This window comes from Neovison vison, chromosome 3 (genome assembly GCF_020171115.1).
Source record: "Neovison vison isolate M4711 chromosome 3, ASM_NN_V1, whole genome shotgun sequence".
Taxonomy (NCBI): Eukaryota; Metazoa; Chordata; class Mammalia; order Carnivora; family Mustelidae; genus Neogale; species Neogale vison.
In genome coordinates this window covers 111,659,315-111,727,877 of record NC_058093.1, presented here as the reverse complement: position 1 = coordinate 111,727,877, position 68,563 = coordinate 111,659,315, and the positions used below count along the sequence as shown (strand labels likewise).

The following is a 68,563-nucleotide window of genomic DNA, read 5'->3' as shown; positions in this document are numbered from 1 at the left end:
CCTGGGCTGACCTTGGGTGGACCATGCCCAGAGCCAGGTGCAATGGCAACATTCTAGCAGGATTTGCTGAGTGTCTTATCCGTGCTTCACGGAGAGGGAGAGCGTTGGGAGTCAGAGCTAACCCAGTCCAGACCCAGTCCCTGCTGCCCACGAGTGTCAGCTGGGGCTGTGGTTCTCAAATGGAGCTTGGCCTCCACTCAAAGGCCACCACAATTCTGTGTAGGAGGTTGTCATTTCTCAGCTCATCGTCTGAGAAAGAAATGATTCTTCCCCATGAAGACGCATAACCTTTACTTCTGCTCTGGTCGCCACCAGGCTGGGAGGAACACATTGAGTGCATCCCTGTTCACTGTCAAAATTAAGAATTGGGTCCTAAAGTGTTTTCCCCTCACAATCACGGATTGGCTTTTGGGAGATATCAGGTATGTGAGAAAGCAGGCACAGAGAAGTGCAAAGAAGGGTCACTTAGCCCTGCCTGAGTTAGGTGGGTGGAGGAAGGCTCGCAAGAGGAGATGACGTGTAAGCTGGGTCCGAAGGGTGGGGAGGAGTTAGTGGGTAGCCAGGTGAAGACATGGGGCTGGGGGCTGGGCGTGGCAGCAGATGCATATGAGACTTTAGGAAGCGTACATTCGAAGGCCCAGCACACCTGGGGGCTGTCTGGACAAGGTGACACGCATCAGGGAGGCCTTGCTTGCAGACACAAGGGTACTCAAGAAGCAAAACACTCAGCTGGGCCACAATTATGTTTCAGGTATATATGGTGAACTTGAGTAGAATAAGTAGGAGAAAAAGATGAGAAGAGAAAAATTCATCATAAAGAAGGAAGGAGGAATCTGGTATAAGGGGAGAAGAATTTTCCTAAAAACAAATGAAATTTACTGTCTTCTCATGTGCATTTTGCAATCTTTGATGAAGGGTCTCTTAAGATCATTTGCTTGCCTTTTTGTTGTTGTCTCTTAAAACAGGTTGTTTACCTTCTTGTAACTGAGCTATAACAGTTGTTCATATGTTTTCATTGCAAGTCCTTTCTCCGTATGCATGATGAGTGGATTTTATGTGACTGAATGACCTCATAATGGTCTCTTTGAAAGAACAGATTTTTAAATGCTGAGGAAGTCCCAATGATCACTTTTTAGTGGGAGCTTAATATTCAAAATTCAGATGTGCCAAAACTTAGAAATTTACTCATTTAACCAGCCCATGCTTGGATATTGAGGCTGCTTCCCACTTTTTACTTTTTCACTTGTGAGGAGTGTCACACTTAAACCTGTATTCTGTTCTTAGGACGCCAATGCTTGCAAGTCTTTTGTTACATGCTCTGAAATGTCTTTCCTGGGGGCTCCTGGTCACTTGTATATGAAGCTCAGTTTCAAGGGACCATCCAGTCTTCCCTCTTAAGAGTCCAGTAGCTTGTTAGTTTGTTTATAAATAAATGAAACCCTAGAAATGTCTGAAAATGTGCATGTGGCATTTTGTCCCTGCTCTCTGTTTGGGAAACCATTTTTTTCATAGATAATACAAAGGCAATGCTAGTAAATTTCCAGTGAGCCTTTCCAAAGTCTGGAATCTTATTTCCAAAGGAAGTCAGCAGTGATTTATTGAAGGAGCACCGGGCAAAGTGTTGTTTGCTTTTCTGCATCTCTATTTGTCCGTCAGTAAAGCTGGCAAAGGTCATCCTGCTATGTCTCACCACAAAGACGGCCACAGTCCAGGTTAACTGAGAGACACAGTTGTTGGCCTTTAAGACAATGTGTCATGATAGTAACTACCATTCATTGAGGCCACTAAGCCCTATGTTACCTCTAATTCTCAGTCTTGCCCTGTGTGTATTATTGCTTCACTTAGAAGCTACAGGGAGTGACTGGCCCAAGGTCACATGACTAACAGTGACAGAGCCTCGGCCTTCTGGCTCTGAAGACTATGATGTTGTCATTTTCTTGCTGTGCTACATTTTAGCTGCACTGCAAACCACACACATGACAGCAAAAGTTTAAAATATGGAGGGGAAGCACAAGTAAGTTGATTATCTTAAAAATTTTGCTTTGCTCTTGGAGACTTCATTTGTTGGTGGCGAAAGGGAGTAACTGGTTCTTACTGGAAATCTTGTTTCCCAGAAGCCTTGGAAATATCTTAGAGGCATTTGGTAGCCCAGCGATGGCCCTACTCCCCAGACTCTTCCTGCAGCACCTGGTTAAATCCGATCAAGGCTGGAGCTAAACATCTGGGGTGGTAGGTTTGAAAACCAGGTGGCAAATCCTGGGAGAAGTCTCCTGTCAGAAGTTCCTCTGGAAGGTTGCCCTGCCATTTCTGCAAGGATCTCCTAAATTATGGCTGCACAGGCTGGGGAAAGTGGACAGAAGTCCACTCAGCACCAGCTTGAGCAGAAATTGTGAACTGCATGTCTTCAGCTTCCTTTTCCGCCTTTAGCCTTGCCTCCTATCCCTTCACTAGGTACTCATACATCCTGGTTTGCCCAGAACACTCCTGGTTTATGTCTACTCTCAGTTGTAATCCACCCCCCATCCCCTTTCAGTTTATATTAATAAAGATGGACCAGGGAGAGGCACTTCAGAGAAACTCCCACTTGATACATCAGGGAGTCAATAGGGTTGTCTCTCAGAAGGGCATTATTATGAGAACACACATTAGCCATGACTCTTTTGATTGTAAGTGACTTCCAATTGGCCTCGGCAAGAAAAAGATGTATTGGTTCATGTAGCTAGACTGTTGGAGCTGAGGGGCGTGCAGGACCCAAGCCTGATTGGAACCAAGTTCTCAAACAATGTTGTTACATCTGTCTCTCTGTCTCTATTTCTCTCACTGTCCCCAACTCTCCAACTCTTTGTCAGTTTCATCTTCTAGGCAGGATTGTCCACACGGTGGGCAAAGTGGCCCCTGAGGACTCTAGACTCACATCCTCTCATCTTACAAGTTTTCTGAAAAGAGGAACTTTCCTTTCCTATAGGCGTATATCCCTTCATGCCCAGGGAAGACTCTGATTGGCTCTGCTTGGGTCATGTGCTCATCCTGAGCCAGCTGTTACTGCTTGGGTGAGTGGTTTGCCTGGGGTACCTACACATAATGGCAAAAGGACACGGCTGCGCCAAACCACACCAAATGAGGAAAAAGTCCCTAAAGAAAGTAGGTCAATCAGCTGAGCTGACCAAATTGCATCCACTATCCACTATATACAGCCATCATTTACAGGGTCACCTCTTGATCCTTAGGGGCTTTACGTATAAAGTTCATCGTTTCACAGTTACGTAAAGAGATTCACCCTCACATTATAGATGAGGCTTGAACTGTTTAAATAATATAGCCACAGATACATTGTCAACAGAGGACCTGACTTCTGACTCCAGATCTGTTGGCTACTTCTATGATATCCTGGTGGCCTTTTACGTTGGGAGGGAGTGAGGATAATCTGTCAGGAGGGGCTTCTTGGACACAGATCACACATAGGCTGCCCTGAAATAATGCTTTTGGAAAGACAAATCCCCTTCTGGTTCTGCCTGTAGATTCTCCTGGATGCTGCATCTCTGTAGGCGGCAAAGGCTGCTGTGCCAGGAGGCAGGTAGGAAGCTGGCCCATTCCAGTCACTGGAGATGGCCAGGTGCTGACTGATCTCAGCCTTGGACCTACACTGTACCCTGTGCCTTTGGGTAAACCCACCCTATCTTCTCTGAGTTGCCATCATTAGACAATGTTGGCAAAAATCTTACTGCTATTGCACACAGGGTTCTTCTGACAGTCACAAGCATACAAATAAAAAATCTTGTTTTGTAAGATAAAACAATGATGATGATGACCATCATGAGAGCTTCTTACTCAATGCTTGAAGAACAGAGGGAAAACATGGGGGCAGTCTCCTTTCAAGGGAAAGGAGACTGCCGCTTGTGTGAGTTTTTGGCGATTTGGAAAGTCATTTTCCCAGACCTCACAGTTCAGCCATGCTGGTCGGCAGGCACAGCACACGTAGTTTGTCTTTATGGTTACTCTTTCTGCGCTGCCATATTGTGGTTTCCCAACCAGCACTCCAGGGGACAGCTTCACCATTTCAATTCGTATTTTTAATAACATTTCTTTCTGATCACAAAAATAGTATTTGTGCAAAATTTGGAAAACAAAAAAGTGAGGAAAAAAAAACCTCACCTGAATTGCTCCATCCAGAGATACAAAGCACATTTGGATAGCAACTGACACTAGAATCATATACAACTTAATATCCTGCATTATTCTGCTATCAACACATTAGTGGCATTTCCCCATCACAAAAAACTTCATAAACATTGTTTCGGCAGACATTTCTTGCATTGCTGTACTATAGTTAATTGCGCAGGTTAATAGGATTTTGCGCAGAGGTCTGGGAGTGGGCTGGACAGCTGGGCCCTCGGGGTCTTCTGGGCAGAGCTGGAGGGATGCAGAGACGGGAGACCTGGCCCCTGAAGGGGCAGAAGGAAGGGCAGGCCCAGAACATATTGTATATTTACTTGTCTGTTCATTTATTCTTGCCTTAATATTTGAGGCTCCATTAGGCACCAGTTTCCCTTCCTGTTCTCCTATCAATGCCCATTTCAGGTCTTCAATATCCTTCCCTTAAAGAGCCCCCCTGCCCCTTCCCAGATCCCATCCTGTCCCAGATGTGGTGCACTCCTGGGAAAGGAGCCCTGTGGAACCCACCACCGTTTCTGCCAAGCCCAGCTCAGGACCGGTACCTAGGAGGTGCTCAGAATTGTTTGGAGACTGAGGGACAGAGCAAACATGAATAATAACAGCAAACAATGGCAATAAATAGGGGAATAAATAGCTAACACTCATGTTTTCAGTTTTGCATGATCATAAATTAAGGTGACAGAAGTCTGTGTGATCAAACTTTACTGAATTTTTATTTATTTCCTAGACTTGAAATTCTAGGATTGAAGAATGAAAGCATTTGATGACTCTTAATACATACTGCAAGATCACTTTCCAGAAATTCCATTTTCTGTTATACTCTCAGAAGAGTGCATGTGAGTGTCTGTGTTTCTGGTTTTAAGTAATGTAATTTAAAAAACTGTTCACTGATTTGATGAAAGTGGAGGAAGGAATGATATTTTCATTGATTTAATGAATGCGTTTTAAATTTCCTGGTAAGACTGGACATCTAAAGTTTTGCTTTTTTTTTTTTTTTTTTTAAAGTAATCTCTATACCCAATGTGGGGCTTGAACTCATGACCCTGAGATCAAGAGTCACATGCTCCTCTCACTGAGCCAGGCAGGTGCCCCAAGACTGAACTTTTATTTTAATTTTTTTTTAAGATTTATTTATTTATGAGAGAGAGAGAGAGCGAGCGAGTGGGAGAGCCGGCACAAGCAGGGGGAGTGACAGAGGGAGAGGGAGAAGCAGGGAAGCGGATGCAGTCTCCATCTCATCCCAGGACCCCAGTATCATGACCTGAGCCACCCGGGCGACCCAAGACTGAACATTTAAAACCTGTTTATTGATCATTTGACTCTCCAATTTTGTGACTTGTCCATTTGTGCTATTTGCCCAGTTATATTGGGATCTTAGTGTTTTTCTTGCGTATTGTGAGAGTTCTATTTTATTTTCAAAAGTATTTCCTTAGGAGCCTGGGTGGCTCAGTGGGTTAAAGCCTTTGCTTTTGGCTCAGGTCATGATCTCAGGGTCCTGGGATCGAGTCCCGCATCAGGCTCTCTGCTCAGCAGGGAGCCTGCTTCCTCCTCTCTCTCTCTCTGCCTGCCTCTCTGCCTACTTGTGATCTCTCTGTCAAATAAATAAATTAAAAAAAAATCTTTAAAAAAAAAGAATTACCATGTTTAAATGATTTTTTAAAATGGATTATTTATTTATTTGACAGAGAGAGAGATCACAAGTAGGCAGAAAGGCAGGCAGAGAGAGAGGGAGAAGCAGGCTCCCTGCTGAGCAGAGAGCCCGACGTGGGGCTCGATCCAAGGACCCTGAGATCATGACCTGAGCTGAAGGCAGAGGCTTAAACCACTGAGCCACCCAGGTGCCCCTACCATGTTTAAAGATAGAGCTGTGCGTGTGTTTAGTTATTAAGGCCAAATAGCATATTATGGAATATTTAGGGAATTAAGAGGAAAGAATCAGCCATAATGCTTTAACCTTAAACACATCTATTTCTTTTGTGCATGGTCCTTTTGAGTCTTGGATCATGAGCACTTGTATTTATTTTTAGTGGTTGCAAGGATAGTGCTCGCAGTTTTTGGTCTTCTCCTTTTCACTCACAATTATACTGTAAGCATTATTTTCATGTTGCTATAGCCCTGTAATAGTTGTTTAGAATGATCCCTCAACAGCCCCTTCAGTTGCTGTGCAAGCTAACTGATTCTATTCTGCTGATAACTGTTGCTTCTAATTTTTTTTTTTTTGTCAAGTGATATTTTGAAACACCAAAGTCCAGAAAAGCAGAATCTCCCACTGTTCCCTGGGAGCCAGCTGTAATACAGTTTGATTTCTGCTCCTTTCCTCAGAGGAGTGTTGGGAGAAATCACTCTTAGGGAATGGTTAGAAAAATGGCAATCATAAAATTAGGAAAAGAGACCATGAGGTGAAAGCATGTTGAGATTTTAGAAGAAAGTTGCTTTAGCAACTCAGGCCGGCTCATTTAGGTTTTGTTTTTGTAACTTGTGAATCGATAATGAGTTTATAATAATAATTTTGACAAAATGCTTTCCATTCGTGCAGTGCTTGGTGTTTTTTCTGGGAAGCAGTTCAGTGTTTCAGCTGAGGGCTTTAGTGCCAGAAGACCTGGGTTTGGATATCTGCTTATCTCTTGTGACCTTCAGCAAGCCTCAGTCTATCTTTCTGCAAAATAGGAGTAATAATAGGCCAGGAGGGAGGTTATGATCATCCTCTGTGGGTGCTGAGCAGTAATGGGAAGAACCAGGAGGAGCAGCCAGAGTTCGGGGGGACTTCCAGGCAGAGGGAAGCCAGAACCTTTTATCTCCTGGGCCTCAGTTTCTCCACTTGTATGGGGAAGGGTCTTGGTGTATGATCTGCAAAGTCTTTCCTGCTCCTCCCAGGAGCCTCGCAGGGGTCCCTTCCCTGGCTTCTGTCCATTGTCCTCAGCAGGGCCTCCAGGACTCCTTTCTCCACTTAGCTCCATTAAGTCTCTGAGAAATCCTCCAGGGCTGTCCTTGGCCTCCAGGACAGCAAAGGGCTGTGGCATCCTTCAAAGTCTCTGACGTGATTTGGGAAAGGGATGTGAGAGGAATCAATAGATTGAATATATACTTATAAATTTCGAATGAGTGTCATTGATTTGTTGGCAAAGCTGGTTAGCAATAACTTTATCCTCTCTTTGAATAATGATCATCAATCATTTTTTTCTTTTTTCTTTTTTTCTTTTTTTTTTTTTTTTAGCATAGAAGAGAAGACAGCCCACAATGTAGTGTTTGAGACCCTGGAGTGCAGAATCAAGAGATTTGGTTTCAGGCCAGTCTGTGCTTCATTTTTTTTTTTTTTAAAGATTTTATTTATTTATTTGACAGACAGAGATTACAAGTAGGCAAGAGAGGCAGGGGCTTGATCCCAGGACGCAGGGCTTTAACCCACTGAACCACCCAGGCGACCCTTTTTTCCCTTTTTTTTTTTTTTTTTGAAGATTTTATTTATCCATTTGACAGAGAGAGAGAGATCACAAGTAGGCAGAGAGGCAGGTAGAGAGAGAGGAGGAAGCAGGCTCCCCGCTGAGCAGAGAACCCGACGAGGCAGGGCTTGATTCCAGGAGAGAGAGGCTTAACCCACTGAGCCACCCAGGTGCCCCATATGCCTCATTTGTAAGAGGGGAATGATAATAGCACCCACCTCTTAGGGCTGTCCTGGAGGCACTTAGCTGAGTGTCAGGCACACAGTAAGCGTTTAGTAATGTTAAATAGTAGTAGTAGTAATAGTAGTAGTAGTAATAATAACTATCAGCAAATGGTAAGATGGAGATCCTGGTTGGCATGGAACTAGGTGCCAGGGACAGAGATGTGAAGTTGTCCCAGAGGCCCCCAGAGAACCCAGGTGGAAACCGGTGAGTCTATAGGCCAGGAGGAGGCGGAACGTCCAGCGTGAGGCCAGAGCCGAGCCCCAGGCAGGGGAGCGGCTTTCTGCCCGGCGCTCGCAGCCGGCGTTTCTCTGATTCCAGGGCCACGCACCAATCGTAGCTCTTAAACCCTGGTCTTTGAACGCACGGGTCTCAAAGTGGCCTCCTCTCCGGGGAGGACCGGCATCTTAGTCTCCGCCCCGGGGCGGTGTCATAGGAGTGTCCCAGGAGTCCCACTCGCCGCAGCTCCCGGCATCCGCGCGCACCGCTCCCTCCTTCTTAGCCAAGCGTTCCTGGGCCCGCAATGGCCCTTTAAAAGGCAGAGTCTAGTCCAGAGGGGGCGGGCGGGGGGCGCTGACCGCCGTCCGAGGCCCGGCCCCTCCTCCCTGCCCCTCCCTCGGTCCGTCCCTCCCTGGGTCCGTCCCTCCCTGGGTCCCCGCGTCGCTCGCCCCCTCGCTCGCTCGCCGGGCGCACGCTCCGCCTCCGTCAGTCGGCTCGGCTGTCTAGCGCGCAGCGTGGAGCCGGAGCCGGGGCCGGACGCGCGGCTAGGGGCTGGGGGCTGGGAGATTGGCGCCCGCCACCGGGCCAGGCCTGAGCCGCGATGGCTGAGATGGGCAGCAAGGGGGTGACGGCAGGGAAGATCGCCAGCAACGTGCAGAAGAAGCTCACGCGCGCGCAGGAGAAGGTGAGAGAGCCCGATCCCCGGCCTCCGCGCGGTCCAAGCCACCTGTCCCCCCCCTTCCCGTCCCTCCCCCCGCAGGGGCTGGTCCTCACCCGGGATCGGGCGCTGTCACCTCCGGACGACCGCTGCCGAGGGCCTTCGGGGCTTCATAGGCTGCGGCCCCCGACGTTCTGGGCGCCTCTCCGGTCCGCGTCTTCTGTCTCCCCACCCCCAGCGGGGGCAGAAGAGGGCGCAGCTGTCCTCTCACCCCCTCCTTCGCCCCCCCACCCCGCTCTCCCCACCCCCAGCTTTGTATATTCTTCTTCTGTCCACGGAGAAGAGGCGGCCCACGCTCTTCTCCGGGCGCGAGGTCCAGTAAATCCTGCCCTGGAGGCCGAGGGCCGGGGGACTGGGAGGCGAGGTGGCGCCCCTAGTCCCCCAGCCCTGCGCGGGCCACGCGGGCTGGGCCCTTGCTAGGGGGAGGGAGCCTACCCCTTGTGTCCCAGGGCCGCTCTGCTCCGGGAATCCCGAGGCTGTCCCTCAGCCCTCGGGTGCCAGCGGTCTAGCTCCAGGCCTCTGGGCGCTTCCTACGCCCGCCGTTCCCTCCTCCCCACCCGCCTCTCCACCTTCTGTCCCCGCGGGCTGAAGGAGGGATCGGGTTTCCTTTCCTGAGAGGTGCCGGAGGCCCGGACGCTCTCGCCCGGTCCCCGGGGAGCACAGCACCGCGCGCCCCTCCCGGAGGTGCCCTCCTCCGAGCCCCGGCTTTGCGTTTCCCGCGGCTGGGAAGGGGGTGGTGGCTTCGCCTCCGGGAGCCCACCACCTGGGTGGGGAGTTGGCCCGAAGGAGCTGGGGCCACACCGGGGGCGTGGGGGGCGCCGCAGGAAACCCGACCCCTCAGTGTCCACAGCAACTGGCAGCAAGCAAAGGGGATGGAGCCTGGGCTTCCCGTGGCACCCTGACAGTGCAGGAAATGCAGTATTGGGGGGCGGGGGTCCGCGCCTGTTCAGCTTTCTATCCCAAGCCACCTCTGGTTCATTGAATTGGATCACGCCAGCTGCTGACGCCACTTCCCCTGCCGACTGGGACTCTGAAATCTAGGATTGCAGATTCTGTGCTCCAGCCAGGGTGGTCCCTCAGTGCCCCCCAGCGGAGTCTCTCCCACCCGACACTCAGGCAGCAGTGGGAACCCGAGGACAGGCCGGCCTCCTTCAACCAGTCTTTGGCTGTTTATAAACAATGACTTTTGCAGCTGAGACCTTCGGGCTCCCTAAGGATGCAGTCACGTGATGGTTGGGGGGGCGGTTAGAGCTTCCTCAGCGCCTCCCTGCGAGTCCCGATGCTCATCCTTGTAGTCCAGGCTAAGGAGATGCGTGGTGTGCATGGAGGTTAGGGCCATCAGCCAAGCTCGGGATCTGGCCTGCCCCAGCAGCTGTATAGCCTTCCAACCGACCCCCCTCCCCCACCTCCTGCCCCTGGCGGGAGGAGGGATTAGAGCACCATAGATACTGGCTGGGGACTGGGTGGACTTCAATAAGCTCTGGTTGTGGTGGAGGGGGGCAGATGCTGCTGCCCTTGCTTCCTCCCCCCATCCTCCTCCTGCCCAGGACAGGGTGATCCATCTAGGTGCCTGGAGCTGACAGCTATGGGCTAAGCGGCTTCCTGCTCCTCAGGGGCTAAGGAAGATGAATGGGTAACAGGTTAGGTAAGACAAGTTCCCCGCCCCCACTCCATTGATGTCCTACTCTTCTCTGGCTCCCCTTTGATCTTTTGGTATCCCCTTTGCCCTGGTTGTCTTGTCTCTGCAGCAACATCTTTTGCTAATTTCAGGGGCAGTAGGCATGAGATTTGTCCCCTCCTTGTAAGTGGCAATATGTCATCACTGACCTCACTGAGCTGCCACCGCTTTCTCTTTAGCTCCTGGTCTGTGGCATGGACAGTTGGCTGACAGCTGGTCGGCCATGGATGCTGGCCTTGGCCAAAGGCTGGCCCTTTGCAAGCCTGAGCTGCAGGGGACTGGGGTTGTTTAGTGGTACTGCTGTTGTCTTCCCCTCTGGCACGGAGCACTGGTTAGGAGACCCTCCCCTACTCTCAGAAGCCAGAGAGTAGCCTTCCTTCAGGCCCCTCCTTTGTTGGCCCTGCTGCAGTACCCCCTTCTGGGGAAGCCTCAATGCACACCAGCCTCTCCCCTTTGCACTCTTGTGGTTCACAGTTTGTTGCAGCATGGGTCAACTCCCCAGCATCTTTTGATGATGTTCACGACCCCGTCTAACTCATATTGCCAGTGGTCTCACAGGCACCCCTGCCCCTGCCTCGTCTCGGGCAAACCAATGAGTAATGGGGACAGTTCTAGTTGCGTTGCCATAGGAGGGCATTTCCTGCCCAGGGACAAGTGGTAGCTTCGGTGTGGGGCCTGGATAATATCCCCTTAGGTAGGAGGGTCTCATCTCTCTTTTTCTTCTTTCCCAGTTTCCCCTCTCAGCCCAAATATCCACCAGGACTCAGAGGGTGACAATGGGTCAAGGAAAGTTTGCCCTCTGGTGCCCATGGGGCCAGCTCTCCTGTATCCCCCGCTGAGTATGTCTCTCCATGGGTCTTGGCTTGGCATTACTATCTCATCCTACCCTGACCCTGCATCACTGGTCTGGGTGCACCCCCTGAGGGGAGGGCAGATCTGTGTGTGTGTCCAGGCATTTACCTGGCCCCAGCAGGTGCAGAGTGACTGTTTATGGACAAACAAAAGAGCATTTGGGGACTTGGCTGGGGATCCCTGATGCAGGCCTGTGGGTGGGCTGATTTGTGCTGTGTGCTCTTCTGCTTTCCCTCCTTCAGCAAATCCTGCCTTGGACATGTGGTGTGTGCCTGGTCCTGGGCAGAGCCCTGGGTGCAGTGCAGAGCGGGATGTGTGGAGCTTACTGTCGAAAGGTCCCACGGCCTCTGGCCCTGAGGAGACATAAGAGTGTATTGGAAGGGTCACCAGGGTCTGAGTATGCACCGCACTTCTCGCCTGCTAGCCCCTGGCTGCCCGAAGAGTGCTGGGGTGCAGAGCGTGGGCCTGGAGCTTGGGCGTTATGAGGTCATCTTCCTATTACGTTTGGCTTGTTGGACCCTCTGTGAATGACTTTGTCCATTTTTGGGCCTCAGTAGGGTGACTGGGCAGAGCCAATGTAGGGTGGAGCCTGGGTCAGATGACAGAGGATTAGAGGTTGGCTGCCTGGGCCCCTTGGGGGAGGGGCAGATCAGGGAGAAGGGACAGCTGTGGTGGGGGTGGATTCTGGCCTGCTGGGCCCTGCCCCTGAGGCCCACTGCTTAGGAGTCCTCACAGAGGGGGGCCAGAGCTGGGCTGATGATGAGCAAAGGAAGAAGGCTCTGGCAGGGGTGGGAGTATGCACTCTTTCTGTCCCTCATGGCAGGCCCCAAGCCTGGTGGGAGTGGGGAGGCCCAGCTGGGAGGGGGCAGGGCCCAGGGCTGGCGAGTTGGAGTAGATGCTCAGCAGAGGGAAGGCGCAATGGCAGTTATTTATAGGACCCTGACACATGGCCATGATGGCACCATGCTCGTCTGCTGGTCAAGGTCTCCTAACAAAGTAGCCCCATCGGCTTCAGCTGGAGCCAGGCCTGTGTAACCAATCCGTACCCTCACGACAGCCGTAAGAGGAACCACATGGCACAGAAGAGCAGGAGCCCTGGAAGGGGGCCCATCCGGGTCTGGGGGAGGGCCTGTGCTCCCCCCATATTCTGCATTTCTCTTTCCACATCTTTCCTCTCTCTGTCCCTGGGTGTCTGAGGACTCTTCTTGCCCCTCTTTCTCTGCCCACATCCCACCCTGTGTCACCTTTTCCTCCGCCTCTCTCTACCTCCCTGCTCTGTGTCTCTTTCCTCTGACCTCTTCCCTCAGAGCAGCTTCTCCCTGAATCTGAGTTATCGGTGTAGGTCTTTCACCTTGCTCGCTGAGGGAAGGCTTCTGAGCTAGCCATCATCTCTGGTAGGGTGTCTTTGGGGACTCGGGAGACATTTGGCTGGGGAATGTGAGCATGGAGAGGGTGGAAACATGGCCTCTAGACTTTCCCGAGCTCCAGTGTGCCCTGCTGGGCTGGGGCCCAGGGGGCAGCTGAGTCCCCACCCAGGAGAGTCTGCTGGCTCATGCCTGGACTCAGAGGGAGGCCAAGGCTGTTTTGCCCAGGGGCGTGCAGAGAAGGGTGTGCTTCCTGGGCTGCATGGGACATGGAGAAGGTATTTTGGAAGGGTCCATGTGGGCCAAGGTGCAGGATGAGAGTGAACACAGGAGACCATTAGTTCCTTTGAAGAAAAGGGGCACGGTTGGGAGTGGTGAGGGGTGTCTGGGTGGTAGATTTGGGCCATATTTGATCAAGTCTTGTGGGGAAATCTTTGTATCTCTTGGATTCTCAGAGAAGCCAAGGTTTGAACTCTTCTCCTCTCTTCTTCGCAGATGACCCCATCAGGGGCCCCCTTTCCATCTCTGATTTCTGGCAGCCAACCAGGTCCCTGCCTCTGGAGTAGGCAGTCTTGATCCAACTTGTCCCTTACAAGCTGTGTGACTTGGACAATATGAAGAGAATGCTTCTTTCCCTCCCTGCTGCCTTACTTAACCCAAGGCCAGGCTTTGCCTGGGTCTGTTTCCATCAGGTTCTAGGATCCCTGGGGCCTACCCTCAGCATTGGGCCTCTTTCTCACCACAGGAGAAGAGAGTACAAGGGCACGTCGGAGAGACAAACATGCGTGGACTTGGCAGGCGGGCAGTCCTCAGTTCCCTGTCTATGGGCAAGTGGCAGGACCTTCATGTATAAACTGGGGCAGTAATGGTTCCTCTGCACGTACTGGTTTTGGAGAGTAAAGCCTTGGACAGGGCCCAGCACATGGCAAGTGCTCCCTAGATGCCTGCTCTGTGGGCCAGGGCCGTACGATGAAGCCACCCAGGAGCTTGCCATCCCTGCCTAGTCCTGCTTCCCAACCCTGCCCCTGTGAGTGTCCATTTCAGGCCTCTATAGACAGCTAATCCCTGCTGAGCCCTAGCTGATCAGGGCTTATGATGCCCCAGTGCCAGGGTCGTGGTGGTGGTGTGTGTGTGTGTATGTACGTGTGCGTGTGCATACATGTGCGCATAGAAGGGCAGCCTAGAGCAGGGGAGGGAATCAGACAGTTCTGGAGTGAATCTGAACTCATCTTACACCTAAACTCAGTGGCTCCAAGTAAGTCCTCCCCTCCCCTCACTCTGGGCTTCTTCAGTTTGGTCCTCAGTAGAGTGATGGGGGTTGCTTATTCATTCTTCTACTCATGAAATGAACATTGAGCACCCCCTCTAGGTGCTGGGCCTTCTTCTAGGCACAGAGGGTATAGGACTGAACAAAACCACACCCTACCCTCAGGCAGCGAGGGTGGGGTGGGGGGAAATGCTGGCAGCTAGTGAAGTAGGAGGTGGCCCTTCACTCTTCTCGGGGGAGTCTAATTAATGGGTGCAGCTTTTCCTGAGCATCCGTAGTGTCCCTGCTGAGGGCTCAGGTGGGGTTGTGAACGTGGGTGCTCATGCAGTACATAGGATCAGCCAGAGAGAGGCTGAGTGGAAGCTTCTGGTCTCCAGGTAAGAGGGCACCTGGGGGAGGAGGGCTTTCTGTTGGATGTCACCCTGGTATGTTGTGTTTTTCTAGAGCCTCTTTGGCAAGTCTCCTTTTGGGATTAAAGGTACAAAGGAAAGGATGCTAATGCTAAAACCACTCAGCAGGGCACTGACAGAGGACAGGCCTGGACAGTTTCAGAGGAGCCTGGGCGCGGGCTCTGGATGTGGGATGCAGGATTGGAGGATGGAGAGCAGGGGGGCCCTGAAAGAGGAAGAGGGAGGCAGTGAATATGGCCCAGACTTGGGGGCAGGCACTTGTAAGACTTTTTAGAAAACTGAGTTTGCATTGCTCCCCAGGCCTTCCTGCCTTCGGGCAAGTCTGTTTCACCTCTCTGAGCCTGCTTCTTCTCCTGCTATAGGGGACAAATGCCATGCAGCATGCTGTGCAGATTTGGTGGTCAGAAGCAAAGGGCAGGGCTCATCGTTCCCCAGAGGGCTGCTCTTGTGCCATGGAAGGAGCCCTCTCATGGGAGCTGGCTGGTACCTGGAGTATCTGGGGCCTCCCCAAAGAGGCTGCCATCTCCCAAGGAGGCCACCCATTTGTGGACTGAGCAGCAAAGCTGGCTCTGTGCTGAGGGCTGCTAGGGGTCAGGGTTGGGCAGTTGAAAAAGGAAAGGCATATTCTTCTTGCTCCAAGGGAAGCCTTTGTCAAATATTAACTTAGCAATAACAGCCATGGTTTATTCTATACCTACTGAGTGCCAGGTACTTGGTAAAAATTCTCATCCCGACTTCAACGAGGTGAGGTCATAATGATTCCCACTGAGCAGATGAAGAAACAGGCTGAGCAGTGGTGTGACTTGGCCATGGGCTCTTCTGGTCAACTATCTGGCTTACCAAGTCTCTGGTGGAACCATGCAAATGAGATGGGAATCTCTAGTGACCTTTCTTGACCCCTCCTGACCAAGAACTCCTTGCCTATGAGGGGGATCATTTGACAGATTTGGGTCCCCAAATTAAAGGAGGGGTCTTCTTCCCCCATTAATGGAGATTTGAGGGCCCTTGTCCCCCCTAGATTCTCACCTGTGTGTGACCTCTACCCTTTTGGGATGTTTGGTGGGCTCTGGGGTGAGGGGTTGGCCCGAGGTTTCCTGATGCAGTCTAATGCAAGAGTTTCTGCAAGAAAATGACGACAAAGGAGGCAATGTGGTGTGTATGTGAGTGTATGTGTTTTCCCAAATATAAAAGCTGCATCCAGTTCATTCAGTATAAACAAACCCTCTTTATTAAGAGAGTCTGTCTACTTTTGTTTATGTTGTTGCAACAGTGTCTCTTTTATGAAACAAAGTTAGTACTAGTTATTTCTTAATGTTCTTGGGGAAGAAATAGTCATACGATTGACCACACATACATAGACACCAAACACACACACATACATAGACACCAAACACACACACACACACACACACACACTATTTTTCTCTCTCTCTCTCACTCTCTCTCTCCTTCTCTCTCTCTCAAGTCTTTTCATGAAGTGGAATCTAAAAGTCTGGGACCCACTGCCCCTGGGGAGCTTGCTGCCCACCCCTGCAGACTGGCTGTGTGGAGTGGGAAGGCAGCACTCCTGGGTTCACGCTTGAGTGTGGGCCATGGTAGCCTGGGACCAGCCCCCTAGAGTATCTGCTTCCTGAGGGTGGGTCCTGCCTCCTGCAGTGGCTGTGGCCTCTCCCAGCTCAGTGCACTGGGTGTGTGCTCTCAAGGATGCAAGGACTCTTCAGGCAGGGCTGGCAGAGGCCTGGGAGATCCCCTGGGTTTTTAGGGTGTGGGGTGGGTGGGGAGGGCAGCTGGGGCTGTAGGACTTCAGGACTTTAGGGAGCAGAAGAGGCCACAGTTAGAGCTTAGGACTTGGAGTTGGATGGTTGGGGCACCTCCCCCTTGCCACAGTCACCTTCTGAAGGACTTAGGCATCACTGCAGAGTACCGTCTTCCACAGTAAAATGGCCTAGGGCTCTGGTGGAGCTTCCTGGAGACCGTGGCTGCAGCACTTGGTCCCAGAAACTGAGGTCCTCAAGAGTGGGCTGGCGCCCTGCTGAGGAACTCTGCCTGGCTCTAGGCCAGATGCCAGAGAGGGCTTGGACTAACCCCTCTCTCTGCCAGAGCCTTCTTCCAACTGGGAACAGCTTTTGGGTGACAGAAATGCCAGGGATCGCTGACCTGGGGGTCTGTGTGGTTTGCTGGACCCATGACTTCACTGTTAGGGCCAGTGAGCTGCTGCCCTCAGACCCATTTCCGCTGGACTGTCTGCCGGCCTTCTTCCCTCCGCTTTCTGGACCTCCCTTTCAGCCCTGCTGCCCAGCTGATGGGGTAGGATTGGAGCCCCAGCATGCGCCAAGACGGGGAGTTGGAGCCTGGCTGCAGACAGTGGCCTCAGGGAACACAGAGCCGGGGTGCCCTGGGGTTGGGCACTTGTGCTTCGCATGCAGTGCGCAAGCCTGGGGCCATGGGCCAGCCCCCCACTGCTGCCTCTGCAGAAGGGTGGAGAGATGCAGACGTGCCTGCCTCTGCAGTGCGGGGGCCGCAGTGGCTCTGGGCTGAGCCCCATGGGCTGGGGAGTGAGTGGGCGGTTGCCAGCATCCACCACCACATGGCTGCAGGGAGGGACTCGTACCGGCTGGTGCCAGGCCAGGGCTTCGGGGCCTTCTGGGCCCCTGCAGGCCTCCCTGTCTGGAGCTCCCAGGGCACCTTCATAGGGACATCCCTGCTGGCTCCTTGTTTTAGATGCTTCAGCTTACATTGAATTAGTTCCCTCAGGTTGTGGTGACCTTATTTATTCTGTCATTCCCCTGTTTGTGGCTGGCCCACTGTGGGCCAGGATGCTGAGGTGCTTGGGGTACCAAGGGAGAACCTGCCCCTGACCTCAAGGAGCTCCCAGGGCCCATCACAGCCGTAGGGAGAGATCAAAGCAAGGGTGCTGTTGCCTGAAGTGCTTCTCGTCCAGCCTAGGCTATCAGGAAGTCTCCCTGGAGGAGGCACTTTCAAACTCTGAGCTGGATTTGAAAGGCAGAAAAGGTGGGTTGTGGGGTAGGCAGGGATGTTTCTGGTAGCCTGTCTGGGGTGGCTGGAATGCGTGTGAGTGAGGGCCGTCTGGTGAGGCCTCAGACTTAAAGGATAGGTGGGGGGGAGAACAGGCCTTGGAGGGCCAGGAGGGACCCCAGACCCCTATGTGCCTCCGCCTGCTCACCTTCCTTCCTCACGTGCTGCCTGAGCCATTTGTCTACTGGTCTGTCTTCCAGCCTGGGCTTAGCCGAGAACCCGGTGTCTCACCATCCAGGGCCGAGGAAACCCCGGGCTTTCTGAGGAATAGGAGGAGCCCCGGGGTGAAGGGGTGAGTCCTGAGGGGATGTCCTCAGGCTTGGTTAGGTTAGGATCTGGCTGTGCCCAGGAAGGCACAAGGGGGTCTGGGGTTGGGCTGCCATCCTGGAGTCTACCCTGTCAGGGCTGGGATCACAGGTCTGGGTGATGTCTGTTTCCCAGGCTTGCTAAAAAGACATAACATCCTACACTCCCCACCCGACCTGTGCACCTGCTTCTTTGTTTTGGGGTCCCAAGGTGGCACGGTGGGGGGGGGGTGACTCTGCTAAGTTTGGAGAGCCTAACGGCTGGGAGAGGCCCTCCGTGCATCAGTTCACCCTTCTTCCAGGCACCCTGTGTGCTCTGCCCTTCGTGGCCAGGCCACTTGTGAGATGGCCCCGTGGGGGTCCCCCAGCTTCTGGTTCAGAGCAGGGGAAGGTCATCAGAAGAGGAGCGTCCTCAGGCAAGGAAGGGTCATGACAGCTGGTAGGGGGCCTCTGGCTCTAAGTGCAGACTGCTGGGAGAAGAGTGGACAACGGGAGCAGTAATATTGGTACGGAAGGAGGCTTGGGGGCAGCTCTGGCTCGTTGGGGTTTCCATTCAGGCCTGTGGCTGGAGGAGCCATCAGAGGCCGTGAGGCTGGATGAGGGTATCAGGTGACAGCAGAGCCTTTGTCAGACTGGCCCCTTTTCCAACAGCTGCTGCTACTTTCTTTGGACCCTTTGGTCAGCCCAGCATCTCCCCAGGACCGTCGCCAACATGCCTGAGGACTGGACGAGCCTGGGCCCACTACTGGGCACCAGGGACAGACCTGGCACAGGAGACCTGGACTGGGAGAGGCCCCTCAAGGGGACCCTTACTTCCCACTTCCCATCTGCCATGGTGCCCTATTTCTCTGCTCTGGGATGACATCCACTCTGTCAGGACATGTTCACTATCTTCAGGGCAGATGCAGGTGGTGGGTAGATGCAAATGCTAACCCGGGGCCCTGGAACACTGGCAGCTGGGCAGGGACAGAGGACAGATTGATCCGTGGTTAAGAGGTGTGTATGGGAGGAAGACAGACCCTAATAGAGAGGGTGGAGTGTTGTCCCAGTGACAACTTGGCTCCTCTGAGGTCCAGAGCAAGTTGCACCCCCATTTCCTCCTCTGTACCTGGAAACAAGAGGAAGTGATGTGACCAATGCCTGGTCCCTGGTGGGCACCGGCACATGTTTTTTTTTTTCCTGGGGAGCGTTTGGGGAAGCCCCTGTGAACCCACAGGTGGGGACCATTCTGGCTTTTGTGTTTTGAACTATTTGTTTTGCTTATGAGAGGATTCTTGAAGTTGAACTGTGGTGTACATTTTTCCCCTCTCTTTTCCTGTGCTGGTTGAAAAAGCTGAACTGGGAGGTCGTGGTGTCGTCTTCTCGAGGAGGGAAGTCAGAGCCCCCAAACCTCAGTGTGCCCATCTGGGATTTGAGAAGCATGAGATTCTCTTCTCAGTGAGATAAGGTGAATGCTGCTTGGGGTAGAGCTGTGTCCGTGCTGGGTCCAGCTGGCTCCAGAGGGGTGGGAGGGTGACAAAGTCTTTTTATCCACGTGGCATTGTGTAATTTATGCAGAACCATCCCACCCACCTTTTTTTTTCATTTGAGTCATTGTCTTGCTGACCTGTGAGGTAGGCAGGACTGGATTATGGTTCCATTTGGCAGATGAGAGCACTGAGGGTCAGGGAAACCCTGGAATTTCCTCCCTTCCTGCTATCAGACTTGGCTCTAGGTTGGCCTTTCCCAGGTGCTGCCACCCTCATTCCTGAATCCAGGGGTAGGGAGAGACTTTTTTTTTTAAATGATCTCCACACCTTAGGGTCTTGAACTCACGACCCCTGAAGTCAAGAGCTCTAGCTACTGAGCCAGTCAGATCAGTCAGGCTCCCCCAGGGGGAGACTACTAAAGTGCAGATAAATGCTCAGGCCTGTGCCGTGTGTGTGTGTGTGTGTGTGTGTGTGTGTGTGTGTGTGTGTGGTGGGGAAGCCGACTCTTGGTTGCCGCAGGAGGCTGGCACATCAGAGGAGAAGTTGAATCTGCAGAGCAAGCCCTTCCCTGAGTCTGGGGTTCCCTCATAGCCAGGTGTCCACCAACCCACTCCATGAGGGAGGTGGGAACCCGGCTACCCCCAGGAATCAAGGTGACCCTAGAGGGTCAGATTTGGACAGAGCTGGCCTGATAAGGGAACCCAAAGGTAGCGAAAGAGCTGAGCATAGGCCCCATAGCTCACACCTCCCATGAAGAAAGAGTTGGGGGATCCTGGGGCAGGGAACACTTAAGAATGAGCTAATGGCTAGGGTGTGAGCTGAGTCCTGATCCAAAATGAGAAACAAAATCTACAATTAGTTGGATACATTTACTGAACTTGGGACAGGACACAAATAACTGTTATTTTTCTGAAATAGAAACTAAGCTAGCGTATTATTTATTTGCATCCCCTCTGCACCTAACAGGACAGTTTAGCAGTCTGTTCGGGCAGTGGACTTGGCTCAGCTAGAATGTCACCACCTTCCCCAAGTTGACCGCTTAGCCCTCCTGGTTGAGTGGACTGTGGGTCTGGAGGAGGCCACGACCAAGGCGGGGCCCTGGGCCCTTCCTGAGGATGCTGGGGGAGACCCTGTCTGGATCTGGTGGACCGGGGGCGGTGGGTGGCAGGGGTGCATCTGATCCTGACACCTCTGGCCCAGGGCACTGCAGAAGCTACCTGGAGGGAGAGCTGAGTCAGCACTGTGGGAAACCCATGGTCAGCAGCAGGACAGAATCCAGTGCCTGCATCCCTGCTTTGTGCGGCTGCACTCACAGGTCACCCTGGACGTTGTGCACCCCAGGAGAGCTGGGGAGGCCGCCAACACATTCTGCAGCCAGTGCAGTGCTGCTCCTGAGCAATGCGGTAGAGAGAGAAGCCTCCAGGCAGTCGAGTGCTTTCAGCGCACCCTGAGTCCCGGGATTCTAGCTCCTGGTCTCCTTGTTTTATCTAGGACTTGGTCTAGCTACTTAATCCTTCCTGCTTTGGTTTGCTTTTCTGTAGAATGGGGTAACCATCCTCCCCGCTAGATCCAGAGTCTTTGAGGCTGGAGGCTGGTCCCATGCTGGGTCTGTGACCCGGGCACCTGTACATAGTAGACACCTAATGTTAAGTGTGAGGCACTGGAGTGAGAGGCTCCAGTGCAGAAGCAAAGGTGAATGTTTTGCATAGTACCTCATAGATTGTGGCAAGGTAAAAGGCTCGGGTTCATAGCTCAGCTCTGCTCCTCTCAAGCCCTTGACCTTGGGCAAGTTACTTATTCCCTCTGAGCCTCGGTTTTCCTATTTGTGAGGATTAAATGGGAGAATGGTGTCTCCATTTCACACCAAGGACACTGAAAGTTGGGATGCCAGCTCGTGGACCCAGCTCTATTCTGGGGTGGGGGTGCTGAGGTTCCTTGGGTGGGTGTGGGTGTTCGACTGTGCCTTGGCATTTTGTGTATGTCTTGTTGGGCCATCCTGGCCCATTGGTGGTGCAGAAGTCCAGCCCAGCTTGGAACGGTGGGTCTGAGGCTTCCAAGAAGGAAGGAAGGAAGGAAGGAAGGAGGCATTGCCTGGAGAGGGCCTCATGAGGACATATGTGGGACGCCGGGGGACAAGATGGACCCCCCCTTTATTTCCCACTCTTTCAGTTCTCCCACTCTGATTTCCTCTCCCTGTAGGCAACAGAACCCTTTCCAGCTTTTAGATGATCCAGAAGTGTCCAGAACTGTAGCTGAGGGAAGGCCAGGGGCTGACCTTCAGAATCTGGGATCAGGTGTCCATCCCTAGGTCTTGCTCTACTCGGATCTTTCCTGTGTGCCTCCTTGGGCACATTCCCATGATTTAAAAACTTTTTTTTTCTTTTTTTAAAAAGGATTCATAACTCTGTCTGGCTGTTCAACTTACTCTCCATGTTGAATTGTGTTTCTTCTGGTAAGGAGAGCCCCAGGGGAGGAAGGGGAAGTGGGCATGAACCCCTCTCCAACAGGCACAGAGGGTGTTCTGGTGTTGGCTGTGGTTTTGTGTGTATGGGGGTTTCTGCCATACCTCCTTGTCCTCACTGTCTCAGCCCTTCTGGAACCTTGGTGGGAGCCTAGGTGTGCTGAGTGGAGGGATGTGGGCCAGATCCTGGGAGTCCCTCCTTAGTTGGTGAGATAGGGACTCCAGGGCTGGTGGTCTGCATGAGCCCTGGGAGGCCAAGAAGGACAGGCCTTTCATGCTCACTTGGTCCTTACTTGGAAAGTGATGACGTGCCCAGGCCTCTGGTGGGCCCCACATCATCCCCCCAGCTGTCCCTAGCAACAGGGAGGCCTCCAGGGCTCTGCTCCTGTGCACTGACCTCCTGTGTCTGCTGGGGCTTGGGGGGATGGTGCCTCCCCGTTCAGCCTGCCCATTGCCCACCCTATTTTTCTAACCTCCCCCCAGAAGCACAGAAAAACAGGATGCAGGATCAGCAGAAGGAAGCCTGCAAAAGCCCCTGAATATTCATTCCATTTCCCAGGGGCAGGGGCAGCCATGTGACGTCCCCCAGTCCGTTGGTGGTCCCTCTTGCTTCCCTGACCCCAGCCTTCACTCTCGACCAGATTACCGGATTACCGGATTACCGGTTTACCAAGTGGTCAAACACCCCTTCCCCTCGGGTTCCTTCCCAAATTCCCCTCTGCCTCCTCTATTGAAATACAGTGGAACTAGTCCTCGTCTGCTGGGGAGCACTGAACCAGCCAGTCCTCACCCACTGATTCCCCATCTGTGAAGCTGGGGGTCCCTGTGGTGCTCTCACAGGTACTGGGGATTTGTGGGCAGTCCAGGGCTAAGGCAGGGAAGTCTCGAGCACAGCTTTTGGGCCGATGAAGGCCTGGGAGTGAGCACAGAGGCTGGGCTGAGTCTCCCCGTCCCCACTGACTCCTGGGCCAAGTGTGAGTTGTCTGCACTTTGGTGGGCTGGACTGGGTGCGAGTTATTTAAAAGTGATTGTGGGCATTTCTCCTTTGAATAACAAAAATAACAAGAACCAAAATAGTAGGAACAATGTATTTGGAAAAAATATCAAATATCTTATCTCCATTAAGTACTGTTTAACAGTTACAATTTCACAGATGTGGACATGGAGGATTCCAGTTGGTGAAATAAATGAATGACCTGTTTGCATATTTAGGTCGACTTTCTCTGGTAGAAACAGAAATATGCGAAGGGCTCAGGCCATCTGGAGGGGCAAGTGAGTCCCAGTGGCTGGGGTGGAGCCAGGGAAGCCTGCCTGGAAGAGGTGTTGTGAAAGGCCAACATGGACTGGCATCATGAGGAAGCAGGGTCTCCTTGTGGAGCTTGTGGGTGCCCAGGGCTGAACTTTCTTGGCTCCAGTCCATGTGGGTACTTCACCCTCTCTTCCCCTGGCTCTGGGTTTGTATTCTGCTGGGCTGTGGGCTGGGCCCATGCTTGGTTGCTCTTGCACGCAGGCTGTTCCCCCACTGAGCTAAGGCAGCAGCTGATGAGGGATCTGTGGGAGGCGGTGCACTAGAGGGCCAGATTCCCCCCTCCGTCCATGGCCCAAGTCCTGGAGCCTGGGGCTGAGAATAACACTCACACTTGCATGGTGGAGACAGATGGGGTGGATGATGGCTCTGGGGGTGGTTGTGTTGACATCTCTCAACAGGTGGTATGGGGTGTTGGGCCAAGGGTGGGGTCGTTCCCGCCCCTGCAGGCCCCACCCAGCATGACAGGAGGCCCTGTGTCACTCAGATGGGCTGGCTGTGGGCCTTCTCTGGACCTCTTTGTAGAGTGGACTGTCTCCCAGCCTCCATGCCAGGAATGTCAAGCGCATTAGGGCTGCTAGTGGGGGCTGCCACTGCTCGTAGCTGATGTTTAGTTTCCATGGGATCTACCATTTTGCCCTCTTATTGCCAAAGAGGGGCAGGGTAAGGGGGTGGCTTGCAGGACCTCTGCAGAGCTGTAGGGTGGAGGAGGCTGCTGCGGGGAGGTGGGGTGGATTAATGTTTGCCGTCCACCAGGAGTGTCGTGCTCAAGCCTGGGTGAGTCACGGGGAGCAGGTGCGCTTGGTGGCAGGCACCATGGAAGGCATGTGTGGACCGGGGGTGAGAGGGTGGGGCAGGGTGGGGACTAGGTGGGAGAGGCTGCTTGAACTTTCTGACTTGGGTATAAGGAATCCCAGGTCAAGTTAAGGGCGAAGGAATAGAAAGGAAATCAGCTACCACTTTGGGCTGGGCCCTCTTATCTACTCAGCCAAATTTAATCCTCCCTTGTCTTGCTCCGTGTTTACTGATGAGGCTCAGGGCTCAGAAAGGGGTACTCCCTGCCCAGCGTTGCAGAGCCTGGGCCTGCTACCTGAATCTTCTGCTGTGGGGCTTCTCACACCAGAAGAAGTTCTGAGAGGGAGATGTTCCTTCCTCTCTCCCCTTCCCCTGCAGCTGTCCAGACTAGACACTCTGAGCTGGACGTCCCAGAACAGGAGTGACTGAGGGGGGAAGTGGACAGGGAATGGGGGGTTCAGGAGCCCGATGGTGGGTTCTGCCCTGGCTGCCCTGGGGTCCTGGCTGTTGTGTCCCCACTGCCCTGCCCTCCCCGACATCTCTGGGCACCTCAGACTCACCATGTCCCTATCTTGGGTAATGACTCCTCCTTCCCTTTGTCGCTCAGACCCTGGAGTCTCCTTCACTTCTCTCTGTCATCCCATATTCAGCCACTGCTCACATTTCCTGCCTTTGGCTCCATGTGGGTCATTGAGGACACCTTTTAAATGGGCTCCCTGCTTCACCCTGCTCTTGGGTCTGTCCCCAACAGCAGCCTTAGTGTTCTAGCACTGTGGGTCAGAGCAGAGCTCCCCAGGGCTTCCTATTTCCATGCAAAGCTTTAAAGCAGAGGCCTCCATCTAAGGCCCTGTGGCCTGGCCCTGGCTGCTAGGGTAGTTTGTGCAGTGGTGAGAACACGTGGCCTCTGGGACCAGGCTTGGGGTTTGGATTCCCGCCACCCTGCTGACTGGCTCTGTGATCCTGGGGAGATTTTAAAGCCGTGCCTCAGTTTCTTCATCTGCAAAGTGGGGGATCCTACTACTATTCCCTTGTGAGGATTCTGGGAGATTGATAGGTAAATTGTGTGGAGTGCTCAGCTCAGCTCAGCTTAGCTCAGCATGGCATTTTAGGACTTCTTCCTCCTTCACCCACCTTCTTACCTTCTCTTTGCACTGGCCTTGCTCTTCCCACCTCAGGGCCTTTGCACTTGTTTGTACTCTGTTTGGCCTGCTCTGTCTCCTTCATCAGGTCTCAACTGTCACTTCCTTGAGCTGCTTCCTAAGAACAGCACCTCCCTTGCCTCATTCTTTCTGTGCACTGCTGTGTTTTTGTTTAGAGACTTGTATTATCACCAGTCATGCCTTCTCTCAAGTGTTGGCTTAGGGATCTTGCTTTGCTCCCTGCAGAACAGAGCCGGGGAGGCTGGGGGAGGGTGTCCAAGATGAGCCTCCGCTACAGCTCTCCCAGCCCAGGAGGCCACATCCAAGAGTCCAGGAGTAGGGACTGCTCACTGTATGTGCTGTATACAGTGTTCTGTATGTGAGGGTCAAAATCCAGTGGGAGCTCCTGAGAAGAGAGCAGCTTGAGCCCTCCTGGAAAGTTGGTAAAAAGTTCCTTTCTCCCCCTGGAGTGTGGATGGGAGGAGTGGAGGGCTCTTTGGGGAGGTCTGGACAGTTGGGTGGTTTCTGATTGTGGAAGGGGGTGGCCCGCCTCCATCTGGGTGGTTCTGGCCCTTCTAGAAGAACTATTCACGTGGAAGCCTGATTTTGCTATTGACTAGGGATGGGCTCAATCTGGTGGGTGGTCCCCGAGGGGAGGGGAGGGGAGCCTGTCCCCAGCCAGGGCCCCTCCTGCACTCCCTTGGGGCTCCAGTGCTTCTTTTAGCCTAAACTTCCTTTCCCCTGACTTCGTCCTGAGATCCCAGGCTTTGAGCCCCAGTCTCCTCATCTGTGGAACACCTCCGTCTTCTCACAGATGTGGGGAACTCCTGTAAGCCTTTTAGACGCCTTTGGATGGGTGACTGCTGCTGTTTTATGTCTTCCGCCTCAACTACCCTAGCTCAGCTGGGCCCTCTGGGCTCTCCTTAACCCCTTCCCCATCCTGACGTGGGCCTCTGCTGCCTCTGCTCCCCTATGCTCTGTTGTGGGCTGTTCCTGTCTCCCCCGCCCCACTGCACCGTAGCTTCCCCTGGGCTCTGGGTGGCCCTCCCCTGGCCACTGGCCATAGGCTTATCTGCTGAACAGGCTGGAATTTCCCCTCCCAGGAGAGAGGGGAGGAGGGGGGTTTTTGGCTGCACCTGGAGAGGGAGCCTTCCCTTCCATCTGGAGAGGTGGGTATGGAGGAAGAGCAGACCCCAGCCCCCCACCTATCTCAGGGGTTAGGCTTCCAGCCCTGGGACTGAAGGATGGAGGGGCAGACAACTGACATGGGCCACGGAGCTCTTTGCATTCTGGCTTTTGACCAACCAGTCACATTTCAAGGCATTGTGGTGGGGCTGATATCCTTGAGGGCAAAGTGCTTATATATTCAGTTAGGGATGTAAAAGAGAGAACCAAATATCACTCTTCACTCTCACCAGTATTTCGTAAAGGAAAGGGAACATCACTAAAAGAGGAAGGAGGTAATTTTAGAGTGACCGTCTCCCCAGCAAGGCCAGTGACTCTTTGTAGACTGGTGTCAGGGAACAATGACTTCAGAACACAGGGACTTGTTAAAAGAAACCGATTACCAAGCCGAGATGAGGGGAGGAGCTTCTGGGTTGGGAGAGGGGCAGGGGTGTGGCCAGCCCAGCCCAGCCCAACCTCAGTGGGCTAGTGGGAACCTGGAAATGTTTTTCTAGTTTTGTATTTCATGGCAAAAATCTTTGCAAACTTTGCATTCTGCTGCACAATCTGTCTATCTGTGTTGGTTATGTCACAAAAGTGCCTTTTTTTTTTTTTTTAATAAAGGGTGAGAGTTGGGGACAGAGGGAATAAGGAGAGAGAAAATACTGAGCAGACTCAACGCCTGTCCCAGTGCAGAGCATGATCTCACAGCCCTGAGGTCAGGATTTAAGCCAAAATCAAGAGTCAGATGCTTAACCAACTGAGCCACCCAGGTGCTGCTTCAAAAGTGCTTTCTTTGCCAGTTAAATCTTTGGAATGCAGCAAGATGGAGTAGCAGCAAGATGAATCTTTTGTAGTAAACCCTAAGTGTGCTGCCTGTGACTGTTGGACATCTGTGCAGTCCTTACTGGAGAATTACAAGTTGAATTTGGGCTTTGGAGTCCATTGGGTCTGGGGCCTGGCTCTGCTACTTATTAGCTAAGTGACCTCTCTGAGCCTCATTTCCTTCATCTGTAAAATGAGATAACAGTCCCCACCTCAGGATGTCCGGTAAGCCCAGTGAAAGCGGGTGTCAGAGGTGATGGGCCTCCCTCAAGGTGGGTCCTTGGACCCAGCTTGCTGGGGTCACGCCTTGTAGTGTGATCTTTGTGGAGTTCAGGAGGAGGGCCGTTGCAGTGCCCACAGCTGGAGCCTGCGGGGAGCCCCGCTGGGCTGGGATCTGACGGTGAGGGGACCCCTCCGGAGCAGGAGGTGGGCGGGCATCTCTTTTCCCCTGGGAGGAAGGCAGGATGCCAGATTCCAGTCCCTAGAGCCAGCCTCCCTTGCTACCACCTTGCAGCCAGCCTGGGGAAATGGAGGTCCTAGGATGGGGGTGCAGTGAGACCAAGAGAAGGGACTAGGGCCCCTTGGCCAGGCTTGTCTTTTGGGGGCAGAAATGTGTGCGTGTGCTTGAGTGTGTGTGTGTGTGTGTGTGTGTGTGTGTGTTTGGGGTGGGGAGAGGGAGCTGGAGTCTGGAGGATCTCTCTCCTCCCTGAGACCCACCTGCCTGGAGCTGCTGGGCCCTTCCCTGGCCTAGAGCCCAGCTCTTGTGCTCTCTGGGTTCCTGCTGGTTTCCCTTTCTCTGGTTTTCTCTCCATTTCCCCTTCCTCATTTTGGCTTCTTCTTACACAGCGTCTCCTGGTCTCTCCTCTGCTTTTTCCTGCCTCTGTGGCCTCCTTGTGGTTCCCGCTGCCTTCCTGCTGTGCCTGGGGGCGACTGAAGGGCCCCGTCAGGAAGTGTGTGTGAGCGTGTGTGCGCAGACAACGTGGGCGAGCATCAGCACGTGAACACGAGGGTAGTAGGTGTGCCTGCCGCCTGTGCCTGGGAGCCTGCGAGTGTGCAGCCGGGTGCTGCGTGGGGGGCCTCGGTGCTGGGGAGCATTCTCCCGGGGATGGAATCCTGCTCCTGGCTCTTGCCCAAGGCTCGTGTTTCAACATTTATCTTTCTTCAAAAGTCTCTGAGCCTCTGGGAAGTTGTAAGGGAAAGCCTGATGTGTGGCCAGCCTGGGGCTGCCGGAGGGCTAAGGAGTTTTACTGGCCAGGGACACTTTGCCGTGTGTTGGATTTGCTTTCTGAGACCCTGGGCTCTGCTCCCAGGCGGGAGCCTCAGTGATTTCTCCCTACTGCTGGTCGAAGCAGGGCTGGAGTGGGGCCAAACTCCTTCCCAGAGAGGTCAAGCCCCTCATTCCCCCCTCCTCTCCTTGGCACACCCCAAAGGCACAGCAGGCCTGGGGCTGCTCAGTGGCAAACTGGTCACTGGGAGACCCTCAGCCTTTGGGGGAAGCACAGCTGCTTGCTCTGAAGGCAAAGCTGACTGACTGCTACGTGAGTGAGTTCATGGGGCTCTCTGGAAGGAGGGGTCAGACTTTGCTGGGGCTGGATGCTAGAAGGGAAGATGCAGCTACTTCCTTGTGCCCAGGAGAAAGGACCCAGGAGTCAGGAGCCCAGGCTCTAGCCTTGGCCAGGCACCAGGCTACTTCGGCACTCTTGGCCTCTGTCTTCTTTCTCATTAAGTGAGAATGCCAGGCGCTCACTTTGGAAGAAGGGGCCAGGGAAGGAGGGCAGCATAGCAGGGTTCAGCGAGGCCAGATTCACCTGTTGGAGCCAATTGCCTCTGCCATCACACCCCGCCTCCCTGACTCAGTCACTGGCCAGAGAAGCCCATGGACTGTGTGGCCTCAGCGGGGACACAGTGATGGACCTAGAGGTCTAGGTCGTTTGCCACAGCAGATGAGATATGAGCCACACTTGTTCACGGCCACTGAAAAACCACAGAGTCCTGGCTTTGCTCCTTCTTAGCCATGTGGCCTTATTACTTAATGTCTCAGCCTTACTTTTCTTATCTCTAAGGTTCGGGGGAAAGAATGTGTAGCTCAGGAAATGGCCTCAAGATTAAATGAGATACTCAGGAGCAAGGATACCCAATAGCAATGAACACACCTGCTCCTGAAGACAGCCAGGGCTCCTTGGAGAAATGGCTCATTCTGGAGTCATCTGCAGTGTGTCAGTGAGGCATATGCAAAGTGTTTGGCTTGGGGACCTACCTTCTTCCTCTTCTGTGCTCTCTTGTGGGTGCTGCTGGGGTCCTACCCAGATCCTGGGTTGCCAGAGGGTCTCAGAGGAGCATGGCCACAGGCTCACACCACTAGTGTCAGAGTCCGTCACATGGGTCAAGGGCCCCTGCAGCATAGGAGCAGGAGGAACGGGGCTGGCTCTGTGGGGCCACAGAGCTCCCCAGCCTTGCCTGGCCCACCCCTGCTGTGTGTGGCAGAGGTGGTGCAGAAGGAGGCAGCCAGAGCTGACCACAGAGAGAAAGCCGGGGTGACAGGGAGTGAGCCAGAAACCAGAGGCCCCTTGGGGAGAGAGGGCAGAGTATGCCAAACTGGCATGTTTGCCTGGGGAGGGGGCAGCTGTGGCTTTTCCCCCCTTGGGGTGTCTTCCTCAGAATAGGGCCTGGCTGTGTGTGCTGAGTGCTCTGTGGGAAAATCTGGCTTTATACCTGCCTGCCCCTCTGTGTGTCGGTCTGTGTGTCCTGCCTGTTTGGGAGCCTCTGTGTGAGGTGCGAGGACGTGCATCCTGTTGCTGTGGTCCCCCCGGACCGCAAGCTCTCCTGGGAGGAAGCAGTGAGGTGGTGACGCCCAGCCCGCCGGGTACAGCTCACTTCTCCACCAACCCCGACAGAGGCAGCCACTGGGCAGGCGCCGGGAGGAGATGATGAGGAAGGTGAAGGTCTGGCGGGGTCTCAGCAGCTGGGTGGTGGGTCCTTGGAGGGGAGCCAGATGAGGCCTCTCCCCACTGTGTATGTGTTTTGGGTTGGGGTTCTGGGGACACTGGGGTAAGGTGTGGGTGGGTCCCCATCTTCTTTGGCTGTGTGAGATGCCTCTGTAGCAGCCATGACAAGGTGTGCCGTAGATGCTGGAGGGGCCCCCAGCCTTTCTTTCTGGCCCAGAGCCTGGGGACCAGGGCTGATTAGGAACATGGGCCCTGCCTCCCTGGGGTTTCCCTCCTAGGCCCCTGGACTTGGTCCTTCTCTCTAGCCTTGGGTTAGAGAGCACTTATTCCTGCCCTGTGCTGTGCCATTCAGATGTGAATGTGTGTCCCCTCAGTACAGGAGAACTCAGTCCTTCTCTGGAGGAAGGAGGGCTTAGATCCCCCAGGAGGGGACTGTCCTGAGTTCAGGGCTCCAAGCAGGGCCACCCACTGTCAGCCCAGGGGGTGAGGGCCTGTGGACATGCTCACCTACACTGTATTTGCTGGGCTGGAGTGTCTTGTGCCCGGTGAGGCCTATGGGGTGCCCCTCCTCGAGTTTTGGAGGCCAGGAGCAGCAGAGAAGCTCAGAGCTTACTCCCATCTGTAAGACCTTAGGCTGTGTGTCCTGACTGATCTGTACTCCCCTGCCATCTGTCACACGGAGGTGAAGACACTCAACTATAGGAGGGGGCGCTTGGTGACTATAATGTGCTTTGCTCAGGGCTCGGTGAGAAGTGAGTGATCAACTGCTCCTAGTTCAAACCAGCCTGGCCCCCAGGGGCTTTCCTGTTCTTCTGGGGTTGGTGGTCATGTAAGCATGGCTGTGCAGAGACACAGGTGTCTTGTCCCAGGGGCCATTTGCTGGCTGGGAGGAGGAGAGGTGAGGGTTTGGCAGGACACCCATGCTGGCTGTGGGAGTGGGATGCTCTGGGTTGTGAGAAAGGTCAAAGCACAGAGGCTGGGAGAGGGGCACCTCCTTCCTCCGAAGCTCCCCCTGAGCCCTGGTGTGCCTCCTCCGCTGCTCAGAGAGGGGCTGTTGGCGCTGGGTCACGGCCCAGGCTCAGTGAGGTGGGAGTGTGGATGCTCTCAGAAGGAGGTCTGTTTCTGCCACCGGCTGCTCGTCTCTGCCCTGCCCTGCACGGTCCCTTTGGGGGCACGTGGGTTCCACTGCCCTCTGGCTGGGGTGAGCATGTGCTCAGAAGAGGTGGTCCTGATGAGGTTTTCTGGACGGCTGGCCGTTTGGGCTGCTGAACCGTCTCTACGCCCCCGCTCTGGGCTAACAACACCGAGGTGTGGCAGGGCCTGTGCACCTGTCCTCTGTCCCATAATCAGAAAGGCTCCCCTTTTATTTTATTGCAAAGGCAGACATAGTGTGAAAGCGTGTGACATAGTGTGTGACAGTGTGAAAGTGTGACGCCAGAGTGTCTGGGGCTCTCCCCCTACATAACCCTCAGCAGGCAGTGGAAATCCTGCCTCTCTGCCTCCAGGCCTTCCTGCCCACCGACTCCTGCTCATCCCTTGTAACCACCTTGGTTGTCCCGCATTCCCTTAGTCCCTGGGAGCAGGCCCCTCTGGACACCCAGAGTCCCCTGCTGCTCTCAGTGGTCTGCGTGTGAGCTTGGCACAAGAGCCAAGAGGCCCCACTAACTGCATGCTGAACGGATAGAGCTCCAGTGCTGCTGAGCCCACGGCCACGGTCGGGAGGGGACGGGCAGGGGTCATGGTCTGGGGCTTGCCAGCAGCTGATCAGAAAGGCCTCTTCCCCAGGGGCTGGGTCGTGGTAGGAGTTCCAGTTACAGCGGTTGGAAAAAATGGAAGCTGGTAGCGGGAGTTTGTGGGGTTTTACTAGACCGAGTTTTGTCCTGGTCTCTCTTCCGAGGCAGGCATATCCAGCTAGTTTTTAGCCAGTTCAGCAGCGCCTTGAGGTTGGGTACCCAGGCTGCGTGTCCTTCCTTCTGTCATCTGTTAAATGGGGGTGGGTGCAGGGAGGATTACTGAGGCCAAGGCCAGCACGCACTCACCGGGCGTTTTCTCAAGCCTTGACCACAGAGGTTAAGCTGTTAGCCTGAGGTCCTGCACAGTGGGGAGCCGGGCCGCCTTCCTGTGCCGATCACTCCCCTGCACCCTGGCTCTTCAGGCCTGGGACTCCTTGGCGCTGGCCCATGTCACCCTAGACCAGACCTCAGACTGATGGAAGTGCCCCCTCTAACCCTAGTTCTAAGGGTGACCTTCAGCTTTCTGTTCGCGTGTCAGGCTGAGTACTTACACAGCCTTCCCTTTTGCATAAGAGGATACTTTGCCTGAGAGATGGGATGTTTTGTTCAAGGTCTTGACTCTGTCCTCAAAGCTCACGGCTTAGATTAGCCAGCAGCCACCAAAAGCAAGTTTTGGGTCTGCCCTGCCCCCAGCCCTCTGCAGGAGCTGGGGACATGGAAAGGACTGGACACCGTCTCTGACCTCAGACTCTTCATGGGCCGGGACACAGCCAGAGGCAGACACTTGGGCTCATGACGCAGCAGTGAGGGGAGTAGGTCCTTGGCCCTAAGTGGTACCGGAAGTGTTGGGGAGAGAAGGGGCGGGGGCAGCTTCACGGAGGTGTCATCTGAGCCAAGTTTTGAAGGATGATAGGAGTTTGCTATCCATCCTGGAGGAAGGTTGGTGTCAGGCCTGACCCCCCCCCCCCCGCACCCCGCCGTCGTGTGAAAGCAGCTCTGAAGGCCCGGTGAGAGACTGTGGTTACTCGAGTGTGCTACACACAGAGATACACTTTATAGACACGAGCCTTAAGGTGGGTGCTCATGTTCTCTTTATTTCCCAGACGACGCCCCTGAGGCTCAGAGAAAGTCCCTTTTCTCAGTGGTCTTCTCACCGCCTGGCCTGCTTGCTGTGGCTGGCGTGAGGACCTGTCTGGTGCAAGACCTACATCCCGGCTGCGGAGCTGGGGCCAGGTGTGCATGGGTGTGTGAGGTTCTGGGGGCTTGGGGCGCTCAGGCGCTCTGGTGGCAGGACTGGGACTAGGGACCTTTGGCCGACTGAGTACATCTCCTCAGGGAGAAGAGAGATAGGGAGTGGACAGGGCCACCTTCCCAGTCCTCCTGTCTCGAGGGCCGATCTGGCCTTGACCCTGCTTCCTGGGAGCTTCGTGCTCATTTCAGTGACCTCTGTTGACTTCTGGAAGTTCTTTCCCACCTGGTGTTCCATTTCTGTCTTTGGAGGTGGTGGGGCCTAGGGGCTCGTGTCTGATGGGGGGTGAGTCACCCGCTCAAGCTCCGTGCAGAGAGGCCAGGCGCTTCCACAGCTCCACCCCATTTCCGTGGGACCATCTGGGTATGGTTGCCAAGGGGGAGGTGGAGGGGCCCGTGGCTGGCGGGAAGTGCTGATTTTCTTGCTCATGGTTGTTTTGTTTTGCTTTTTGCCTCTCACCTCAGTGTCAGCCTTTGGCCTACAGCTGCACTTGCCCAATAAACTGTGTTGTGACCATTACAGCACAAAGTTGTAGGCGGGCTGCTCTCCCATGCCTATTCCTACTCCTCCTGCTGCCCATATCCTCCCTCACCATCCTCTATGGCTTCTGGTCACCTCAAGTTATTTGAAACTCCCTGGTAACATACCTTACATCTCTCTAGTCTCCCCGCCTTTGCTGCATGCTCTCTCCCTGCCATCTGAGCAGCTGCCACTTCCCCCAGGAAGCCTTCTCTGATTGTCCAGGCTATGTAGCTATCCACCCAGGCTCCTGCAGTGCCACATGCTGCCCTCTCTCTGGCTGGATCCATGTCTGATTAGCATCTGCTCCCACAGCAGTGGTGCCCATGGCTGTGCACAGAGCAGGTGCTTGGTGATGTGCTAAATGTACACACCGAGAGAAGGTCTGAGAGCCGATGGGCCTGGCTGTGGCCCCCAAGCCTGCTGGAGATGGTGCAGCATGGCAGCCTGGGCCATCCTACAGCCAGTCAGGGCTGGGAAGGGTCCAGGCTCTGTTCTGGGACAGAGCATCCCTTGGTCCAGGCTGCCGTTTTCCCCTCCGCCTGCCACCCCCACCCACTGCCACCTTTCCTTCTCTCCCTTTCTTTCTTCTTTCTTTTTAAAAAAGATTTTATTTATTTATTTGAGAAAGGGAGAGAATGAACAGCAGGGAGGGGTGGAGGGAGAGGGAGAAGCAGATGTCCTACTGAGCAGGGAGCTGGGTGCCAGGCTGGATCCCAGGACCCTGGGATCAAGACCAGAGCTGAAGGCAAGACACTTAATTGACTGAGCCGCCCAGGTTCTCTTCTCCTTCTTTTTGGGCTTTGGCCACTGCCTTTGCTGAGCATCTCAGTGTTGTCCTTCTGCTTCCTGTGGAGGTGCTGTGAGTGGGGGTCTCTGTCTCCATTTTGGTCTCTGCTGTCCTCTCTTCCTGCAAACCGTCCCCATCTCTGCCTCAGCTTCCCCTTTCTGCAGCCTTTCTGTCCTCTTTCTGTTTCCCTGCCCTCTCCTCCCCTGTTGCCCTTACCCCTTCTTCCCTCCACCCCTCTATCTCTCTCATGATACTTCCTCTCGGGCTCCTGATCCAGCTCCTCCTTTTTCTAGGTCTTTCCCCCTTTTCTGGTCTTGGGTCTCTCTGCCTCTACCCAGCTCTCTCCCCACATGTGCCCTCCCCTCCTGCTTTCCCCATACAGCTGAGAAAGCACAGTTGTGACTCATCAGAAGAGTCTGCCTCTGAGATGTCTAGTTGGGAGTAGAGCGGGTAGCTGTGAGCTATATGTGTGTGTGCACATGTGTGTGTGAATGTAGGTGTGTTAGTGTGAGTGTGAGTACCATGAGTGGGCCCAGGGTGGCCTGCTGGCTTGTGGAGAAGGGAGCAGCGTGGCTAGAGCAGGTCACATATGAAAATCTAGTCGGATTGCAAGCTGGCTCCTAGTGATACAAACAGCCTGACCCCTGGCCACCCCTCGCTGCCCTCTGTGTCCTGGGGTGGCTACCTCCCAGCTCAGGGCTGCTCTGCTCCTCCCTCTGGTATTCAAGAGTCTTGGGACCAGGAAATGGAGTCATGTGGGGAGGTGTGGCTGCCCTTACCTGGCCCTTCTTTTGCTCAGCTCACTTTTTAGCCACCAGGATTGGGTGGAACCCTCAGGGGTGCAGTGTGAGATAGCAAGGAGGGGTACCTGACCCCTCAAGCTGTCTTTAAGGGTGTCCCCCTCCTCCTGGTTTCAGTCATTCCAACAAGCCTGACCTAAGCTCCTCCTCTTGGCCGATAGAGGATGGGGAGGTCTCAAGACTTGATGGACTGAGTGGCTTTTGAGGATCACAGCAGCCACAAGACCTTCTGATGGTCCCAGTGCCCTGGGCTGTGTGATGCTGACTGTGGGCCTCCAGGACGTTGGCTGGGTTGGGAAGCCATCTGTGGTGTTGGTGACTGGGTGCTTTTGGTTTGGCCCCCCGCTTTCCTATGGTAACTCTTTCTCCTGCTGCCTTGGCAGGTCCTCCAGAAACTGGGAAAGGCGGATGAGACAAAGGATGAGCAGTTTGAACAGTGTGTCCAGAATTTCAACAAGCAGCTGGTGAGTGTGGGTGACCTTTTGCCTTAAGGAGCAAGGTCTTTTGCCTTCGGGACCTTTTGCCTTAGCTTGTGCAAAGTAAAAGTGAGGCTGCCAGGTAAAAAATGGCAAGAGCTGAGTTTGTGGAGTGAGAGAGCTGGGAGAAGGGGCCAGTGTGGGCTGGCAAGGTCATGGAAGGCTTCCTGGAAGAGGGAATACTGGCTTAGGGTGTGGACCAAGGGAAATAGGAGGGAGGGTTGGGGGGTATACTGTAGGGCTTTGATACGGCCTATGGGGTGGATTGGTGGGAGGGTGGGAGGGTTTGGGTTGGAGCGGGCAGTAGATTTTGGCCAAACTCTGGAAAACCTCGAATGTCAAGGCAAGTGGGAGCTAAAGAAGCTTCTTGTGAGGAAAGTGGCATTTGTGGGAGCAGAGCAGGCAGGATCTGATTGGAGCACTTGCTGAGCATGGCCTCTGGATGCCTCCCAGCAGCCCTGTAAGGTATCTAGTATCATCATTCCCCTTTTATAGATGAAGCAGTTGAGGCTCAGAGAAGGTGGGTAATTTGCCCAGGGTCATCCTGCTTTGGGAGTGGATTTAGAGCCATGTTTGTTTGGTTCCAAAGACTGCAGTGGCCCCTTACCAGCTCCTTTAGATAGTTAAGAGACCAGTGACAGGAGGGGCTGAATCAGGTGGGCAGCCTGGGGGCAGTGGTTAGATATCAGGGAGGATTTCCTGACTGAAGGATCCTGAATACCTTAACAGGGATGCCCCTGAAAACTTTTCCCTCACATACATCTACTAAATCTAAAATTAGCCACTCCCCCTCCCGCCGGCCTCACCATGACCCTGAGATCAAGACCTGAGCTGAGATCAAGAGTAAGATGCTTAACGAGCTGGGCCACTCAGGTGCCCCTACAATTAGCCACTTCTGTGGCTGTATCTGAAGATATAGAAGAGGGGAATGAGATGACCCTAGTGATTCTGCCCTCTCTGGGAAGGACCTGGTGGCAGGGAGTGAGGGAGAGCTGGGCCACGGCCCTCTGGCTTCTGCAGGCCAGCCCTCAGTGAGTAACAGATGGGGGTGGAGGCAAGCAGGGGCCACAAGGAATGGGCATCGGGGGTGGGGTCGTCGTCTAAGCTGTGCTAGGAAAAGGACCAAATAGGCCCAGATTTGGGGCTGGGAAGGACCAGGTTCTCCCTGCTCCTTCTTCATGCCTGAGGCCTCTGAAAGCACTGAAGGTGCCCACCGATGCCTCTGCAGCTGGAACGGAACCTGGGAGAGGGTGCCTTCTTTGGAGAACTTTGACAGTCCACTCACTGGCCAGGAGCTGGGAGCTGGGGAGCATGCTGGGAAAGGGCCAGAGGGCATGCTGGGAGACGGGGTGGGGGGGTGTGCTAGGAGAGGCCCCGGGGGCGGGGTATGCTGGGAGAGAGTAGGGGGTAAGCTGGGTGAGAGTGAGGGGCATGCTGGGAGACAGTAAGGGGCAAGCTGGGAGAGTGCCGGGTCTGGGCAGATACCTGATGGAAGAGAGGGGTTTGGAGAGCAGCTGGGACAATCTCCAGGGCCAAGCCCACCCTCACCTGCCAGTGGGGCTCACTGAGTCTCTTTAGGGCAGGGATGGGAGCCCTCGAGGCTGCTTGTCCCCCAGGCCACAAATAGGAGGAGTTTCAAGGCCCAGGTATGTGCCATGTCAGAATCATCTATGGGCCCTGTGCCCTTGCGTGTCCTGCTCCTTGGGCTTTGGTTTTGTTACCTGCAAAATGGAGGCTTAGACAAGCAAGGCCTGATGTCTTTGCTTCTGGTTCTTTCTGCTGAAAGCCCCTGTGGTAGGTCCCCAGCTCAGCTGGCTTCCTCAGGCTGTGTGGGATGCTCTGAAAGTCCTTTAGGGAATCACTGTCTCTAGATCCCTGTTGTGGATGAGGTACTGCTTGTGTGTCACAGACCCGAACCTTGTGTTCTTGAGGCGGGTGCTGATACTGTCTTCATAGAGTAGGCACTTGAAGCTCAGCGGGGTTAAGCGACTCTTCCAAGGACACACAACGCATGGTGTCCAGATCTGTCCACTCTCAGTTTCCCTCTCTGGTGCTGAGCCCTGGTCCTGAGGACTGGCTGGGCTGGGAAGAGAGATTGGGGCAGCTCCTGATCTGGGTGGGGGGTGATGGGGCTGCCTCATCAGCTGGACTGTTTGGTGGAAGGCAAGCAATGTATGCATCTGGGAGCTGAGGTTCCGCGCAGTCTGGCCCCAGTGCAGGGACCAGAGCGTTACTCCCTGTTTTCGTCCCTCAGAGTCACCCCCGCTGGGCCCCAGCTCTGGACGAGGAGTCACTCTGATTCTGGGCAGAGCCACCAGGGAGTGAGGCCAGCACTGAAGACAGTTAGTGCTGGTGGCCCCCCGGAGGTGGACACGTAATGGTCACTTGAGCTGGGGCTCTGTCTGCCTTTAGGTCGGGTGGGGTGGCTGGCTTTTCAGGGGCCAAGTAAGAGTGGGCAGATTTGAGGGTCTCATTTGAGACTTGGGGTAACATTGTCTTGGGGGTTAAGGCAACCACGTGATTCTGGATTTGATGGGGGTGTGGGTGAGGCTGGGCCCCCGGGCTTGGGAGACCCTGGGGAAGATGGGGTGGATGTTGAGCATGGGAAGTCTGCAAGCTGAGTGTTCTCCTGCTCTTCTATTTGTGAAGACCACCTACAGTGTGCTAGCTGGGGACTGGGATGGCAGGGAATGTGGCCTTTAAGGAAGCAAATCTGTTACCCCTTCCTATAGGTGTCCTAGGTGAGGCCGTAGATCGCTGGCTCTCACGAGAGGCAGGTTTCATAGCCCTTCCTGGGTGTACTCAGTACCAGTCTTGGCACTTCTGCCCTCTGTCCCTGCACAGAGAAATAGAGCTTGGCCCACTCAGAGGGATGGCTCCCGGGAAGGCCTGAGTAGCACCTGAGCTGGGGGGCTGTGGAGGGGAGGGGAGTGGACCAGGCTCTTCCTCCTGGGACCACCTGTAGCTTGCATGCAGGGGCTCATTATTGCTGTTGGCTTATCTGTTGCCGAGGAGGGGCCAGGTCGGACTCCTTCTTGTTCTCAGGGCCCACTGTGGTTGAAGGGGGGATCCCGGGCTATTGTGTGAAGATCCTCTGGGATTGACCGTGAGGGCACAAGTCAGCTGGAGCCAGAGGGAGTCCTGCAGGAGGGATGTCCTTTTCCCCTAGACTCACTGGGAAGATGAGGGCTTAGGTCTTCAGACCACTGGTGGGGGCTGGTGTCAGGGGAGGCAGGCGAGCACCCTTTGAAGGGAGGTATAGCAGGGATGTGGGGTGTGGGCCAAGTCACCCCCGTGGAGCTACGCTAGGTGTTGGTACTAGGTTGTGGTGTCCTTCCAGACTCCAAGTCCAGAGGCAGGAGAGCAGGCTGAAGGGATCGTGCTCCAGAATTTTATTGCTCCCTCAGCTGCTCTGCAAGGAGTATGTTAAAGCCCCAGGGACGTCCAGAGAGCTGTTTCTCAGGTACCCTATGTGGGGGGGCCAAGGGAGCCAGTTTGGGAGCAAACACACAGGTTCTGCATTGGCCTGCTGGGCGCTGCCCTGCGGGAGGCAGCTGCCTGGGGGAGGGCTGGGCCTCATCCTGGGCACTGACTGGGATGAGGGGCCCAGCTGCAGCTGGCACATGTGAGGCAGAGCTCTGGGGGTGGCTCCTTGCACATCTGTGCCCAGTGTGCCTGATCACAGCATGGCCTTGTTTGGGAAGCACAAGGGGCCCTGGTACGGCCTGAGGCCCTGGGCAAGCACAGCAGCCCGCCCCTGGGAAGACCCCTTCCTTGGGGTGCAGAGGAGACAGGCTCTCCCAGGATGATGAGGAGGGGAGGGAGATGATGATAGCTTGTCAGGAAGAGAAACCGAGTGTGTAAGATTCTGTGGCATCAGATGAATGCAATAGCCTCGAGTCAGAAGCACGTTTGAATCCTCATTTCTGTCGCTGAAGCATCAAGAGTGGGACGGGCCCTTCCCCATTCCTGGTCCCATAGGGCCCACATCTGATCCCTGATGGAATTCCAGAGAGGTTTCAATGCTGTGGACTGGCCCTTGTTTCTTCCTTTATCTTTAATCAGCAGGCCACAAGCTTTGAAGTTCCTCAGTATTACGGGTGGCTAGGGTTCTAGAGGCTAGTCTGTGGTCTGTGGGGATTGATGGAGTTTTGGAGAGGGTTTTTTTTTTTCCTTTTCACCACCCCTTGTCCCCCCCACCCCCCATACCGCCCCCCCCCCCCGCCACATTGTTCATCTTATGCGCCGCCCTGGAACGTCCCTGCATGAAACCTCTCTGTCTTCTGGAAGCCTTCATCATAATAAGCAGGCCTCTGCCTTTGGGGCCCGAGTGCCCAGGCTGTGGGGTTACTCACTGGTTCTACCAGTCTGCGTAGCACTGGGCAGGTCACCGAACCTCTCAGCTCCCTCAGTGGTCAGGCAGGGACAATGATGCTATGGAGATGAGTACAGGGCAAGAGCCAGCCCCACTGGACCACTGCTGTGTGGTCCACTGGACACTCTGAGGACACCAGGAGAGGAAGAGCAGGACCTGCCTATGAAGAGGGAGAGCCTGTTTCCAGGGGGTGGGGAGGCAGGTGCAGGAGAGGTTTGAGGGTGCCTAGGGTGTGCCCAGGAGGCTGGTTATGCCCCTGCTTGCCATGGAGACCACCTTTCACCTCCTGTAGAGGCACCGCAGGCCAGGAGGGGGACTGTGGCATCTTGCTGGGTCTGTGTCTGCCTAGTGCTCTACCAGGGCAGGGGGTTTGCCAAGATGTGAGAGCCTCAGGCAGGGACACTCCAGGAGGGTGCTCTTCCCCTGCAGAAGCCAGCCTCTGGCACTGCTGTCCTTGGCCCTGCAGAAGCCCTCTCTCCTCCTGTCCCCCCATTGCCCCATATCACCATCCTCAGCATAAGGCCCATCTCCTGCAGCAGGCCTTCAAGGCTAGGGGCCTGGCCTGACTCACTTGTGCTGTTCTTCCTGAGCATGCATCAGCCTGTGGTCTGCCAGGCAGGGGTCATTCATCCCAGCTAACAGAGGAAGAGACTGAGGCTCAGAGAGGTTTGGTCACTTGCTTAGGGCTATATGTCCAGTGACAGCCAGAGTTGGGTGGGTCTTCATAACCTCAAAGCCAGTGTGCTCTCTCCCCCTTTGTACATGACTTCTGGAAGCTCCAGCATCTCACTCTTGGTGCTCCCATACCTCATCTGTTGGCTCAGCCTTGTCTCCCCCCCCCCCCCCCCCCCCCCCCCCCCCCCGCTCACCTGGGCTCAGTTTTGCTGTTCCTGCCTTGTGTGGAATTGATAATCCAGAGGAACTGGAGGCTTTGCCTATGGGTGTGTCGTCTCTGCTTATCCTGCTGTCTCAGCAAGTCCCTGGGGCTGCCTCCCCAGCTCAGGGCCTTCCCTGTCTGGCCCAGTCCCCTGGCCAACCCTTTCCTCTTATATCCCATATCCTCCCTTGGCTGGGCCAGTGTCCTGAGAGTCATGGGCATGACCCCTACCCCCCACTCTGTGCAGCCTGGCTAAGCCATTCCCTTCCACCTTCTAGAGTCTACCTTTAGGGCCATCCTCCGTCCCTGGCATGAGGCAGTGGGAACCTGCTGGCCTAAGCTTTTGGGGCAAGGTGTTGGGTGTTCCACTCCCCTGTTCTGTGCTCATTGGTCCCCTGGTCCGTGGTTGTCGAGGGCACGCCTGGGACATATGCCAGTCCCACTATACATGGGTGTGTGTCATTTGTATCATTCAGCCTGTGCCTTATTTGGGGTGGCGGGGTCTTCACTTTCCTGCCTTCCTTACAGGACTGAGAAGATTGTCCGGAAGAGATAGGTGCTGCCAAACCAGGAGGAATATCCCATGGCGCTCAGGGCTCCAAGGCAGGGGTGGGAATGAGGAGCATGGGATGCTCCGTACGCATTTGCATCCAAAGAGGAATGAGCTGCCGTGCCCGGAGGGGTGCTCTGGGCCAGGTTGTGCCCAGGAACTATGCACAGGTCTTGTCTTCTCCAATCCTGCCAGTGCCCCGATGAGGACAGCTGATCTGGGGCAGCCATCATCTGCAGCCTGCGTTTCTCCACATGGGAGTGTAGGAAGAACAGGGTCAGGCACAGTGTGTGCCCCAGGCCCTCACCCTGGCCTTATCTTTCTCTTTGCAGACTGAGGGCACTCGACTGCAGAAGGATCTCCGGACCTACCTGGCCTCAGTCAAGGGTAAGGGGCAGGAGAGGACCTGGTCTGAGTAGATGGGCTTTGTGGGACACTGAGGGGCCTTTGCCACATGAAGCTGATGGGGCCAGAGCTGGGATGGGGACCGGGGTTTGTGGTGGAGGGGTAAGCGCTGGCAGTGGGGACCCACATACCTCCTGGGCCTTCGGAATTAGGGGCAAGGGCGACCCTCTGTGTCCCACCCCTGCCCCCGTCTTCGTCCCCCCATGGCCCTGGCTGCAGCATGGCCCTTCTGCCCCACAGCCATGCACGAGGCCTCCAAGAAACTGAATGAATGTCTGCAGGAGGTGTACGAGCCCGACTGGCCTGGCAGGGATGAAGCCAACAAGATAGCTGAGGTGAGCGTGAGGCAGGTGACCTCCATCCTTCCCAGAGGGCCCTCTGGTTTCAGCCCTAGACCCATCCTGCCCTGCCTGATGCTCGGGGACAAGCCCTTCTGGTCTTCGGGCATTCACATGCTGTGTGCCCTTGGGCAAATCACTTCCCCTCCCCGACCCTCCCAGCTCCGGGCTTATCTGTTCCTTACAGTGGCCCTGGAAGAGGCTGTTGGGCAGGAGTTACTACCCCCATTTTACCTGAGGTTCTGAGAAGCTTCTGGGCTGTGAACCCCAGGTCTCTGGGAGGAGAGAGCGGGGGACTGGGCATGGCCCAGCTCCTCTGGCCATATTCTTATGAGCCCTCACCTCCTTCAGAACAATGACCTCCTCTGGCTGGATTACCACCAGAAGCTGGTGGACCAGGCGCTGCTGACCATGGACACATACCTGGGCCAGTTCCCTGACATCAAGGTGAGAGGCACCCTTTGTAGGATCTGTCCTGCTCTGGCCCCGGAGCCTATGCAGGGGAGGCAGGCACTGAGGTGACCCTGCCCTGAAGGCGGGCACCTCTCTCACCAGACAATTCATCCTTCCCTCTGAGGCCAGCCCACCGGCCCCCAGACCTGGGCATTTCTGAGCTGAGGCCTTTGGGTCTCCAGACTATGGGAAGAGACCCCATGATGCACACATGTCTGACCGTGTCATTGTGGAGCAACTATAACGTTGTAGGAAGTATATAAGGGGAGGTGAGGCCTGAGCACGGGCGCCTGACAGGTGCCCTCCGCTGTGGCTATTGGGTCCTGGGTGGAAGCAGAGGCGTTGAGGCCATTTGGTGGTGGTTGTGCTAGACCTGATCCCCTGGGGGTTGGGCTTCATGTTGGCCCCCATGGCACCCAATGCAGATGCCTTGGGCTCCTCAAGATGCCTTATGGGGAGGGCAGGAGGGAGGCAGTTGTGCTAGCCTGGGAGTAGAGAAGCCTGGGGTCTGGCGGGCAGGAGGCTTGTTGACACATTGCTGGCTGGTGGGTACTGGCAAAAGTGTCTGGATATTGAAGGCAGTGGTTTGACCTCTGGATAAGGATGATCATAGGCTGCCTTGAAGGGGTGAGCTCTTTGCCTCCAGAAATGTTGGAGCGAGTGAGTCAAGCATGCATTAGATGTACTTTTGAGCTTGGGGTCGATTGCCCTGTGCCTTCCGGCTTCATCCAGTTCCCAGTGCCCACAGCCCAGTTTCTCTGAGTCCAGCCTGGGTCAGCATCCCAGCGTGGGTGCCAGGCCCTGTTCAGCAACCCTCCCCCCACCCAACCGCTGTCTGTCCTCCAGTCACGCATTGCCAAGCGAGGGCGGAAGCTGGTGGACTATGACAGTGCCCGGCACCATTACGAGTCCCTCCAAACCGCCAAAAAGAAGGATGAAGCCAAAATTGCCAAGGTAAGGGCTGGAGGGTGGGGCTGGGGGAGAATCTAGAGGGGGGTACCCAAGTACCCTGGAGGGGCCTTCTTCTTGGGCCGTATTCACCTCACCCCTTTGCACTGTTGGGTCTCACTGCTCCCCTGGGGCAGGAATCATCAACCCCACTCACAGATGGGTTTACAGCTGGTGACTAGTCCCAGGTAGTGAGTGCGGTGGGGGATGCTGTTGGGCCCACGGTAGGTGAGGGAAAAACACTTATGGGCACCTGGGAGAGGGCCCACCCTGCCCATCCTATGGTGCTTGCCCTGGGCCCTGGGCCCTCCGCCCTGCTCTGAAGCCACTTTCCAGGATGAGAACAGGCCTGGCTTGGGTTTCACTGGAGCGGCCCCTCCCGACCTGGCGTGCTCTGAGTGGAATTCTGTCATGGGAGCCGACTGACCCTGTCTCCGCTGGAACAAGCCTGAGGGCACAGGGCTTGAGCTGGTCACACTGTCCACAAGTGAGGGGCTGAGGGTGGATCCCCCTCCCCAGTCCACCCTGGGGCAGGAACAAGCTTGCTGAGCCCCTGCTAACGATTCTCACATTTTGCTTTGCAGTTGGAGTTCACCCCTTTTTCTACCCCTTCCCCAGGGCTCCCCTTAATTCTTTTAGCCTCAAGGAATCTTACCTGCTGGGGGGCTGGACCCCTGGAGGGGTGGCCGGCTTGTCTGTCACTGCATTTGGGACGTTTGGACTTGGTGTTTAATATCTGTGTCTTTGTTTCTCTCTCCCCATCTCCCTCCTGTTTCTCCACTCTCCTTTGCCTTGACCTCCCCTCCCCACCCCCAGCCTGTCTCGCTGCTTGAGAAAGCTGCCCCCCAGTGGTGCCAAGGCAAACTGCAGGCTCATCTCGTAGCTCAAACTAACCTGCTCCGAAATCAGGTGACACTGGCTTCTAACCTTGCACGTGCTGGCGCCTTCTGGTCTGTTGTCCTGTCCTTGGTGCTGGGCGCCTGTCTTGCGCTGCCCAGGGCGGGGGAGGGCTCAGTCACTCTCCTGGGTTGGGGGTCAGGGCCGTTTTCAAATGCCTCTGCTGAGAGAGCACCTGATTTAGATGAGACCTGAGGTCAAATGTGGCGGTGGGGGAGGGGGGGTTTGCTGAGAGAGGCTTGGGGCTCTGGTTAACCTGCGTCGGGCCCCAGTCTATTGCTTCGTGCCCAGGTCTCCGGTAGTCCTGGGACTCTGTGAAATCCTAGCCTCTGGGAACACAGGAAAGCCTCTGAGCCATTTGTCCTCTCTGAGGTCTCCTGTCCTGACATGTATGGTCTTTCGAGCCTCATAAAAGCTGGAAGGCTATCCAGAATTTACCAAAGAGACAGATCTGTCCGGAGAGACAAAATCCCCAGCTCAAAGGGACCCTTGGGACCTGTGGACCCTCATGATGCTCCTGGATGGGGAGCCCAGGCCGGGCTCTTCAAGTGTGGCTGGGATGCTGAGACCTGGGGCCTAAATGGTCTGCCCGTTAGGGCAAACTATGCACCACAGTGGTTCTGGTGGGCTTCTTGGAGGAGGGTCTTTGTACAAAACTCCTGACTGGCCCTAATACTCTGACAGTACTTCACTCTTCTCAGCCCTCTGTCCTTGGGATGGGCTGGGGTCTGGGTGAGCTCAGTGTGTCCGAGGACCACTATATACACCCTAGGAGAGGTTGCCTCATGGTTTCCTCTCCAGTGAAACTGACAGGACTCCAACACCCCTTCATGGTCCTGAGGTGGGGATGGGCCATGGAGCCCTGACCCACGAGGTTGGGTTTCTCTTTGGGCAGCTGCCCCATGTTTTCTGGGCCATCTCCTGATTTCATCATCTTCAACCCACATGTTTTGAATGCCTGTGATGTGGAGAGCTCTGGGCTCAGCATGGGATCACGGCCCAATTTCTTACCTGACTTCCTGCCCGATTTCTTTTAGGCCAAAGTTATGGGCTGACTTTGGAGTTGGTGACAGTCCCACCCTGAGGCTGGGGTAACCTGGATCTCCACAGTCTGGGGGAGATGGTCCATGGGAAGTGGAGAAGAGTTGGGGCTGAAGCACCAGCCTGACCTGTAGAGTTCAGGACTTCTGGCTGGAGGGAGAAGGGGCCACTGACCCAATGCCAGGGTGTCTGCATAATTTTCCCTGAAATGGGTTTCGTGGGAGACCAGGTGAAAATTTTTGTTGTCCCTGAGAAACAGGGACAGAAGGGGCTTGGGGGTAGTGCCTATGGTTTGATTTTGGGCTCCTGAGATGGGTGTGGATGGGGGATCCTGCTGGGAGGGCCCCACACCCCTACCTCAGGGGAGCCACTAGGGAGGCTAACGCACATGATCTCATTTTTGGATGTTGGACTGCAGATGTTTGGCCTTTCGGCCAAATTGGCTTTTCCATTTGGACCCAATTTTTATTTGAGCAGATCCTCTTTCTGCCCCCACCCTCCCTTATGCCTGGCTGGAAGCAGGGGAGCCTTCCGAGTTCCCATGGGCAGCTGGCTGGCTGTGAGCTGGGGCACTGGGGTCCTGAGACTGTCCTGCTGGTTAACCTGACTTTGGAGAGGGAGTGTGACCTGATGAAGCTGTGCTCTCTCAAGCTGACCAGCACCATATACCCTGTGGGCTCATTCTGAGCTGCTCTCCACACTGGCCACAGTCCCCTCAAACCTGCCTGCAGGACCCCGGTGCCCTGCAGGCTGGTCAGTGGCCTGTTGTGGCTGCTCCTTGTGTCCATCTGCATCTAGTTGAGCTGTTGCGGCTGCAAAGCCTCCCCAACAATGGACAGCTCTCCCCCCAACTTCCTGCCACCCCAAGTGCTTCTGAAACAGCCTGAATATGAGGAATGGGACCCAAAGGGAATAACAGACACAGGCCCTGAGTTCCAGGAACACTAAAATAGAGGCACCCTGTTCTTTGTAGCATCGCTGGGTGTGTGAATAGGGTTTGGGCTACCCACGTGGGCTGCTGTGCCACTGTCATCATCATTGTCATGGATGTTCCTCTAAGGCATTATGACCAGCATTTGGGGAGGTGGCTGAATTCCCATGTTGAGGTGGTCTCTGGAGGTACAGGAGCCAGACCAAGGCAGGTTCCTGCGGAACACGGGCCTTGAGCCAGACCCTCGGCAGCTGGGTTGGAGAGTGTGTGACAGTGCCGGCACTGGTTACCCCTGTGGGATTCATTCGTTCTAGGGGTTGTAGACTCATGTTGGTGGCCTCCACTCAGGTACCAGGATGCCTGTGGGGTAAGGCAGGGAAGGCCCTCTGGATCTGATCCTCTGTGGGAGCTGCACCAGGCATGCATGTTCAAACAGTCATTTCTTTTCTTTCTTATTCCCCCCCCTCCGCTACCTTTAATTTTTAAATTAGATTTTAAAAAGTTAGGCGTGGAGCTTATGTTCCTTCTAGCAAGTTCTGATAACCTGAAGGTAATTGTAGACAGGAGGAAGGTGGCCTCTCTCTCCTCCAGCCCCCACCCATGTCACTGAGGCTGGGCTGACTGGGGCTGGTGCCTGAAGCTGGATGGGACAGCTGGGTGGGCCGTGGAAATCGTGTGCTCTGTGGCAGTTTGGCGTTCTGGCCAGTTGGCTTGCCTTTGCCAGAGGGCCTGAGAATGTAAGGCTGCTGGCGGGAAGTGTTCTCCGAGGAGGGGCCTGCCACGTTCCTGGGTTGTGACTCAGACCCTGAATCCAAGTCACCCCCCCCTGAGTCACTGTTTCCAGCAGCCCCTTCCAAATGAGCTAGTAGAGCTCCTTCTCTGCCCAGGGTCTGTGACTCACCCCTACCCTTCCCTCAGCTTCAGCCTGCTGCCTTATTCCCTACAGTCTTTGGCTGTGGGATGGGGCCTTAGCGCCACCTGATGGTGGGCATGATGAGCAGGCCTGGAGGGCACTGGGCCTGCAGCTGGAAGGGTGAAGGCTTTGGGGGTGAGCACAGGCATCCTGCCCAGCAGCCTAGCTCCCTTCTCCCCTGGCCCTGCCCTCTCCCCCATCTTTCCCCTGCCTTTCCTGGATGTGCCTGAGCTGCTGCCTCTGGCCTCCAGCTGGTGGGGACAGGTCACAGGAGAGAGGAGGAGAGAAAGGAAATACTGCTGCCACATCCTACAGGGAGGTGGCTGAGGCAGAGTAGGACCTGCTTTGAGAAAGGGACACTCAGGCAGGGACAGCAAGGGCAAGGCCAAGGGAGCTGGGCAGCAGGTTGATGCTTGGCCTGAGAGGGGGTACAGGTAAGTGGGCAGAATCCCTGCTGGCTTGATCTGGGGTCTGCCTCTGCCTCCTTCCTGGGCCCCAGCCCCTGGGCCCCTTGTTTTGAGCTTTCTTGGAGTGCCCTGTTCACTTCTCATCTCTCTTCTGGCCCATGTGGTGCTAATGGGCTGCTCTCCTTTCCCCTTCCTGGAGCAGACCTGGAGGCAGGTGCCCCAAGAGGGGCCGCATGGGGAAGTCCCCTTGAGTGTCCTCATCTGGTTTAACCCCATCTTGCCCAGAGCCTTGGTCCTAATGTGTTGGGTGGGAGGTTAGGGGGAGCAGGTCTTGGGGGTGGGCTTGGCCTGGCCTGGGCTGGCTGGGACTGAGGCCCAGCAGAGGGGAATGACCAGTCCCGCCCCTCAGGCAGAGGAGGAGCTCATCAAAGCCCAGAAAGTGTTTGAGGAGATGAATGTGGATCTGCAGGAAGAGCTGCCATCCCTGTGGAACAGGTAAGTCCCAGGATGTCGTGGGGCTGAGCCTTGGCCTCCCTCCTGAGGCTTCAGGCAGTATCTTCCTGTGTTTGTCCACTGGGCCCCATGACTTCCCATGGTTTTGGTCTCTGGGGAGGGTGGAGGTGCGGCCTCCTGGGCTGTCTGCACTGATCTGTGTGTTCACTTTGCCCTTTGCTTCTCTTCCTCCCTCCCGCAGCCGTGTAGGTTTCTATGTGAACACGTTTCAGAGCATTGCGGGCCTGGAGGAGAACTTCCACAAGGAGATGAGTAAGGTAGGTCCTGGTGACCCCTGTGCACTTCAGGCCTTGGACTGTGCTCTGGTGCCAGGGCCAGGGGCAGAGGCGTACAAGGGGCCGGTCAAGTGCTCTCTTTCCAGCTGGGGCTTGCTGCACACTGGTGACCACAGCGCCACCTCTGGGCCCTGGAGAGGAGCCACCTACCCCTGCCCTCCAGGAGCTCTCCATTCTTAGAGTGTCCAGGCCCAGCCGGAATGCTGGAGAGGCTGTGAGCAGGACCCCTAGGCCTAGCCCCTGTCTCCTTCCAGTCCCCAGTCCAATCCTCCTGCCTGGACAGAGCCAGCCCCTCTCCAGCTGTCAATATTGACCCAGCGAGCTCAGAGACAGAGAAGGTGGCACCTTCTCCCAGTTGATAGGCAAATAATAAAGTACTGGAATTTTCTCAGTTTTTCTCTCATCTTTCTTAAGACATTGAAACATGTCTGTTTAATCTGCCAGAATCTGGTATAAGAAGGGGTCTGATTAGCTTAAATTCTTATGTTGTGCTATGTTCATTTTAACTTAACTGGCAATTAAACTTGCAAAGCAGAGTTGGAGAAACTCAGTGTTGGCAGCCCTTCCCTCTATGCTGTCAGCAGGTCTGACTCTGTCTCTTGGCCCCAGAGGAACAAAGTGATGGTAGTGGATTCCAGGCCCAGGGTGGGAGGAGAAAAAGCATCTTGGGGCCTCTCCTGAGTCACCACCCTGACCATGGTTTCCTGCCTTTTAGGTCTTCCCTTTCTTTTCCTTCCTCCCTTTAAAGATTTGAGACAACTTATGAAAAATTAAAACAAACAAACAGAAAAAGGCATTTAAGGAAAGGAAACATTTATTTAAAGTAGGAAGAAAATTTAGTTCTGAGTTTCCTGGTGGCCAAAGCAAAAGAAGGAAATTTTCTCAGTAGTGAGAATGTTCTTTATCTTGCCTATGCTTTTGGTGAAATCTCTGGCAGTCATAATGTGGCCTGGAAACATCTTGGCAAAATGACCTTAGCAGTTAGAATCTGAAAAGTTAGTTTGCAAAAACAATTAAAAATATTTTAAAACAGTACATGCTGTGTGAGGCATTTTAGGAAATTTCTATGAGTCCAAAGAAAAGACAGTCCTCCGAAACAGTAATGATTTAGCAATGGAGCCCATTTCCTCCATTTTTCCCCTTTGGTTTTCTGGGTCTGGTGTGTGTTTCCCAGTTCCGACTGATATAGTAAGGAAAGCTTATTCCTGGTCAGGGCCAGGGTGTGGGAGAAGCAGGGATGTGACTGGGGATAGTGGGGCTGTTTGGTGGCCCCAGAGGCACTGCCCACCTGCCTGCTGTTTCTCCTGCAGCTCAACGAGAGCCTCAATGATGTGCTGGTCAGCCTGGAGAAGCAGCATGGGAGCAACACCTTCACAGTCAAGGCCCAGCCCAGGTGTGTGACACGCACTGCGGTCCGGCTGCAGATGGCTGCGGGGAGGTGTGGTCCTGGGTGGCTCATTTCTGCCAGACCAGGGCGAGGCTTGCATGCCACGTCCTTCCTGCGTGTCCCACTGGGAAAGAGCACTCCTGGGCAGTCTGTGTATGACCTGAGCCTGGGCCTGCCTCTCCCACTGGTGGAGTCGGAGTAGCCAGTGACGCTGTGTGGCTCTGGAGGGGAGGCCCAGGAACTAAATGATTCAGTGCTGGTGCAGAGCCACCTGGGAGGTGAGCCTTCCTCCTAGAGCTGCTTCCTCCTAGACCTGCTCCTGGGAAAGGGCAAGTCCCTGGAGAGGGATTCTGCATACCCACAAAAGCATCCTTGTTGCTGTCTTCAGCCCGCCCCGCCTCTCAGGGCCCCTCCAGTGGCCAGGAGATTCCTGCTTCCTGAGGGGAAGCCATGAGGGAGGGGGGGAAGTGCCTTGCCCTCCTGCTGCGGCTCAGAGGAAACAGTAGCGAGTCTGGGGTTTTCCCTTCCTTTCTGGCTTGCACCTGTGGCAGCACAGTGTGGCGAGCATGGACGAACCTCGCTGTCCTGTCTGTAGAACTGGTGAATATATCTGTGCCTGAGGTCGCTGGGAGATACCCCAGGACTGAGAAGGTAGTGGGTGTTGCTGCTCTCTTCTCCCCGAAAATAAGACCAGACATGTGTGACTGAGGGGGGCTGAGGCAAAGGACTGCATCCGGGCCAGGAGGGGGTGGGGATAAAGGCCAGAAGGCCATTTCCCAGGTCCCTGCTCTGCTCCCGCCTGGCCTCTGGGTAAGAGTGGGAGGGTCAGGATGGGTGAGGGCGAGCAGCAGCTGGCCTGGGCAGCCGGATCTATGCTTCCTGTGGGAGAAGGCTGCTCTGAGCATGGGGAACTTTGGGAACCTCCTTGACCACGGTGGCCCATTTTGTGCCTGGTTGCCTCCTCTCACAGCCCCCACACCGGCCAGTGGCCCTCCCACCCCACCCGCTCCCTCCTGGCACTGTGGGCCCCCAGAGCCCCTGTGTGCTGAATCACAGGCCGAGTGGGTGGCTGGTAGTCTCCCCCAGCTCATCATGCTCTATTTTGGGGCTGCTCCTTTTGCTCATTTTTTCAGCTCCATCCCAGGGCACCTGGAAGCAGGCCGAGGCCAGTAGGGTCCCCAGGACCGGGCCATGGGGTTCTGAGGGCAAGGTCAGGCCCTCTTCATGGTCTTTGAGTATTAGGGGAGGCTTGCCTCTGTGGCACTCCTCTGAGCACAGGGGTTGCTGATGAGGGAAGGGAACAGGCCAGCCAGCCTTGAATCAGGCATGATTCATGACCGAAATGAAGGCCTCCGCGTCCTGTCCGTTCCCACAGAAAGAAAACTAAACTGCTCTCCCGGCTGCTCAGAAAGAAGAACAGGTACCAGCACCGAGTGCTGTCTTGTGGGGGTGTCCGAGGCCAGCACCCCGGCCATCCGGCCCCGTGCATGCGCCTAGAGCCCTTCTCGGAGGGTACCACTAACCCCTAACCTGTCCTCCCGTGTGCAGTGCTATGGGAGGGGGCCGGCAAGGCGGCAGGCTGCGCTGTGTCCTCTGTGTGTTGTGGGGGCAGAGGGCTTGGGGGCTGTTGGGTGGGAGCAAGGGGGGCACATGGCCAGAGCTCAGCTGAGTCTATTCCTCCCTGGACCACAGTGTGTCCACAACCAGGCTGTGGCCCAGACCAGGAGGTTAATGGGGGAATGTAGCCAGAAAGGAGGCCTGGTGAGCCTCAGGGGAAGGGCTCTAGTAGCAGGTGGGGTTTTTAAAAATTGTGCGTGTGTGTGTGTGTGTGTGTGCGTGTGTGTGTGTGTGTGTACTGTGTTACTATGCATGCTCTAAGGAGGCATACATTCCCGTGAAACACAAATTGACGAGAGATGAGGCGAGCCCATGATGTCCCTCACACCTGTCCCCTGTCCCATCATCTAGCCCCCTGCTCCCCAGGTGATGTGGTCGCTAGCTTCTTTGTAGCCTTGCGGAGCTGCCTTGTACGATAGATATTCGCCTCATTTGAAATGCGGCCAGGGCCACTGAGCGCTGAACTGTTAATTTCACTTAATTTGAATATGAATTCAAGCAGCTGCCTGTGGCCAGTGGCTCTTCTGCATCTGGGCGGGCCTAGAGCTTCCTAATGCAAGGACAAATACACGTTTTTGCTTTCTGCCCCCTCGCACCCCAGTGGCTGGTGACGCACACCGTCTGCCCCTGTTCTCTGTTCTAAACTGAACCATACGGCTGGGAGACCTCCCCTTCTCATCCCCAGCAGCCACTCTGGCTGTGCCTCTGGTTGGCTTCTTCTGTTTTCCCCCAAAGGGCCTGGGGGGGCAAAGGTGTGGAGACGGTGATGGCAGTGTGGGTGCGGAATGGTGGGCAGTGTGGACCCCGGGAACGGGGCAGTGGTTGGTGTTCTGGTGTGAGTGGGTGGACAGGCAGGGAGGCCAGCCGAGGCCTTGGGGAGCTGGCTGAGGAGTGGGGCCCAGGCTGGGCACTGGGGCTGCTGTGTGACGTGTGGGATGAGACTCATTTGCCTCTAGGATGTTTGGCTTTCTTGTGCTGTGGAGCAGGGCTCCCTCGTGGAGCCTGGCAGCGGCCTGTGGGGTGGCTTCCCTGGGGACTGAAGACCTCCAGCTTGGAGTTCCGCCTGGGGCTGTCACTGTCTCCGAGGCAGGCCCTGTGCCCACGCCCCTTCCACTTCCCCCCACTCTGATACACATGCACATGCATTTCTCCCATGCAAGCATGGGGACATACACTCATGCACAGTGGACATTATATTTTCACAGCAAATCTGTGTGGACAAATCTCCTTTTCACACATTGGTGGACACACATGCCCACATGGACACACGTTTTCACACAGGGATACCTGGGGTACACATCCCAACCCGTGCACACCTATGGATTCCTACATTGCCTCTTGTAAGCGGTGACCTCCCTTGTAAGCTTCCTCTCTGGTCTTACCTCCACAGTGACAACGCCCCTGCAAAAGGGAACAAGAGCCCTTCGCCTCCACCAGATGGCTCCCCAGCTGCCACCCCAGAGATCAGAGTCAACCACGAGCCTGAGCTGCCTAGCTCGGCCACAGCCGGGGCATCCCTCCCCAAGTCCCCATCTCAGGTAGGCACCCTGTCCCCTCCTCCTTCTCCTCGTCTTCCTTCTGCATTCCCGGTGTCCCCCTCCTTCCCAGTCTTCTGTCCCCAACACTGGCCTGGGCTCCCCTCAGTGAGGGAGCCCTGCCTTCTTTCAGGAGCACCTGTGACTGTGTCCCTCCCTCAACCCCCACAGCATCCTCTCCTTCCCTTTCTCCCTAACGCTTGGGACTGCTGACTTTCTCCTCCTCCTTTCCTTAAGGGCTCCCAGGGCCCTCAGCCCCAGGCCACCGAGATCTGTAGAGGTGGCTGCTTTCACTCCTCCTCACCTTCCCTCTCTCTAGGTGTGGGGCCATGCAGGACCTTTACAGGGTCAGCAAGGGAATGGGCTCAGGCTCAGTGAGGGGTGTGCGGTAGCCAAAGGGACTTGCCATGAGCTTCCAGAAGGCCCCCGCCCAGCCTAGCCTGGCCCCCACCCCTGCCAGTTTCTCCAGGTTTTAGCCATGTCCCCAGGAGCTGGCCAGAAGCTCTGTTTGAGCTGTCAGCCTTCTCCTACCATCAGTTCCTGGCAGCAGCCCTCTTGGTGGTGGGTCATCGCCCGCCCCGCAGCTGATTAGGATAACCACGTTAAGAGTGTGACAAGAGCCCACACTTGAATAGCACTTGCTCTGGGCCTGACACTGTGCCAGTGCGTTCTACATTTTCATCCATTCAATCCTTATAACCACTCTGTGAGGCCCAGCCCAGCTCAACATCTGAGGAAATCGAGGCTTGGGGGGTTTCCTTACCTGCCTGAGGTCCCCCTCTGCCAGGCGCTGGCTCCCGTTCTGCCACAGGGGACAGGCGAGTCAAAGCTCCTTGGGCGGGAGGTGCAGGGAGGGTCCAGGGAGGGTGGAGAGCCCAGGCTGGGAGGGAGGCTTTCTTATCTACTCCTCTCTACAGTGTCTCACCCAGCTGGGTGTCAGCCTAGTTTTTTTCTAGTGGCCGCCAGGCAGCTTGCATGCTCTCCCTTTTCTCTCCTTTCCTTTCTATCCTCTCCCTGTCTTTCTCTTTTCACTTCCTCCCCCGTCGGTCCCCTCCTCTCCTCCTCTCACTCTGTACATTGTTTCTGGACCTCTTGCCTCAATCTCCCTCTGGGGGTCGTCCTGTAATTCTGGTGTCTGTGCCTTGGGTGGCAGTGATTCCTCTGGCTTCGTCTCCTTCAGTTGCCTGGGTGGGGCCACAGCCTGGGGTGTGACTAACTGTGGCTTTGTCTCTGTCTGTCTGTCTGCCCCGCCCTGCCCCCCACGCTCCGCTGGGCCTCCCCGTGCGGCCCCTCACCCGCGGACCCACAGCTCCGGAAAGGGCCACCAGTCCCTCCGCCTCCCAAACACACCCCGTCCAAGGAGGTCAAGCAGGAGCAGATCCTCAGCCTGTTTGATGACACGTTTGTCCCTGAGATCAGCGTGACCACCCCCTCCCAGGTCAGCCGCGGCCACCGCGGCCCAGCTCTCTCTTGCTCTCTCGGGGTGTGCATGGCCTTCTTCCTTCATCCCATGCCCTGCGCCTCTGCCTCAAGAGCCAGAATCTGGCCCTAGAGCTTGGCCCAGAGCCTCCCCCTTGCTCATTCATCCTTCCCTCCATCCATGCTCCCTCATTCATCTCTGAGCATGTACTGTGGCCAGATATGGGGACACAGGTAGGTGGTTCTTGTGGAGCCAGTCAGCTCAGTAGTGGCTTCCTAGTGGCTTCGTGTCAGCTTTCTGGCTGTTGCGATGGCCAAAGGGCAGAGCGGGAGGTAGGGGAGGACTCGGGCAATCAGGGAAGGCTTCCTGGAGCGGGTGACATTTGCCAGGTGGCTGTAAGCAGACTCATTGCTTTACCTATAGAAAGCAGCATGTGTATAGGCCAGGAGGGGTAAGACATGGGCTCAGAAACTTCTGGAAGTTCAGTGTGTCTGCAGAGTGCTGCAGTGTGGCAGTAAGAGGAGGCAGCGAGAACACAGTTGGGAAGACCCTGGTATATCTGGCCAAGGCACCTAGACTTTAGCTCCCAGAGCTGCTGACTGGCTTTGGAGGTGGGATGGTGATTGGGCTGTAGAGCAGGGCTGCTGCTCACAAGTGCCCCGAGAAGGTATGTCATGCCTGTCCCCAGATGGACAGAAGGTCACTGTGGTGGCACAGGAGTGGGCTGCACATGTCAGATCAGCTTGCAGAGGCCACACTGGGCTCACCCCTCTGAGTCTTGTCTGTAGGCCTTAAAGCCAAGGCCCTTCCCACTAGGGTCCTCACTTGTGGTGCAGGCTGGCTAATCCTAGGTTGTGGTCCCCTGCCCCGGAGTACTGCCATAGAGTTGCTCTGCCCAGGGCCTCTGTGCTCTGCCCCCGAAGGCTCCCTTGCCCAAGCTCAGATACCTGTAGGGGACGGGCAGGACCAGAGAGTGTAAGTGTGGAGGGAGAGCCAGTTGACAATTGAGGACAGTAGTCTCTACTCAGAGGAGCCTGGGGAGAGTGGGCCTTAAGCCCCAGCAGGAAGACTCCAAGTTAGGACTAGGAACTTTCAGTACAATGTGGCTACTGGGCAGGTGGGTGACACCCTGGCTCAGGGCCCTGGGAGGCGGGCGAGCCCCCCTCTAGATGGTGGCCTGCGTTGGTCCAGGGGTGCTCCTGAGCCATGAGAAAACCTGGTGGCACAGCGTCTCGGGCAATGTGCTGCTGGAACGCCGGGGTAGGTCTTCACCCTGCCGCTGTGTGCGGCGGAGACAGGAGGATGCAGAGTGGTAGTAAACACTCAGTGGGGAGTGGCGCCAGCCATTTATCTACGCGAGCTTGTTGGGTTTTCATCTACACTCCGGGAGGGGGTTGTTGTCCCCATTTAACAGGTGAGGAACCCACGGGCCGGCCCTGGAGCCAGACTACCTGTGCCGAGTGTGTCGGCCTCTCTGTTCTCACGCTCGCTGCATGCCTGCCTTGCTACCCTATCTGCCCAGTCCAGGGAGCCAGATCTTTGTTCTGGGGGAGGGGATGCACACACCGTGGGTGCTGTTGCCTGGGGCTGGGGTGGGCTGTTGGTGAGGCTGTGCTAACAGGGCTGCTCTGCTAGGCTCAGGTGAGTAGCCTGTGTCCCTACACCAAAGGACAGTTCTGATCCTCCAGGAGGGGGAAGCTGGCCAGCTGGGAGGTAGGGCAGGAGGATGTGGTCTGCCTTTGGCCTGGCGCCTTGTCCCCTTGGAGCATGAGAGGGCAGCTGTCGGGACTTGATGGATTTCTGACAAGGGGCTGGTGCCGGGGCTACCTAGGGGAGGGAAATGCTGCTGCCAGCAAGTGGGAGGCCACCTAAAACCATGCACTCATGGAGTCTTGAGCACTCTCTCGCTTAGAGAGGGCAGGGTTTGGGGGTCAGAGCAGTGACACCCCCTCCCCCCACCCGCCCCAGGCCTGGCCCATTAGATAAGGACTAACCTAAGGAAAATTAGTGGCTGGGGGTGAGCCTAGGGCAGAGGCTTGAAGATCGGGACCCATGTTGAGGAAGTGAGACCACTTGGCCTGGGCTCTCTGTCTGTGGCTTGGCCCAGAGTGGATGCCTTATCCTCTGAGCCGTGGGACAGCTGGTACTTTGGGTTCTCAGAACTGAGAGTCTTGGATCTTTCCTGGTAGGCCACAGCTCAGGTGTGAAGGTCTTTCTGGGGAGACCAAACTTGGGTCCTTGTAGATGGAAGACTTCAGGTGGACACAGGCAGGAAAGGTGCTTCTCTCGACACTGGGCGCCATCAAGAGCGAGTAGACATGGGAAGCTGGGCTGGCCCTCCTGGCACGCATGAAGTAGGGCAGGAGGACCCAGGGCCAAGCCAGGGCCCTTTTCTCTCAGGCAAAGTGTTCCCTGCCCCCCAAAGGGCAACCCTGTGCATGAACAGGAGGTGCCCTTGAGCAGGCCCCTCCTGACCCAGCCTAACCTCCTCAAGGGCGGCTCTCCCTCCATTGTCTGGCCTAGCTTCTCAGTGTGAACACAGTTTCCTATTACAATCATATTCCTAGGCTGCACTCAGGCCCCCTGAATGGGAGTCTCTGGGGGTGGCTGGGGGTAGGACCTGTAGTTTGAGAACAGGTGCCACCAGTGTTGGGGAACCCACCCTTAAGATTGGGCTCCTAGTCAGTGTGCTCTGGCTCAGCCCTGTCCTCACTCTGAGGAGCCGATGGGCAGGTGGGTGTCCCTGCAGATGACCTGTCTGTCTAGGGGTAGCGACGGTTGGCCAGGGTCTGTCCTAGGGGCCCCCTCTCAGTTAGAGGGAGTGTGTGTGGTCTCGTCCAGCCCAGGGTGGTGGACTGTGTTGCTTCTGGGGTGGGGGTGGGGAGGCTGGGAGAGCCCGAGGATGTGGGGAGCAGAGAGGAGGAGCAGGGGCTGGGAGACCGACCGTCTCAGCCTACAGGACAGAGTTGGGGCTGGTGCTGGTGGATGGCTGTCCCGGTGGGTCTGTTGCTGGTGTCCGAGGTGGGTGGTGGGTGCTGTTTTTGTGTGTGAGGAGCTCATGCCAGGGTTGTGCACAGGCCGTGCTCCTTTGTGTGTGAGGCGGAGGTGTCTGTGAGTGTGTGCACCTGCCATGTGTACCCCTTGGAATGCTCCCAGCCGGTCACTAACTGCCTTTCTCCTCTGCCACTGCTGCCAAGTTTGAGGCCCCGGGGCCTTTCTCGGAGCAGGCCAGTCTGCTGGACCTGGACTTTGACCCCCTCCCACCTGTGGCGAGCCCTGTGAAGGCACCCACACCCTCTGGTCAGGTTGGTCTGAGTCTACCAGCACCTGTGGGCCCATGGATCTATGGGGCGCTGGGTGATGGGCTCAGGTCTGGCCATGTGTGCCCATCTGAGCCAGGCCTTTGGGGTTGTGGGGTCAACAGGCTCTCTTCACACTCACTGCCCTTCCTCTGGCCCCCAGCTCTTGTCATCTCCTTCAGCCTTGAGCAGGAGGAGGGTAAGAGCACACACAGGTCAGGGAGAAGGCCCTCAGGAGGAGGGTCAACTGAACACTCACTCGGTAACTTAGGGCCCCTGTCAGCGTCCTTCCCCTCTCCTTGCAGCAGGCCCACGTCTGGGTGCTCGCTGGCCTGGGGTCTCCGCCCCCTGGCTGGCACCCAGGACTCGACGCTCTGGAGACCCGGGAGCCTGGATCCATGCTGCCCTGTCCCTGCTGAGCTGTAGGGACCTGGGTTGGGGACCACTGGGGACAGCTTCCCCCCTCTCCCCGACTAACCTCTGTACTAACTCTCTCCTTCTCCCTCTGCTGCGTGTAGTCAATTCCATGGGACCTCTGGGAGGTAAGCGTGTTTGCTCTGTGCCCACCCCGGGGGGAGGGGCTGCTCTCTATGCGTGTCCGGTCCTGCCCTGGCCTTTTCACAGGTGCCTGCACATGCCCGCACAGGCCAGTGCTTGTGCGCACAGGGAGCGGGCAGCCACTGCTTGTCTCCAGCTGTCCCACGGCTTCCCATCTGTGGAGAAGCTTCTCTTAGCCAAGCCCTGCTGGCTGGGGAAGGGGCTCCTCAGCTTAGCTGGAGAAGAGGGTCTTTGGTTCAGCTCCGTAGTCAGGGTCTGTGAGCAGTTGCCTGGGAGGGATGTGCTGTCCTCCTGCTGGGCTGGGGCCTGTGAGGGGGGCCTTGGAGTGGAGGGTCTTTGTCCTTAAGGAGTTGTCTATCTGTGGGGGCCCTACAGGGCAGTGGCATCAGGGAGCTGCTGGGACAGAGGGGAGAGGGAGGGTGGCTTGAGTTACAGGATGAACAGGGTGAGGCCAGGTGTCCTCGTGTGAGCAGGTCTGTTGGGTGGGCGTCATCATCACTGGGTGGCTCGGGCATGCGGCTCAGGGAGGGCATGGGACATCATCAGCAAACACGGCACAGCTTCTGCAGGATCAGGGGCAGCAGGTGTGGAAATGCTGGTAGCACAGTCTCTCGCCAGCTCCAAGGCACCACATAACCTGACTCTGGGGGAGGCCAGAGAAAGCCTGGTGTGGGCAGCCACCTTGATAAGTGGGTTTTGGTGGGTGCTGAGCAGTGTGCGGCTCGTTTGCACCTGCTCGTCCCCTTGGCAGTGCTGGGAGCAAGGAAGTGGGCGTGGTTTTCTCTTTACGGGTTTCATGTCTGTCCCCCGCTGGGCCAGGCTGCCTGCCACAGGTACCCAGTCTTCCTTCGGCCAACACTGGGCTGCTCACGACTCTCTTCTCTTGTCTCGTGCCCTTGCCCAAAACCTCTCCTCCCTGGTGTCCCCCCTCCCCCACCACCCTATTCTCCCTGGTGGCCCATCACTAGCCCACAGAGAGTCCAGCTGGCAGCCTGCCTTCCAGGGAGCCCAGCGCTGCCGAGGGCACCTTTGCTGTGGCCTGGCCCAGCCAGACAGCCGAGCCGGGGCCTGCCCAAGTAAGTGTCCACCTGCTAGCCTCCACCTGTCCCCAGTCTCTGGGGGTGTAGCAGTGAGGAAGAGCCCCAAAGAGGGGGCACAGGATGGACAAGGCCTCTGGGCCTGAGGGTGAGGCCAGGGCCATGAGCCAGGAGGCCCTAGGATGGGGCTTGTCACTCCTGGTTGCAGTGATTCAGGCCAGATGGGCCCTTCTTCTCCTCGCCAGCCCCAGCCTCCCAACTTAGTCCTCCCGCAGATGGAGGGAGGTGTGGTCAGAGCATCTACTGACCTATGGCAGGCACTTTCCAGAATTTTCTCATTTAATTTTCTCCCTAACCTAGACATTTCCTCCTTTTACAGATGAGGAAGGTGGGGGCTAGGAAGCTTGAGTGATTGTTCCCAGAGCTTGGAACTGGCTGAGTGTGAGTGTTGACCCAGGTCAGCCTGACTGAGGCTGGGCAGTGTCCACTCTGTCTTGGCTGGGCCCCCACCATGGTGCCCAGCTCTGTGCTGCCCCCTTCTTGGGGTTTGCTTGGCCTGCCCTGGGTTGTTGGGGCTGGGACAGGTGCTTACTGTTGTCCCCGAGTGTGGGGTCTACTGGCTCAACCACCAGGCCAGGCAGGTGGGAAGAAGCTGAGAGTTGGCCAGGTCTTGGGCATAGAGGGCAGGGCCTGTGAGGGAGGGTCTTGGTGGCACCCAAGGGCCTGTGTGGCAGGTCAGTTGGCATCTCTGTGCTGCCAGCTGCTTCTCCAGCTGTTTCCCGGGGCAGGAAGCTGGCCTTTCCTCCAGGGGCTCCCTGTATCACACAGCAGCACTGGCGAGCTCTAGACACCACTTGGGGTACTGCCCTCCATGCCCCCCTTCTTTGTCCTGGTTACAGCGTCTGTCCTGTGTCTGACCCCATGCCGGCATTTATGTTGCAGCCAGCGGAGGCCTCGGAGGTGGCGGGTGGGACCCAACCTGCGGCTGGAGCCCAGGAACCCGGGGAGACAGCAGCAAGTGAAGCGGCCTCCGTAAGACGACAGGGGCCAAGGCCCTGTCTTTTCTTTCCTGCTGTCCACCTGCCCTCCCGTTCGTGGCCCTGTGTCTTGCCTATGCTCCTTGCTCTGTGCTGGTCCAGGTTACAGTTCCTATCGAGGAACCTGGAGGCAGACCACTCTGGCATCGGTCACAGAGACCCTCCCCTTCCCTTGCCCCTGTGGCCCCTGCCCTCTTGGGACCAGCTTCCTGCCCATGCTGACTGTGCTTCCTCCCCCCAGAGCTCTCTCCCTGCGGTGGTGGTAGAGACCTTCTCAGCAACTGTGAACGGCACCGTGGAGGGTGGCAGCGGGGCGGGACGCTTGGACCTGCCCCCGGGGTTCATGTTCAAGGTAAGCCTTGGCCAGCTGACCCCACAGCCTCTGCCATCATCTGACCCCACAGTGCCCTTTTACAGACGAGGGCACTGAGCTAGGACGCTACGTGGGTTTGCCCAAAGTTCCCCTGCCCCCACTGCCCCTGCTACCCAGTCTGCGAGGTGGCATCTTGAGCCCTGGTCCTGTTGCTTTCCCGTGCTTCCAGTCACCATGTTTCCAGGGCACACTGAAGCCACCACAAGGACTGGTGCTCTGCGCTAGGTTGCAGGTGGGACCAGAGGCCTCGGAGGATGGGGTGTTGAGCTCTCCCCCAACCTCTGCAGGTGCAGGCCCAGCATGACTATGTGGCCACCGACACGGACGAGCTGCAGCTCAAGGCTGGTGACGTGGTGCTGGTGATCCCCTTCCAGAACCCTGAGGAGCAGGTAAGGGGCAGGTGTGGCCAGCAGGGGGCAGCAGAGACCCATCAGTGTGCGCTGCTCACCCCCCCACCTTCTCCTCTTTCTTTTTCTCTTCTCCCCTCGCTTATTTCCCCCTCCCTTCACCTCTCCCCCTTGTCTCTCCCTTCCCTTTGGTGTCTCCTCCCGTGCTGTCACATTTCCCTGGGTCTTCATTTCCCCTCTGTCCGTTTCCTCGTTTCCTCGGGCTCTCAGCTCTCCTTCTGGCTTCCTCCCTTCCTTGGCTCTGCCTTTCTCTCAGGTTTTTGCATCTAGGTGTCTTTCTCCCCTCCTCCTCCCCTACCCTTCAAAGTCTCCTTCCCCTCCTAGGACAGGATCCCTGGCCACCTCTCCGTGAAACCTTTGGCCCAGCAGCGAGCCGGTGAGGTGTCCTCTCGTCAGCCTCATGCTGGGCTGCCTCTTCCAGGCTGGCCTTGCCCCCTGCCCACAGGGACAGTGTGTGGTTTCCCGCAGAACCCCCAAACACCCCCAGCTGTGCCCCCAGCTGCTTCCCAGTCCAGATACCTTTCCCTGCGGTGGCTTCTCCTCGTTAGTCGATCTCAGAGTGAGCTCCTAGTGGAGGCTGGGGCTGGCACAGAGTAGGGACTGCCCTCCTAAATTCCCACAGGCTGCTTGCTTTGGGTAACTGTGGATTCTTAGCAGGAGCTCACTGTGGGTGCTGAGATTCGAGTGTAATAGGTATCGACTGAGGCCACAAGGGCTAGGAGGTTTAAGTAACAAGGATTTCCTGGGCCCAGTGCTAAACCTGCCAATTCCCCTCAACTCCCGGCTCTCCACTCATGTCCTCCCAGGGCTAGCCCTGGACTGGGTGGGATTTTAAGAAGCAGAATCCTGGCCCCCAGCCCGCAGTGGGAGTCATGTGGGTGGGTGGACATGGGTCAGAGAACATACATGGGCTCTGTGACGGGTAGGCCATGACATAATGAAGACTGAGGGAGATCCCAGGCTTAGTGGGGTCAGTGATGGCTTCCACCTTGGGCAGGATGTATGGCTCCTGTGGGCCCAGGGGTCAGGGTCTGGGGCTAGGGACCTTGTCAGGGCTTGGGTAGGTGGTCCCTGTGAGGGGTCAGTTTGAAAGCAAAGGCCAGGTGTGTGGTAAAGGGCTTGAGGGGGTGGCCTTGAGTCACTTGAGAAACTTTAACTGGTCAATGCTCACCAGAAATTTCTGGGTCTGTAGAAGTCTGGAAGAGCAGCTGATGTGCTCTGTTGGCACCAGACAGTGGGAAGCTCCTGGCCTGGGATTGAGGGTGTTCAGATACATTCAGACCAGTGCAGCAGTTAGGCTGCCTTTCTAGAGAGAGGAGGACTTGCCCAAATGCCAGAGTTAAATCCACCTGCTAAATGAAAGGCAGATGGCTCCTAGCCTGGGCTGGTTTTGAGTCTGGGGTAGCAGGGAATGCTGCCTGGAGGAGGCATTCTTTCAGGTGGGTGTGATAGGCTGGAGGAAATGATCAGCAAGAATGAGGGGATATTCTCCCAGCAGGTCTCCAGTGTGACCCATGCCCTGCAGGGTTTGAGTGCCCTCTGTCCCCTTCCCTGTGTGACCTGGGTGCTCCGCTTCACTCTCAGGATGAAGGCTGGCTCATGGGCGTGAAGGAGAGTGACTGGAACCAGCACAAGGAGCTGGAGAAATGCCGGGGCGTCTTTCCGGAGAACTTCACCGAGCGGGTTCAGTGAGGGCAGCAGCTGGTGCAGCTCTCTGGGCGTGTGAAGAACACCTTTTCCCGAAAAATGTGTGGGCTTTTTTTTTTTTTCTTTTTTTTTTTCCTGATTTTGTTTTTAAACTTTTGAAAAGAAAAGGGAAATTGAGAGGAGAGACCTAAGTCAAGAGGTGTTCTCCCAAAGATTAGGTTGTTTTCCAAAGAGCCTGTTTTCGGCAAGTCCAGTGGAATCACCAGTGTTCCTGAAGCTGCTGTGTCCCCTAGTTAGGTTCCCGGCCACCCTGGTCTCCCCCGCCCCCACACTGTGCCCGCATGTGTGCCTGGCCGCAGGGCGGGGCCTGGGGGCTGCTGAGCCACCAACGCTTGCCTGAAGCTTCGGCTGAGCAGCCCGGGCAAGGGTCCTCTTTTTCCTGGCAGCTGCTGTGGGCGGGGTCGGGTCTCTCCAGAGACCTCAGGGCCCAGACATCGGCCTGGCCTGGCCCTGCCCTGCAGACCGTCTGTGTGCTGTTTGAAAATAAATCTTAGTGTTCCAAACAAAATGAAACCAACTGACAAAGACGCGCAGAAAACTTGTGTTCATTTATTTGTCCTCACTCCCTTCCTGTCTGCAGTGCGGCCACACCGTGATTATCAGTGGGTTTTCTACCGAGGCAGTCCGCCCCACTGACCCTTTACCCAGGCGGGTGCTGCTGGTCAAGAGCCTCCGTTCTCCCAGCTGCCCCACCAGCTGCGGTGTGCTCGCCATCACCGGTGGAGTTGCTCTGGGCCCCACTGAATGCTTCAGCACCTGCCCCCCGGCCGTTAGACTGGTGGTCGGTTAGGGTGTCGGTGATGGGGGCCAAGAGACAGGCAGGGAAGGAGCTTGAAGAGCCAGCTAGGTGCCGCCCTACGTGACATTATTTAATATGTGTGAGAACGGCGGGCTCAGGTGCCAGGACTCCATTTCCCAGATGTGGAAGTGGAGGCCCAAGGAGGGTGGGTGGCTGGCTGGTGAGTAGTGGGACAGGATTGTGAATCTGCACAGTTGGCCTCAGGGGCCTGGGAAAGGCCTGAGTCTGGTGCCAGGAAGGACTAGCACAGCCGGGACAGCTTCTCCCTTTTTATACCACCTGCCTCGCTTTCCAGCACGAAGGTTCCCACTGCATGCGGCCCAGCTCTTCAGCTGCTCAGTGAGCTTGGGCCGCTGTGAACAAGCCTGTGACACACACAGTGGTGGCCTGGGTCCAGAGCTGTGCTCGCGGGCCCGGGGACCTGCTGGACTTCCAGGTGGAAGGGACGTCTCCCTACATAACTTTGGATAGTGGAGAAAAGCCAGTGAAGGAGATGAACGTCAGAGTCTTAGATTCATTTTTGGGTAAAACCCCTGAGCTTTGCTTCAGGGGTGATAATCACTGCTGTGACCTTTCCTTGTCTGTGGCTGACCGTGTTGGCTCTGCCCACCATGGTTTCCGTGAGCATGGTGGCGCGCGGGGGCGGCCACTGAGCTCATTTCCAGTTACCCTGCTTCGGAAGCTTTAGCTCTTCATTCATTTGTCCATTCCTCCCACGTTGACCACTCATGCTGGCAGAGGTGGGCTTGAAGTTCAGGCTTGGTCCCCTCCACTGTGCTTCAGAACTTGGGGTGGGGTGTGTGCCGTGAGAATCTTCCCTTTTATTTCATGGTGAGAAATTTAAACACATCGTGCAGGACAAAAAATTTGCCTTAGGTTTGTCTCAGTATGAGATTCATGGATGTATCAAATGGTGGCTTTGAACTTCATCCCTTGACCCTCAAGGAGGTCCTGCCCCTTGCGGCAGGGCTGTATTCAGCAGGAAAAGCCCTGCTCCGTCTCCCAGGGGTGGCGCCTGCAGGGAGCTCTGTGTAGGCGGTGGAGGAAGCTGACCCTGCACAGATTGCTCCCAGAGAGAGGGAGCCTGGGTGTGGTACCCCTGCCCAAATAGTAGGCAGTTGGCCTGCAGCCGAGTGTCTGGGAGCTGGGACACTACCAGGTTTGTGTCTGTCTGAGAGAAATTCAAAATTTAGAGGCGAACAGCACATACCTTGTCATGGCTAATGGTCCCACTCCTTGCCCAAGGCCACAGACTCTGCACAAACAGTGACCATCCCTGGGAAGTCCCCCTGGTCTCCCCTCCTTCCTGCCAGCTCCCAGGCTCTTCCACAGCGACTCAGACACTGGTCAGCTCTGGCTGGCCTCTTGTTCCTCATCCTTGGTTGGATTTGGAGACCACACTGGCATTGCTTCTCTTGGTCCCACCAGCCCTGACATCACCTGTGGTTTTTGCCTCTGGGAATTTAAGTATTCACACCCCTAGTGTCACCCATTCCCAAAGACCAGGTCTGAACAGAGACACTGTGACCAAACTTTGGGTTCATTTGCTCAGCAAGCCTCGGCTGGGCATTCTGGGCATCGGAAGTAAGTGGGCACTCAGGCTATAGCTTAGGCCTTCTGTGATGCTCTTGGGTCCCCTGTTGCCTGGGGTTGGCTTCATCTTTGGACGGGGCTCTCAAAGTTTCAGGTTTGATGTCTGTCACTTGCACTGTGCAGAAGAGACCTCCACAGAGGTACACGAGTCTTCCTTTCCAGAAGCCCCTCAGCAAAGTGTTGTCTCATTGGCCTGAGTCCCTAGTGCTGAGTCAGTTTCTGTGGCTGGTGGTGTGGCCTCTGATCAGCCCCCGAAGTTACAAGGCCTTGAGCCAGAGGTGGGGCTGAGCTGAGTGAAAGAGGATGGACACCTGAACACAAATTTGGGCATGGCTTCCAAGGAGATAGAGGATGGGTTCTAGGAGCTCAAACCAGTGAATGTGCACTGCATGGTGTCTTCCAGAAGGGGCTACGAGACCAGGGAATGTGACTGGATGGAGGCTACCAGTAGGTGTGTGTGTGTGTGTGTGTGTGTGTGTGTATGTATGTGTTTGGGAGTGCAAGCATGTGTGTGTGACTGGGTAGACCCTTGCATTACTCACCTCAAGAGGGTCAGTATGTGATCAGGAAATATAACTCACGTGGGGTGTTCCTCCATGTTCTAGCAGGCCTCACCCCAGAACTTGTCCCACTACAGGAGATGGTGTAGACAGTGTGTTGTCTTCCTCAGCCTGTGTGGTTGAGGATACACCTGAGTCTGTATAGATCCAGTCTCCTGAGCATTCATTCACTTCCTCATTCATTCATTCATTCATTCACTCACTCACTCACCAGCCATCTCCCACACAGTCCCTGAGATTACAGAGATTACAGAGAAGTGTGGTTCCTACCCCTGATGCACTCACAGCCAGCAGGCAAGAAAGGACCATAGGAGGGACTATTGTGATTGTGTCTTCAAGGCTCTGGAGACAAAAGGAGCTAGCGCCCTGGCTTCCCATGGGAGGAGGAGTCTCTGCTGAGCCTGTCAAGGTGATAGGCATCTCTGGGAGCTGAAACAGGCAGGTGCCAGCCCACAAGTGGAAGAGGAGGCAAGCCTGGGCAAGAGGAGGGGGTCGGTTGGAGAGGCCTGTGGGGGTTCAGGGCCTCGCTGGGGAGCCTGGAGCTCAGGGGAGAGGTTGAGGCTGAGGGGCACTGAAGGAAGCGATGAGGGCACGTGGGGGAGTTTGTAGAGGAGGCAGGAGGAGGGCCTCTGGGCGGCCTGACCACCAATGTCAGGAGCGAAGGAAGAGGTTTTGAGGCAGGACTGCTGAGGAATTGAGAAACACCTCCCTATAAGAAAAGCCCCATTCAGAAGCCATTTATGGTCCACGAGGCCAGAGAGGGGCAAGGCAGTCAAGACAGCCTGCCGGCCTGCTCTCAGGCTGGGGCTCCTAAGAGGGGCCCCTGTGAGCCTGTTGGCAGACAGGGCAGGCGCTGCCAGCAGCATCCCAGGCCCAGCTCTGGCTGCAGAAGAGCAAATCACTGAGGAAGGGCCCTTCTCAGAATAATTAGAAAGGATAATTAACAAGCAAGGAAGCAGCCTTTCTATTAACCCTGATTACAGATGAGGACCCCGGCTGCGGGGGAGGGCTGGGGGAGATTCCCTGTCCCAGCCAGCCAAGGTCAACACACAGTGACAAAGAGGGACATTGAGTCTTGCTCAAGGAAACACTTTGTTCAAGTCTCAGGGTGGCAGAGGTCCTGGCCGCCAGCCTGTCAGCCTCCAGCGTTTATCTCCTGTCCTCGATGTGTCCTGCTCTGGGGGCCCCTGGGGGCTCAGTGGGTTAAAGCCTCCACTTTCAGCTCGGGTCATGATCCCAGGGTCCTGGGATCAAGCCCCGCATCGGGTTCTCTGCTCAGCAGGGAGCCTGCTTCCTCCTCTCTCTCTGCCTGCCTCTCTGCCTACTTGTGATCTCTGCCTGTCAAATAATTAGATAAAATCTAAAAGAAAAAAAAAAAAAAAAAAAAGAACTCCGATGTGTCCTGCTCTGTATGAATGTCTGGAGGCGACCAGGAAGGAGGTACAGCTCTTCCCCCATGGAGATGATAAGTGCATGGTGGGCCAAGGTTCTTACACAGAAACCACCCTAGAGGCAAGGCCATGGGGTTCCTTCCTCTAGAAGCCTGATACGACACTGTCATTCTTACTTCGGTTGTCCTGGAGGATTCGTGGTTTCTATAGAGCAGAGTTGCAGAAGGGGCTGGGAGGATCCTCCTTCATTATGAGCTGGTGACTTCAAGTTTATGGCTTCAGGTCAGGGTCCTCACTGAAGCTTCAGGTGGGTGTATCTAGTTGCCCATCTTCTCTGGAGGTCAATGGGCACCTCAAACTGTTTATGCCTCTAGGCTAGGCTTGTCAAACCCGTGGTATCCCCTAGACATCTGCCACCTCCCCCAGGGGCAGAGACTGCTAGGCACCCAGACAATACTCCTCAGTTTCTCCTCCCTAACCAAACTCAGGGTACCAACGAGCTCCACTAAAGTCACTCAGCCTTCCTTGGCGTTATGGGTGGCTGTATGATGCCGTCCTGGCCGATGGCATGAAGGACGGCATCCCTTCCCAAATAAAAAGTCGAAGCTTTTTCAACGGAAAGCTCCTTGCTTCCTTCTCTGTCTAGAAGGAAGGCTGGAGCTACAGCAGCTGTCTTAAGAGCCTGAGGCCACATGAGTAAGAACAGAGGACGACTCACTGAAGATGGTGGAATGGAAAGGTGGAGGGATAGCCTCCTAGAACTGTGTTCATTCCAACCCGCCTGTCTTTTCCTGACTTGGCATGTGAAACAAATAAGCCCATCACATCTGTGGGGGTTTCCATTATCTGAAGCATTCTTGATTACTTCAAGCTCCTAGGTCTGCCACCGAGTCCTCTGGCCTCCTAAAATGTTCATAATTGGTTTCTTCCTGCCCATCTTCCCTTCCTCCTGGCTCAGGTCCTGTCACCTCCTCCTGCACTTCAGCTACAGTGTTCTGGTGGGCCTCGCTGCCCTCTGGCATCTCCCCCCAGTCCATCTCTGGAGCGGACCATGGCTGCCAAGGCAATTTTCTGACTCATTCCTGAATACATGGCTCCTATGTTTTCCCACAGAAGCCCAAATCCCTCAGCCATCTCTCTACCCCATCTTCCTCTACTCCCTGCCTCAAATCTACTGTCTCGGTGACATAGTTGAGCCACCTGGCCTCTTCTCGCTGTCCCACTTTTCTTTGCTGTGCTGTGGCCAAGTGCCCTCAGTGACAGGCCCTCTCCTCTCCTAGTGACACCCACTCCCCTTTAGAGCAGAGTGCCCAGCCCCGGAAGTCAGCCACCTCCTCTGAGCTCGCCCCCATCAGTCCCTCTGTCTGTCCTGGCATTTGTCATGCTGCATGTAGTGGGCTGAGCTTAGCTGTTCCTCCCCTGAGCTCCCCCTGCTGCAGGAACCCTCTGTGTCTCCTGGCTCCATCCAGGTCATCATCCTGCCTCGGGTGCTCCACCATGCTCTTCTTGGACTCTGCCCTCTGGCCACCACAGCTAATTGCAGAAGCCAGGGAGCCTTGTTTGCT

The 68,563-nt window shown here is 55.7% G+C and overlaps 1 protein-coding gene across 12 annotated transcripts; it reads left to right on the top strand.

Annotated features, from left to right (window-relative positions):
• The first annotated feature begins 8,482 nt into the window (after positions 1 to 8,482).
• On the top strand, positions 8,483 to 63,193 carry BIN1 (bridging integrator 1). Of its 12 annotated transcripts, none has more exons than XM_044242678.1 (19): positions 8,483 to 8,739; positions 35,263 to 35,343; positions 41,490 to 41,544; positions 41,803 to 41,897; positions 42,252 to 42,347; positions 43,200 to 43,307; positions 44,118 to 44,210; positions 47,900 to 47,985; positions 48,185 to 48,260; positions 49,589 to 49,671; positions 52,673 to 52,820; positions 54,127 to 54,255; positions 57,435 to 57,542; positions 58,055 to 58,078; positions 59,063 to 59,170; positions 60,074 to 60,163; positions 60,410 to 60,520; positions 60,829 to 60,930; positions 62,533 to 63,193. In XM_044242678.1, exons 1-19 carry the CDS (start codon positions 8,656 to 8,658, stop codon positions 62,638 to 62,640), a joined length of 1,785 nt encoding a protein of 594 aa, XP_044098613.1. In that variant the 5' UTR covers positions 8,483 to 8,655; the 3' UTR covers positions 62,641 to 63,193. The 12 variants fall into 12 exon arrangements, with proteins under 12 accessions (XP_044098613.1, XP_044098616.1, XP_044098615.1 ...); XM_044242679.1 differs by lacking the exon at positions 8,483 to 8,739 and adding an exon at positions 29,753 to 29,785; XM_044242680.1 differs by lacking the exon at positions 44,118 to 44,210 and having other exon boundaries at positions 8,485 to 8,739.
• Positions 63,194 to 68,563: the final 5,370 nt, after the last annotated feature.

What these genes read in the sequence shown, in the direction of transcription:
- BIN1 (XM_044242678.1), top strand. Translation starts at nt 8,656, where the DNA reads ATGGCTGAGATGGGCAGCAAGGGGGTGACGGCAGGGAAGATCGCCAGC. An exon ending in AGAATTTCAACAAGCAGCTG is followed by an intron (nt 35,344 to 41,489) that starts GTGAGTGTGGGT and finishes TTCTCTTTGCAG; the next exon opens with ACTGAGGGCACTCGACTGCA. An exon ending in CAGCAAGTGAAGCGGCCTCC is followed by an intron (nt 60,164 to 60,409) that starts GTAAGACGACAG and finishes TCCTCCCCCCAG; the next exon opens with AGCTCTCTCCCTGCGGTGGT.